The sequence below is a fragment of the Arachis stenosperma genome, chromosome 8 (assembly GCF_014773155.1).
Source record: "Arachis stenosperma cultivar V10309 chromosome 8, arast.V10309.gnm1.PFL2, whole genome shotgun sequence".
Lineage (NCBI taxonomy): Eukaryota > Viridiplantae > Streptophyta > Magnoliopsida > Fabales > Fabaceae > Arachis > Arachis stenosperma.
The window spans coordinates 8,253,794-8,324,928 of NC_080384.1; the positions used below are offsets into that span (position 1 = coordinate 8,253,794).

Sequence of the window (71,135 nt, forward strand, 5' to 3'; positions counted from 1 at the left end):
GGGGCGTTAGTGACAGACGCAAAAGAATCACTGGATTCTATTCCGACATGATCGAGAACCGACAGCTGGATAGCCGTGCCGTGACAGGGTGCGTTGAACATTTCCACTGAGAGGACGGGATTGTAGCCATTGACAACGGTGATGCCCAACATACAGCTTGCCATGGAAAGGAGTAAGAAGGATTGGATGAAGACAGTAGGAAAGCAGAGAGACGGAAGGGACAAAGCATCTCCATACGCTTATCTGAAATTCTCACCAATGAAATACATAAGTATCTCTATCCTCTATTTTATGTTTTATTCATATATCATCCATAACCATTTGAGTCTGCCTGACTAAGATTTACAAGGTGACCATAGCTTGCTTCATACCAACAATCTCCGTGGGATCGACCCTTACTCGCGTAAGGTTTATTACTTGGACGACCGAGTGCACTTGCTGGTTAGTTGTGCGAAGTTGTGTTTATGCCATGGTATTGAGCACCAAGTCTTTGGGGCCATTACTAGGGATTATTTGAGTTGTGAAAAGTAGTGATCACAATTTCGTGCACCAGACAGTTTACCGTACAAATATTTGAAGAGAGATGGAGCGAGATCATATCCAAATACGGACTTGCCAAGAATGAATGGGTCCAGGGCATTTATAATGACAAAATGAAATGGGCTACCGCATATTTGAGGGAGCACTTCTTTGGCCGCATAAGAACTACATCATAGTGTGAGGAAATTCATTCATTATTGAAGAATTATATTGACAGTAAAACCAGTCTCCTTGAATTCATGCATAAATTTAGTGAAGTACTAAGGTATTACCGAAACAACCATCTTACTGCTGACTTTGAAACCTTTTATAAGTTTCCTGTTTTGACTACGTGCTTGGAAAGTTTTGAGAAACAAGCTGCTGAACTTTATACTATAAATATTTTCAAACTTGTGAAAGATGAGATAGAAGTAGCAGGTACCTTAAATGTGACTGAATGCCCAAACAGTGGAGAAACATTGTTGAGTACAACACGAGTGAGTATTTTAATCAGCAATGGCAATTTAAAGTATCTTACAATAAAGATAAGGACATGTTTGCGTGTGAGTGCAGGCTATTTGAGACTCGTGGATTACCGTGCTCCCACATCTTTGGGGTCTTGAAGCATCGCAATGCAAAATGCGTCCCTACATCTCTTATCCTGAAAAGATGGACAAGAGATGCAAAGAGTGATTTTATATTCTCAATTGGCGAGCAAGACTCCGCTGATGATATAGTGCCCACACTTAGATGCGGTGCGATGGCATCAATTTGTTGGAAGCTTTGTGATATTTGTTCAAAAAATTCAGCCGACTATAGGAAAATCTCAGGTGCGTTACTTAAGCTAATTTCAAAGGTGCAAAATAAAAGTGATGCACAAGTGAGGCTTTCCCCCACGTCAACACTAATAGGTGATCCAGCTGTTGTGAAGTTAAAAGATGCTCCAAAAAAGGTTTCAAAAGGCCAAAAGAGGCGAAGATGTTCACATTGTAAGTCAAGCAGGCATTTCATTAGGACATGTCCATTACTCGTCAAGGAGGACTCCCCCGCCAAATACTCAAATGCTGAAGATGAACCAATGGTATTAATATAATGCCTTTCTTAATTAGTTACTTTATGTTTACTTTTCACACTGAAGATCCTAATGATGTCAAACTAGAGGTACTTTTGTCCCCTTCTTCGTCGAAATCCTCATTTTTAATAATGTTTAGTTTAATTTAACTTTGGTTAAAGTTTTCATCAAGATTGAAAACAATATACATGCACTTTCTTTTGTTAAAGTCTTCACTTGATAAACGAGAATGTATACTTCAACCTGTATTGGAGCTAATTTAGCAAAATGTTATTGATTTCTGTATTACAAGTGCTTTTAATTAGTTATTTTTTTAACATTTGTCAAAGGTTATTATTGGTTTTCAAACTTTTTTCAGACACTTGTCATCTTGTATCAGATATTTTATTTGTGGTGGAAATAGATAGTAGCTTGTAACAAGGATATAATGTCTTTTGACAATATATTATTGGTGAAAAGAAATCTAATGGAAGACCTTTGAAAATGTTTTAGCCTTTTAGTTGCTGCAGACAGATTTTGATCAATCTTTTTATGTTTAGTTGCTATATTTTGAGCAGTTCTTTATTTTTTTTTAACAGGTTGAAGAATGTGATGCCAATAAACAGACTCTCTCTCAGAATATAAAATCAGTAAAAAATACACCCGTGTACAATAACAATAATTTTAAAGTAAGTACTTGTCTATATTATACCATCTATCAAATTTATTGTCATTTCAATTCAAATATGCAATATATTATTCTTGTAGTGCTTATATTATTTCTTATTATTCTGTTACAAAAAGTTCAAGGATGCTGGTAGCAAGAAGTCTATATTTAAATTGACAGAAACACCGAAGATTAGAGCAAATGGCAAAAAAAAGTCGACAGAAGGTAACATTTCGCATATCTAATAATTTATATTAGATAATTCAAGAAGGAAAATTAAAGTCTTAATTTTAATTTAAATTATTTTAATCCAATACCATAAGTGCAACTGAGAGATTAAGGGTGAGTGAGGTCAACACTTTGAGAAAAGTCTTACTCGCCTCTAGCTTGTCTGACTAGTTTCTTTATTTATTTTTTTTTTAATTTTGTATCGTAATTATTTAAAAATTATGATTTATGTTTAGACCAAAGAAATCACTCTAACTCAAGAGACATTAAAAGATAAGACCAACACATCAGGAATAGAAGTGGCAGAAGTTCCAGATGCAGCCACAACCAAGAAACCAGGATTGCCACAATATCCTATGCATCATTATCCAATGGTCCATCCTTATTAATCTTATGGTGGAGTCCTCCCTATTCCTTTTCATCATGTTCCAAATGGCATGGTGTACTTCAACCAATATCCTTCTACTGCCGGAATTACATCATATCCTCAGTTTTCCCATGTCTCATCGTATTCTAGTGGACCCAGTGATAGCAATACATGGGTTGGACTTTTGAATGATGTCATCAACAACAAAAAGCCATAGAGTTATAATCTATATATTATATATTTAATTTATGCATGTTAAAATTGTTGATTATATCTCTCTTTTAAGTGCTTGTGCTATCAATTTATAAAAATTAGGGGTAGTTCATAAGGCCGTATCATTACAAATGTTGACGACCTTGTTTTTATTGTGTTATTGACGCTGATTTTGAATAAAATCTTGTTCTGTTAATGTATTTATTTCTTCATTTTACTACCTAGTCGGTCTCTATTTTTTAATAGTATGTTGTGGCTGTTCTTGAATTGATCATGTCAATGAACAGTGGGTGAACATTCTTCAATGAATTTTTTAATATGGAGCACTTGAGAATGTTGTTTGGCAAAGACATTTGATTCACCTGAAAATAGTTTTTTAATTCAACTTCATAAGGCTGCTGTGGTGCTAAATTTGGAAGAGTATATTTGCAGGTTAATAAAAAAACCAGAAATATGGCTTATGATATACTTGTCCAAATTGGCCATGTACTTAGAGATGAGGAGAGAGGCGGGAACAGAGAAAAATTGCGTGTTTATACTTATCCAAATTGGCCATGTACTGAAGATGGTCTAACTTAAGTGTTAAGAGCACTTTTTAATACCTGGTATATATAATTGATGTCATTGTAGAATTCATAGTTTAAGTAAGTAAATTTCTCTGCTTCTCTTCCTATGGCATTGTCTCACCACACCTTACTTATTGGTGTTAAGTGTTCTTTATAAAATTTGAGAGCTTTGTGGAATTCCATTGTTTAAAAATGAGTTTGGACTTTAGAATTAATTTTTCATCAGTAGTTTTTTAGACGTAACCGATCAAAAATGGTGGAATGCGTTGGGTTCTTGTGAAATTTGGAGATATTGATTCATTAACTATGTTTCTTTCAATACTTCTTTATTGGAACCACTAAGCTTAGATGCAACTTCATCGAAACTATTTTTAATCTCTCATTCTCAACTTCGAAATCATGCAGTCTTATGATGAGATATCATGAAGGCAGGCATGCTCAGATATAACATAACTTTAAAATTATAACTAATGAGTATCCAAATCTATGCTAATACTTTTGACTAAAGATTTTACCATCCATAATGACTTGCAAATAATAAAGTTGGATTTTGAATTAAATTACTCCAAATATGTTTATATTTATTAACAAAGGAACCCTACTACTAGTCAAATATGTTTATATTTATATTCATGTAGGGATGATATACACAAGCATTCTTTTTTCTTTTCTTTTCTTTTTTTCCTACAGAAATACATACTTAAATACAACACCATCTCAAATCCTAGGGATAGGAAACTAGAGATTTCAGCTCCAAAACACAGTTTTCATTGATTGCACTATGCACTCTGAAACTGTTTAGTTAGATTAAGGAAGAGCTTATCGATTGCTTTGTAGAAAACTTCAGATGCTAATTAGCATGCCACCCCTAACCCCTTGATCCTAAAGGCGAGATATATCACACTTTGCTCCATCTGACACAAATATGTCATCATCTTCAATGCCAAGATCATGGCAAAATGTTGAAGCAATTGCACTTCTTAATGGCTGTATAGATAAGAGATGGCCTCAATTCCCAAGCATCATAAATTATCATGTGGAAAATAGTTAGCAACAAAGAAAAAACAAATTAGAACTAAAAAATGAAGTAAAAAACATAATAGATTTAAAAAATGAAGTAACTATATTTTTCAATTATGAATTTGTTCAGTTGAGAAAAGGCATATACTATGCAACAGACAAACATATGAGGATGTGGTTGGAGGATCCTAAAGACAAAGATGTCAAAATATCTTTCCTGAAGTTCTACAAGAATAAAAAAGGGCACCTCTTATTTTCCAGTTAGCATTGCAATGAATTATGTTTATAATTGAAACTAGGACAAAAGAGTAAAGTAGGTATGGAAGGATACAAGAATGAAAAATGGGCAAAGCAAAGAAAGCTCTAGAAGATGTCAATGCAACATACATTTTTACCTTGTTCAGCTCCATAACCACTATATCCTTCTACGGTTGATAATGCATGTGATCTCTGATAAATGGAAAACAAGATATGCTAATCAATTTTCATGAGAGAGCTAGGGAGCAAAACATATATTAGTGCTCAAAGTCTACACTTGAAAAATATAGAAGCTTCATTCACATTGAAGTTTCACCTTTGACATTGCAGAAGTTATGGCATCAGGAATGAGTTCCGTAGTATCACCAATTCCAATGGTTATTACTTTGGCATCAGGGTACTTAAGCAAGTGTGCATTCCTTCTTCTAGCAATTTTTTTTCAAAAAAAATAATTAAAAAAAATATGCACAGCAAAGGAAGCAAGAGAAGTGAAAGAGGGAAAAAGTAGTTGCATGTCATATGAAAAAGCAACGTCAAAGGTTGAAAGAAAGAGAAGGATATTCACTTTCACATTTATTACATAATGTATATGAATAATGATTGAGTAAAATGACACAAATCCCGCAACTTATTCCTTTTTGCCTCTTTAGTGATAGATAAACAAATCTCAGTAATGAAGTGCTTTGTTAAGAAGAAGATATAAGTTCACTCAGTCCTAAGAATACATAAGTCAAGCACTTTAATCAAACAAACAGGAAGACATAAGCATGCAAGAGAGTTAGAACTCATTTGATTTCCATTTATAAGCTGTAACATATACTATGATAAAATCTTTACAAAGAAATTCTTCGGGAACATAAATTTTTCAACCAAAAGAAACATCAACCAAATAAGCACTTTTACAAAATTAGCATAAACTCACAAGCTCTACTTTAATAAGATGATCACATGGGTGAAACCCGTGACATTTCAAATTCACTGTAGACAACAAAAACAATAAAAAAGTGCATAAAAGATATCATCTTAGTCTAATTTGCTTCATACCAAAGAATAAAATGTAACAAGTATGCTTTGACATTAACTTGGAGACGGTCTCAAGAAACATGCCAGGATGTACTGAATGCGATTTCCTTCCTGTCGCACTCACCTGATTATAATAAAAGTTATAAATATTATGTTCAGTTTTGAAGTGGAAGTGGGAGTTCGGGTGATTTGGATTATACCCGAGAGAAGGGCTGGTTGATGCAGCTTTTGCTTAAATAATTAAAAGTTCATTTATGCTTAGTTTTGAAGATGCTGCCTGATCAGAGAAAAAATGTAAAGTTACTCAGCTCATATGTATATTTAGATTCACATATATGTATCTTAATATGTTTTGGATTGGTGTTTTCTATTTTTTTGGGAGGAATCTAGTGGATGTTGAGGGGTAGAAAATGATATGTGTGGTGACTTGTGAATGTTTCTATTGCCTATGTATGAATTTATACTCTTTTGGTGATTGAAATTTTGTTCTTTTATACAATCTAGTATTCAGTTTTTTCTATCTTAGTTGTGTGCTGGATATGGGGCTTGTGTGTTTGTTTAATAAATAATAATTGGTCTTGCAAATGTTAATACTTCCTTGCCATATGCTAAATACTTTTGTTGGATTATAATCTACTTGTGTGTCTTTCACTGATCTATTATGTTTCACTCAGTAAATCATTATTGCCTGAAACCATTTTCTTTCCAGTATACACCAGCTATAGACATATGGAGCATTAGCTGCATTTTTGCAGAACTTTTGACTTGAAAACCTCTTTTCCCTGGGAAGAATGTTGTCCATCAATTGGATCTCATGACTGATCTTCTTGGAAAACCATCTCTATATTGATGGACAACTATTTTAATGTATAAGTGGAAGAGAGTGTTGAATCTGATATGTGATGTTCCCTAGTGTGTTATCCATGGTTTTGATCATGGTGTCAAGTAATTTGAGTTAGTTATGATGTTAATGTAATTTATCAAGTGATATCCAAAAGTTTTAACTTGTTACTCATAATCTTTAGCAGTTATTAGCAACACAGTACCCCCTCAATTTCAAAGATCGTCAATAATAAACATCATATGTTTCTTATGTGGTATTTCAAAGTACATCTTGAGAAAGAAATAGCATGAACCACTTAAGCTGACAAGAAAATTGAACTTTGCACAATACATTATCCTCACTTGGAGGCAGATTTTAGCTGACAAATACTACTCATAATGATTTGTTTTGTCCACAATTTTTAGAGGTCCATAAAGTCTACTTCAATATACCAATCCCGGAAATATAACTACAAGACATATTCATGGGGGATTGTAGCTACAAGGACAAAAAGAGGCGCAGCCGGTGGGAATCCAGGTATAGAAAGAAGCCAAGTTTTAGTTATCCTCTTGTACAGGCGATTCTAGCATCCTTACGGTGCGAGGAAGGATGAACTCAGTAAATATGTGAAAATGAGAAGATGGATGGTACCCATCAATATTATCATTCACCACCTCACATGAAACAGGAATCAGAGATCTACCTCTGAAAAGGATCCAATCAATGTGAAGATCCTGCGTCTGGCGATCACAGCAGAGGCAGCGTGCTCTTCATATTAACTTGAGGAATTCAACTGCTCCCTATTTGCCACCTAACAGAACAAGATAACACCAATTAATATACTAATTTTACAGCCACATCAGTCTCATATAACTGAATGGAAGTATAAAAAGATATACAGAATAATAAGGATACAGCCCATGTTGTAATGCAAGGAACTTCAGAACCCCAGGACATGCTTCCAGGTACAGATGGAGACTCAGAAAACCAAAATTTTCCACCTTCCAGAAGCTCTACCTACATTTGAGAAGATAAAAGAATCAGTTCTCCGACCAGTTGAATTGAAAAAAATAAATAAATAAAGTTAATGAACTTGCACCTTTTCCTTATCATAGAAGATGGTACAATGTTCATCTGTAGTGTCTTAGGGCCCTTCCGAGATATCCCAAACTGATCATAACCTTTGTAATTTTCTTAAAAGCAAAGTAATGATATCAAGAGCGAAAATTAGGTCTCATCTGTTCTCAATTATAAAGTTTTCTCATCTTGTTATTTGAGCAGATTTCATATGGCATTATTGATAACAGCTCTTATTGAGAAATTCCTTTGCATATCCATTATCATCTCCGTCAAAGAAACACTCATTCCTCTCTCTCTCTCTCTGTGTATGATCGTGTTTTCCTCTATTTAGTTCTCTTCACTTTTGTTAATGTTCCATAAAATGACATCCACTATGCCATAATTTCCAACTTTGTAGAAAATATAACAGCAAGATTAGAAAAAGCTTCATTTGAAAATTTTCATTTAGTGTGAATTTTCTTAAAAATCATTATGGATCGAATACTTGTGTTGAATCTATAGTAACACCTATCTTATTAATTCCAGTTCTACTGTGATAATAATCCATACTTGATATAATCAAATAAATTTTTAATTAAATTAAATTCATTTTTGGATTCACAAAGCTTAATTAGGTGATAATATGTATAGGTATTTTTCTTATCTAAATAATTATTCTTATAGGTTCTTTGTTGGGGGATCAATAATTAAACGAGAGAGAAAAAGAAAATTAGAGAGCTGACTACAAGATTTCATTTAATATTACTAGGGTGAGATATACTTATTAAATCTTAATGGTTTGTCCATTTTATTGTAAAAGAACTTGCTTGTATTTAGATCTGTGAAGTTATAATTTTTTAATTTATTAAATTTCTTAATTTTGTAAAATAATAATGAATTAATGATGCATTAGCAAGTTTTAACCTTCATTATTAGTTCAATTTTAAAGGCTTAAAAAAATGTGTTGTTACTTTGTTAGTATACCAAAATTGACAAATTTCAAGAAAAATGTAAAAGACATTAAATAAACAAAAAACCCTAAGAGTATTTCCTTTTTTCCTTTATTTATCATTCCTTTATTTTATTTTATTTTATTTTATTTTATTTTATTTTATATATTTTTTTCTATCAAATGCAGTATAGGGCAAGGAATTCAGTCTAAGTCTAATGACACAACAAAGTTGCTTCCCTTAGTCACCCAAAAAAAAAAAGTTGCTTCCCTTATTTTAAAGTAATGCACATGCTGCTGTTTATGGTATATGCATAATGCACAAATTTCACTTAAGGACACTAATGGAGATGTAAGAATCACAAATGGCCGGTAGGAAAAATAAAACCAAACTGTCAAGAGACTAATATAATTCTGAACTAAGTCAAAAACAGAAAAAAGTTTGAATACAGTGAAATACGCCTCCTCATCTGACCCCCTTTTAGATCTCCCCTAAACTTATTCATAAAATCAAACCCATTGAACCAAGAACATCACAATATGCATTTATCTCATCCTCTCCGATTCACTCACCATATAACAAGATTTGGAGATATCAATTATCAGTTCACTTTTGAGAAGCATTTTTCAAAATCCATTCTACTAAAGTAGCAACACCAAATCCTGTTGTTGAGCGTTTTTTCTCGTTCCATACCGGACCGGCCAAGTCGATATGTATCCATTGAACATTTTCATTAACAAACTGCAAAATAGCAGTTGTTGGTAGATATTTTCCAATAAGTTTATGGAGTAATTTTAAGAGAATAACAAGATTCTATATGATTAGACACATCATACATACCTGTTTTAGGAAAAAGGCGGCAGTAATAGCACCACCTTGTCGAATCAAATCCATACATACATAATATAATAGTACTTTAGATCAAAATTACCTGCAATTGAGGGTCCAAGAGCAACCACATATGCCCCAGTTAAAGTTGCCTGGTCAACAAATGGTAATATTATAATAAACAAATAATAAAAACTACTACACATTTTAATTATATTGATCCTAGAGGCCAAAATCTCTAATCATTGATTTCCAGTTTTACACATTTATTTGTACCAGATATTTCTACAATAGGTTTGCCCTATGATAATTCAAGTGACCAATACATTGCATCTAGATATTTCTCCCTCCTGGTTTTAGAAACCTATACATTAGTGTGCCTAAAAAGAAGCTTACAATCGATACTCCCATAAATATAGCGGAAATGCCAAAACCAAGACTCCATCCTGCATTGTCTTGAATCCACACAATTTCTACATAAACTTATCATGATTAGGGTTACCATAGTTGTCATTGTTGTTATCAGAAAAACAAAAAAGCCAAAGTAGAAGCTAACATCATAGACAAGGCAAAAAGATATGAAGTTTGAGAGAGAGAGACAGAGAGAGAAATTTGAAGAAGTGGTCCTTCTTCGATTAGTGCTGCATCATCAAAGGAACCCATATTTCTGGAGGAACCCGTTTCCTCAGAGGAACCCATTTCAACTGTTTGTTGTTTCAGAACAGAACCCTCTATTCTATTTTCGTCACAGAAAATTGGAGAATAAAAGTGATGATGAAATATTGAAATGAGTACAAGAATGTGTCACATTATAAATTCATACTCATCATAGCCATTGTTACTGTTTCACGATTTTCTGCTAAAATCAAAGTCAATAAAACATTAGATGTGTGTTTGTAATAAAAAATTTTGTTTGAAAGGAGTTCTATATGATTGTGCAGTCCAAGTGGCAATGATCCTGAAGGGCCAAGGATACCACCTCCAAGAAATTGATTCATTTACAAGCATAGGTTTAAATTACACATGATACTTTTAAGTTTAATAGAGTAGCAAATAAATAAGTACCTCTTTATCTGATAGAAAAATGCCAGATTCACTTTCAAGTTGTAATGTTGATTAAAAGAACCAATGCACCAACATAAAAGAAGTCAAAAAATACTCATGAGATTGTTACATATTATAAATAAAATTCGTTACAATTGGTAGGTCATGGAGCTGCTGCTTATCAGTTTTGGCAAGAAAATTAAGTGAAACTATCTTGAATCAGAAAGATAGAAAGCAATAAACTATATAAAAAAAAGAATTAAGTTTTGTGATTTGTTATTGATCATAAAAGAAGAAATCAGAATCATAGCTTTCTCTCTACAATGAGTTACACTATACATCAACTGGTCTCTCTCTATTATATACTCTTCACAAAAATCTATGGTCCTATCATACAGTGTTAAAATTCACAATATAGGCATGGATAAAAAGAGAGCAAGAAAGCACATGCAGGAACAGAGAATGAGACTTAAATAATTAAGTCTAAGTCGGTTAACATCAAACGAAAAATTTTCAAGCTCAGGGACCCTAGTTTGTTCAAAGAAATTAGATTAGCATATTAAGTATTTTTTGATCTGCTCTATATAACTAGAAATTATTTTTATTATTTTAAAAGCAAATTAAAGTTCCTCCACTCATTTGACAAAAAATAGCTAGACAGTGACATAAAGTCTTACTTGAGTTCTTATATTCTGTGCAATCTGTACAGGGAGTATAATCACTTTCAAGATAACTTATAAACAACTAGGAACTTGGCTTTTTTTAAATAAACAACTTTAAGAGTTGTATACAAGAAAATTGCCAACCAAATTCAGGAAGCAAACAGTGGATACCAAAAAAGTTATATACAATAAGTAAAAGAGAACAGGACTTGTTCATTATAGAGCTCAAAACCGGTAATACTAAATTGGTACTGAGAAGTGGCACTAGGTTTTCGCGGTGCCGTCGGCTCAGGATCAAGAAGGAATTCTGTGAGAGCAGAGAGATCATATGCCTTCAATTTTTCTTCTTCCGCCTTTGTTGTTTACTATTTTTTTGAAAGGAGAGGAAAACATCACTAAAAAAACAAAAAAGATTATATCTAGATGTCTCCCCTATAAAGGATTGTTTAAATTATTACTAATTCATTTGGATTACAGCAAACTGCATTTCTTATGTGAATGCATCAACCATTTAATTAATCCTAGATCACTATTTACTTACAGGAAAAATATAGATTCTTTTAAAAGCAAAAATAAAATTCTCCTTGAAATACTCACATCAAGAGTAAAATACAAGCTCATTCATATATGAGTACAAGAGTAGACATGTATATTAAGTGACAGAATGCCTGATTTCTAAAATAATAACAAATGCAATACACAATAAAGAACCCTAAAAATATTCAAAGTATCTATGAACATAATAACAGTGCAAAGTACATTTAACTAGCCCTTAAACCTGTTACAAGCACAATGAAGTATTTCCATAATCCATCTTAATAACAATGCCGTTTGAAATAAGATCATTACCTTAGTAATAGACCTTTGAGCACTCAAGCAAGTCACAGCATCTTTCACCTCTACAATAACACCAAGGATTGGATGCAGTTAAAATATATGGACAGTTTTGGTATGTAATAATTCAATATTTGAAAGAAACAGAAAAATTGATTCGAAACTTACTAGAGTAAAATTGAACCTTTTTATCTAACTTGCGATTGGACTTCGATTCCTCCCTACAAAAGCGAGAGAAGAACATAAATAACTGCAAACTCCAACTCAAGTCGCAAAGTAGATTTTAAACTTTGGAAACTAGGAAAACAGGAAAGGAGGGGAAGATATTAACTTTTTCCCTTGCCACGGACAGAAAAGCCAGCGAGGATTGGGACGACGTGCCGAGCTACCTGGATTCCAGACAGAGGAAAGAGGAAGAAGCGAAAGCGCTGAGCCTGGGGACATCGGCGGCAAAGAACCTAGGGCTAGGTTTTGCCGTTTTGGTTTGGGACTTTCACTGCTTTGCTTCAGAGGGGGGCACGAATGATTAGGAAAATTGAAGAAGATGAAAAATGATTGATTTTTTATTTTTTTTGATATGTTTTGCTTTGCTTCAGATGGGGGACACGAATGATTGGGGGAATTGGAGAAGATGAAGAACGATTAATTTTTTTTATATGTTTTTACTTTGTTGTTTAAATTAATTGAAACTATAAAATTATGATTAATTGAATTCTAGAATTTGATTAATTTTAAAGAGTATTTTTGTCTAATCAAATAAATAAAGATGCTTAAGACTTTTTATAAAATTAAATAAAAAATATTTTTTATTTTTATTTAATTAAAGAGATGTATTAGTAAAAGTAGTGATATAATATATATTTAAAAAAAAAATAAATACTGATGTGGAAAATAAATTTCACATGGCTTGTTACTACTTGTCTATATTTTAAACGTATCGGTACGTATGAATTTATTATCGTATCGTAACAAATACCTATTTTTAATTAAATTGTATACGTATTTATAATTTAGATATTATTTTTAAATGAAACCTAGAATAAATAATAAATAAATTTTTTTAAAACTAGAAAATTACTTTCCGATTGAGTGGTGTAACTCGGAAACAAGGAAAACCTTCAACAATCTTTCCGAAATCAGGGTGAGGTACATGTAAGAGGATTCCGATGATCAAGTAAATTTAGTGTCTGAACTTATGTATTTTAGATTAGAAAATATAATAATTTTGTAATTTTGTAATTTTGTGACTTTATTAGCCTTAACAACATACAAATTAACTAACAACGTAATATATTTATTAATTAGTAACGTAAATATTCTTATTTAATCATAATCTCGCCCAGTATTATTCTTGTCCGGAACACGTCCACGTTGAACCAAATTGCTGCAGAACAAAAGGACTATTCTAATTTTTACAAGTGAATGAATTATCTGGGTTAATATCCACGCACTGTTAATATTTTGGAAAAAAGAATGCACTAATAAAGATTGTGTTTGAAATTTGTGGCCTTTTGCTGCACATGTGCTATAAAATAAGCCCCGAGTCTTATCACGGACAAAAGTCGTTGAGGCATGAACTGGTAGTCTGATTGTAGATATGATAATAAATAAATAAATAAATAAGAGAGGAAAGAAAATTTTGCTAAGGGAAAAGACCAAGTGGAAGGAAGAATAAATAACTCAACATTATTTATTAGCACCTACTCAATGTTAAAACAATTTTTTTTACAAAAAATCTTGTGTTAAAACTTAAAAGTATGTTTTATTTGTTCAGTGACATTTAAAAAAAATTAAAATCAAATTTTATAATTCATCATCTAATAATAAAAAAAGATACATCTTTACATAAAAATAGTTGTAAAATCTTTATAATAATATCACTTTACTTATTTTAAAAATTAAATTCACCAATGATCACTGCCGACTGCCCAACTCTCATAATGCGTGGGGTGGTACGAAAGTCATATATCATTTGTTGTTTATGACTTTATTTAGAGGAAATTAAAAATCGGAAAATAAAAAGGTTAACTATGACATGGAGATTTGACGCTCCATAATACGAGAGTTTATTCCACATGAATAATGTTGAACTGGTTGCCACTATCTCACATGCAGTTCCTTGAAATAAGATGAAAGAAACAAGTTTATTAAAATTCAGGGTTTAATTTCTTATTATTGCTTGTTCTTAATTTACGGGATAACCATGACTCAGAAGGTGACTTGGGCAATGGCGGAAGCAACACAGCTCTGCGGCACAGACCAAAAGGCCATCCCTCACAGTGACAAAACTCCTGAATCACCGAACACCTCCAGAATTTTGACACGTCAACAACGTCCTTCAAGCTTGAACAACGAGAAAGGCTTGTCTTCGCTGAATAGAATGCTTCTCCACCACTCATCACAGAACTCCCACCACAGCACGAGAAACAGCTCTTAACAGAAAAGAATTCTTCACTTTGTTTGTACTGTTCTTGATTATCATCCCCCTCCACCACCATCACCACCCTTTCTTGTGATGGTGCTGCCATTTCCTGAGTCATATACTTCAGTTCATTTGTTACAGGAGTGTACACCCAAGAAAAGCTGTGTCTCAACACGTTCGGCTTCTGCTTCTGTTTTTCCATGACTCCGCTTATAATTGCTGACATAACCACCTGAAGAAGCAGAATATATGTTAATAAAGAGTTAAAAGAACAAGAACAACCATAATGGATGATTATATATGAGTTTAAAGATAAAGATTTAACGTACTTCGAGTTCCTCTTCGATGTCGCTCATTGGATACTCTTCTTCAAGGCTTGCATTTGAAAGCCTTCCACCAAAAATCTGGCAAAGAGAAAACAATTCCTTCAGAGTTTCTACCATACATTTGCATCTCTTGGATTGGTGTTGGTGATTTGGTTGTTGCTCTTCATTGTAGAAGACACCCATGTTTGAAATTCATTCATCAATTCAGAGAGGAGAGAGAGTGATTTATATTTGTGGTGCTATACTGCTATATCGGTTTTGTGGATTCACATTAGTGCTTGTGATAGAATTTGACATGATTTATTATTGATAGTGGCTTTGCAGCGTACAGAAAGCACTTAAAAGAAAAAGGCTTTCCGTTCTTTAAGGTAAAGACAAAGTTAAAAATGTGCTCAAGACATTTTAACTAATGACTCAATTTAGGATTCAAATGTTTGTTTGACTTCTATAAGTACTATGGTTTGAGGAAATTTTGTGTGTACTTGGGATTAAACATGAGGTTACTAATAAGACCGTGACATGGGACACCTTTGTTTTTCGGCGTATTATGTTACCTGTTGTGAGCATAATAAATGCCTAAATGGCTTCAACGGGTAACCTTCAACTACTTTGTTTAATTGTATGTGATGTAAGTGGTGGTGCCTAGTCAGAGTAAACACTTTAAGTTAAAGTCATGGGGTTAATACGACGTGCCACCGAATAAACGCTGCTATCGAAGAGATTTGCTTAGATTGGTTACCCTTCAATTAAAGTTATACATATTGAATAAACAAGAATAGAAATGGACAAGACACTGAAGACAGGTAGCATTAGGAAATGTTAGCTTAAATAATCTCTTATCCTGATGCTGATTAAACATAGCAGTCAGGATTTTAGGTGAAAGAACGAACCTTCTGTCAACAATTTAATTCATTGCAATTGAATGCACAAACAAAGGCTCTAGATGTTTCTCTAGACTTGAGGTACCAGATTAACATGTGATAACTACAAATTCTGAAAAATTCTACGTTTGTATTGTGCAAGTTTAAGCCACCTATTTGACTTTAACTACTTACTTCCTAACAGAGTTTCCACACAAAAAGTTAAACTCCAATGGATCAACAAAGCACATCTTGAAGGATGCATAGATGTAAATAGAAAAGGAAGTTAGGATAGAGATCCTCATCAACATGCTCAACATGAACAAGCATTATGCTGCTATTAATAGGATTCCAAATCCCATGGAGAACAATCAATTATGTTACTTATCAGAGATAGCTTACAACAAACAACTCCCTTTTCTGTAAAAGTCACATTTCCTCAGTGTTAATGCTATCAAATAACTTACAACAAATGATCTCCTTGTCGGTTAAAGTCACATTCCCTAACTGTAAACTTAAACCGACCATGGTGAAAAAATCTTTGGCACTGAGATGTCTTCCTTTTGACCAAAACCAAGTCCTAAATGACCATGGAAAAATGGTTTGCAACCCAGTTCATTTCGTTATAAAAAAAGCACATGTTCGGGAAAAGTAGAAGAATCCAGCGGTGCAGCACAGGCTTTGCCTGAACTAGCTTTGTGGTCTTATAGTATACAAGGCAGCATCTGGTTGAAGATCAACTATGGTGTTGGTCATGTGCTTCATACACTAACAATTCCAGAGACCCATGGAACAACCACTGGTGCTGATGGGTGTGAGTTCCGATACCATTCAGGATATTTATCCTTAAAATTCAATCGAGGTTTCTCAGCCTGAATTCAGAACATTGAATAAAGTAAATTAGCCGGCCGAAGGAAAAACACGCGCAAGTGTGAAAATTTTAGATCAGACAATATATGCTATTATGTAACCTTTTATCCCCCCAGACCTTGGAGAATACAATTATCTAAAGTTATGCAAATATATAGAGGGGGAGTCAAACTATTGAACCATGAGATATGACTTACATATTTAAGCCAACATTCCTGATGTTTGTGTTGATATCTATCTGGTGAATGACACCCAAACTCAGATGGGCAATAAACCCAAATATTGCATTTCTTTTGACCTTCTTTGGCATGTTTCGCATGATCCAAGCAAGCTTGACAGCAATCAGCTGCACTAGCCTTGTGGTGGGTGAGACCCCATCTTACTGCATCACCATCATAATCTGTGTGAAGTTCAGCATGGCACTCAGGTGGAAGGGACCTGCCAGGAAGAACCTCCTCCTCTGCAGAGAATAATATATGCTTTTGAATACAAAGAATAAATAACTTCAAAGAGGAAAAAGCTTACGGGAATACTTCTTCCAAACTCTATCACACAATGTATGCAGGGTTAAGTGATTCTGGGAAACCAGTATAGTATAGAGAGGAATGTTTTATATACATTCATTGCATACCACGGGGTACCGAGGGAAGATTAAAAGTCTACAATCAGAATAATAAAATAGACTGGAGATATGGATAATACCAAACCCCTCTGCACCCTCAGGTTTGTCTTCATGTTCTGTATTAACAACTTGAACAGGTATCCAAAGGCCAATCTCTTCACAAATTGCAGCCCAATCAGACTCCAATGCTCTTGCTAGCATACCTAGGAGATGGAAATAAACACTTAAGCACAAGGTATAAAAGATTTGCAAAAAATTCATTGCTTGTTTGAACGAACATGCTGCATTATTTCAAAGTATCACACAATCAACTTTTATAAACATAGCAGAAAATGTTCATACCAGCCTCTTCATGGGGAATGGCTGAGTTGGAAGTCCTACTCACAAGAGCCAACTTAGCCTCTCTCAGTTTTTCCATTCGCCAATTTTCAACTGCTTCTGTATTTTTTAAAACGTAATATCACCAAATCGAGCAAGAATGGACAGAATTAAGTGAGGTAAGCCAGTAAAATGTTTTCCAAATTCTTTGAACATATACAAGATAAGACCACCAAAGTTTAGAATCTAAAATAACATGATAGCAATCCACAAAACAAGGGGGATTACACCACCTATGCTTGAGATAAAACTGCATCAAACTTCACTAGAATGGTTTTTCTTCTTGATTGGTTTAAGATTCAGTCAATGTCTGTACTTTTTACCAAACATAAGACCGGCTTACTTATTATTCCTTATTTTTAAAACCCATCTCTTAACCAGGCGAGACACATCTATAGGAACACCACGGTGGTGCAATGTTGTGGAAGTAATTAAGTGATTCTATGACACACACAGCATGGTAAACTACAAAGATTTTCTAAGGTTGTTGAAAGTTCATTTCTATTGCCCTTAAGCAACCTGAAAGTTGCCAAAAAAGAAAAATGGAAGTGGAAGACAGTGCAAAGGTACAGCTATCTATCTTACAATTTATAAATGATGCGATAGATCAAGTTGCAGAGAAACTGCAAGAAAAATAGTGCAAATTGCAAAACATATTCTTTGGTGAACTTGATGTACTTTGTAATTAATAGTTAAATTCAAACAATATAATACACAAGTTGCACAACAATGTTCTATTTATTTTAATGAAAAATAGATTCACAGAAGCACAAGTTACAAGCAAAAAACCTCGTTCCTTAGCAATATCTGTGCGAGTAGAGTTCAAGTTGGTTAGTCTCTGCAGCATCTCATCAATTATACTCTGTTTCAAAGGCGGAGGCAATTCAACCGCCGCAGTTTCGGTTGAAAACTCCCCTTCTAAATCCTTCACCTATTAGCACAAACAGCATTTTAATAATATTCACTCCAGTTAACTTCTGAGGAAGTGCTTACCCTACCCAGAAATATAAATAATAAGTGCTTAGTTACTTCTTACCAATTTAATTAACTCCTCCGGTTTAAACTCCTTTCGTATTCGGATAGATTCCTCCATTTTCCGAATCTGATCTGGGTTATACAATACACCTGACACAATAAAAAATAAAGAAAATAAAAATCAATACAGAAAACGCAGAGAGAGAAGCAACAAAGTGTTATAAAAAAGAGAGGACGATAAAGTGAAAAAGTTGAATCGGAGATTAATGTTAATAGTTACTTACTATTGCGTGAAACGTTACCGGAGTAGATGTATAAAGAAGCGTAGAGAGTGCGAAGAGCGTAGAGTAGAAGTGCGATGTTGAAGAAGCATAGCAAGAGTGTGATTTTCTTGTAGGAACTGTTGCTTCTCGCCATCTTCCTCTTTTCTGTTTTATCCTCATTCCACCATTGCACGCTTCTTCTTTTAACTCTGCGGCGCCTTCAATATTTTTCAAAACTAGATATTTTGGCTCCGATTATAGATCGATGAAACTGAAACGAGCTCAAATATAATTTGACTTGGTGAAGAAAGTAACAATGTTGAAGTAGAGAATGATGATTGGATCGATTATCGCTTAGGCCTTAGCTGAGCTTACAGAAACGGACATCGAAGTGATCGAACCCGGTTTGTTTGTTTCTATCTTGTGTGTCTTCTTTGGACTGAGCTGGTTTTTTTTCTCCGCCACTGGGGATGGCGGCCGTGCTAAATTGCGCTTACCAGTCAGGCTAACGTGCGCCCCCTATTTTGAAACTGATTTTGTAGTGAGAAATTAGCCACGGTACCTTTTGTTCGCTCGGGTGTCAAGTTGTCAACACTGGCCTGGGCAGTGGGCACTCATTACTCACACATGACACATTGACACACCATTTTTAAGGTGTTTAATGTAAGGTGTTAGAGAGTACAAAAGTTGTTGATCCAAAATAAATTCAAAACAGGAAAATAAAAGGAAAATATGATCGCAAAAGTTCGCTTTTTAATTTTTGTGTTGTATGAATATTTTTTAATAAAGTGAAAATTTGATATATTTTTTGGTATTTATTTCGTGCGATAATAAATTTATACGTACTGATACGAAAAAAATATAGACAAATAATAATAAGTCATGTGAAATTTATTTTTCACGTCAACATCAGATTTTTTTTTTAAAATAAATATCATATAACTAATTTTACTAAAATATCTTTATAATTTAATAAAAATAAAAAATATTTTTTATTTAATTTTATAAAAAATTTAAACATCCTTACTTTAGTTGATTAGACAAAAATATCCTTTTAAATTAATCAAATTTTAAAATTCAACTTATTCTAATTTTTTATTTTCAAATAATTTAAACAACAAAACAAAAACATATCTGAGAAACAAAAAAAATCAAAAGGATTGTTCTTTCATCTGGGTTTCAGAAACCCTCTCTTCGATTACCGTCTCTGAAGATTTTCTAGTGTTCTTCATCTTCTCAAAGTTTTCTCTCTCTCTGGCGTCGCACTCAAGCTCTCTTCCTCTCTCCTCTTCGGTCTCGTAATCGAGGTCGTCGTCGCAATCGAGAGAGTCGCCATCTTGTGTGTATCAAAGAGCGTTGCCGTCTTCCTCTTCGTCCTCCTCGTTCTTCATTACCGTCGTCAGCCTCTCCTTTCCAGTAATTCATTCCTTGTGATTTCTGTGATTTTAATTATTATAGCATTGGTGTGATTTTTATAATTAGTGTAATTTGGTTTGATTTATGTATTTTATATTAGTTGTTGTTAATTTTGACAAAATAAAAAACTTAAGAAAATTGTATGTGGCAATCGGCAAAATTGGACATGAGCTTCATGTGAGATATTTTGGTGGCCAGCCTTTAGTTTTATTTTGGGGGAATGATATAGTTTAGATTTTTTATCCTAATTGAATTCTTATTTTATCTGGATATATTTTTTGAAACTTTGAATGCAATTTTTTTAATAGAAAATTTAATTTAGACAACAATAGTTTCATTTTTCAAATGATGCATAGTGTCTTAATACACATCTAATTTCACAAATTCTAAGTGATGCACTGCAAGATGTCACTTATCTTAATTATTTTCGATCATGCATTCATCAATCCGAAAGAACATTCTTGAACCTTAAGCATCAAAACATATCTCTTTTTTGGTAATACCAACAGTGCATATAAGAGTCAACCATATTATAAGAAAAATGTCAATTGAAGATGCATAATAATAATAATAATAATAATAATAATAATAATAATAATAATAAACTACTTATTACTTAGTACTCACAATAGGCAGCTTTCATCCAGAAATAGTAATTGGAGCAAGTGAGTTTCTTCTCTTTTTTTAGCAATAGACAAATTCATTTTTGCCTTCTCCTAAGAACATAGCAACAATGGATTACTCGACGCACTACCTTGTTGAGTAAGAGTATTAGAATTGGAACCAAAGACCTTAAAACACTTTAAAGGGAGAACCGACATTATTTTCTAAATGTTGAACAATAGATTGAACTAGTTAAGTCAATTGACCAATTGAATTGGCTAATGAATTCAAAATCACTTTTTCTAACTGTTCGCTGTAATGATAAAAAAATTAACAAGAATGTAAAAATAAAAATAATAATGAGATATTAATCAAATAACAAATTGAAATTCACAATAAACACCCAAATCTAAAACATAAAAAATTATTCATCAAATTACAAATCTAAATTCACCATAACCAGTGTCTAGATATGAGAAAGGTGTCATTGTCGCCCCTTTGAAACAGACCCAGGGACGTGTGTGGCTGCGTGTGCAGTAGGGCACATTGCTAAGGACATAAAACGTGGCAGCGCAATGATCTACGACAAGGCAGCAAGGCAAAAAAGAGAGCGAATCTGCGAGAATAAAGAGAAGCAATGTAGAGAACAAAGTTATGTGCAGCTGTACGTGAAGCCGATCAGACGAAAGAGACACGCAGAAGGCATAAAAATGAAAAATGTTGGATACACACAAATACAGCTCTGCTCATAACAAGATATCATCTCCACTCTTGCCTATTGTGGTATGTTTTCTAAAATATAGTTAAAGTGAGTAAATGAAAAATCATTTAGCAAAAGCTTAAAAGATGGTAATTCAGGATAAGTTGCTATCTAGAAGGACCAAGAGCTGGAAAGTAGTTGCTAACAGAGAAGTCTTATATCATTTAATGTGATTTTCACACCCTTTGCTTTTCATTTTGTTTAATGCAGGTATGCTGGGCTCTTGGAAATCTGCTAACACACCTCCAAATGATTCAAGTGTCTCAACTGCACTTAGACTAGGGAACACTAAATTATGAATAAAGCGTAATTCTACATTTATTAATGCATGATCCAGATGTATAACACTTTGTTTTATTGGAAAATGTTAGAATATGAGTTCCTTGAAAATACAAAAAGATATTAGTCCAAGTCTATTCTAGTTAGTTGGCTAGGTAGATACTACATGATGTCTCAGTTTTATGTGTAATACAGGTTTTTGATGTAACAACTTATGTATAATAATAGGGCATTTCTTTATTATCCATCCATGTACCTGCTATTAATAAAGTTATTAGAGTCGCATTTTAATTATTCTTATTTATCCAATTGTAAATCATGATAAAGTAGAAACAATAAAGAAATACTACATCACTGTTCGTCATTCTTAGCTATCCAATTAAGAATAAAGCAAGGATTAAGTTAATCACTCTGTTAACGTTAGACGTGGTGATAATGGAATGCAAGTTTGATATAGAGTATGAACTTTCAATTTTGACGATGACATGCAGATGTGTTCTAAAGTCTAGAGTATTAAATGAAAAACTTAACATAAATTGCAACACACTATTAACTGTTTCAACTTGTTACTAACACAGATATATATCTTTTATCTAACATCAAGTTTAGTATAAACTTAAGAAGATGATGAATCGAGAATGTGGAGAAAAAAAAGCATATTTTTTTATCTTCCTTATTGGGAATCTAATTTATTGCTCCACAAGCTAGATGTTATACACATCAAAAAGAATGTTTGCAACAATGTATTATATACTTTGTTCAATGAGACTAGAATATCAAATAATAATATCAAAACTCGTAAGGATCTTAAAAAAATGGATACAAAGAAAGATCTATGGCCAAATGAAAATGGAAGATATCATGTTCACAATGTCAAATTTTATGAAAGATATATTTTTGTGTACTATAAAGAATGTTAGAGTACCAAATGGTCTCTCGAGTAATATTTCACGGTGTATTGACTTGAAGCAAAGAAAGCTCTCTGAATTGAAGCATTATGTTTGTATTTCTTTTTTTTTTTATATATGTAGGAGAAAATTGAAGCACATAGCACTCAACAAGTAGTGGAATTAACTGTTATTTCTCCTCTTGATGCTCTTGGAGTAGTTCTTGGAAAAGAACACCCTGGTCGTGTTTGAGGTTTAGGCATGAGAGTTGTTCCAATTGTTGCTTTCAAAAACATCACAAGGATTAGTCAGATGAATTTAAGTTCTTCAAATGATGCTGACACATTATCCACTTGTAGTCCAAGTATGCAAGAAGAGTTGGATACTATTAAAGCAAAATTATAAGAGCTAGTCTCTTATATTGTTTCTAAGGAAAGAGGTAAAATTCCAGTGCAATTAACTGGAATGTTCCTTACTCAACAAGTTTTACAAGTACAAATACAATTTATATTTTTAATATTTTAAATTTATTTTTTTTCTTTTTTAAGTTGAAATTAAATATCTTTTGTTAGAAAAAAAGTTAGGTTGAATTAGCATTAAAGTATCCATTAATTTTGGAATATGCATATTAGCGATAACAACTATTTGACACATTGTAAACTCGCAACCTATACTCCAACAGTAAAAAAAGATTAGGATAAGATGTGTGGTTACTAATATATTAGATATTATTTTTTTCTAGAAAAAAAATTTTAAATTTGCTGATTTTCAATTACTTTGATGGTTGCATTATGCATATCCTTCACATATTGAATGAAAAAATAATTTCTTGTTGTTGATATGTCGAAATAGAAAGAGGCCATTTCAATACTTTTCATCTTGTTTAGCTTCATTAAATTGAAAGCATCATTGATGATTTGTTATTTATTTATGTATTTGTATAAACAAATAAAATTTATACTTTTTATTGTGCTCATAATTATATTTTTGTCGTAAGGATTGGATCAAGAGAGTGAAATTCCATCATCAAAAGAGGTAGGAAGTAGATCTTCTGGAGCAAGCAATAAAGACGCATGATTTTGCATGAGATATTTTATGTATTAAGGATCATATGTTAAGACATATTATTGAAAAATGTTATTTTTGATACTTTGTTTTTGGATTATGACTTTTGATTTTTGGTGATTATGTTTGAATTAAAAATCATGTTATGATGTTTGATTTATGACTATGTCTTTTGGTTATTACGAGATTTTAAAGTTTGAATTCCAAAAATGCTACTTCAAATAGGTGGTTTCAATCTCATTTAAAAAGCATAAAGTTGTCATCATAATTAGGTAAAAATAACAGTTAGAAACTGCAATTTTAAACGAAAACGTTGCCATTATATCCTGGTAAAAATGGTGGTTAAAACTGCCGTTTTAACCTATCTAAAAACTGTTGTTTTAAACCAGATAATTGTGGCGGTTTTTTGAAAACTGTGTAATAACCAGAATGGCGCTCAGAATAACTATGTTTATTGGAGGCATCATTTTTTGTAATAATGGCGGTTCAAACCGCCGTAATTTTCAAAAAGAAAAAACTGTCATTTTAACCCTTTTTGTAGTGATAACTGACTTTAATAATAGAAATGACCATTTAGATGATTTAGTGTTAGTTTGGATTGATCTTTTTTGAGTGAAAAAAATAAATTTGTTTAAAAGCAAAATATTTATGTTTAATTTTAAACCTATTTGAATATATCTTTTAAAATAAATATTTTTATTAAAAAATGAATTATTACTTTTTTTAAAGTTAACAATATCTTGCTTTAAAAAAAATAGAAGTAAAAGATGTTTTTAATATTTTATTTTTTTAAATAATCGATCAAAATATGAAATAGTTTTTATCTATTAATTTAAAAAAATAAATACTTTTTTCAAAAGCCAATTTAAATTGACCTTTAGGTATAAGTTCGAATTTTTATAAATAGACTACAAATATTTTGAAGAGTTAAATCTTAGTTTGGTCCCTGAGATTGTGAATTGTACTGATTTAGTCCCTAATAACTTCTCAATTGCTACAATTCGGTCTCTCAGATTCAAAAAAGTGCACTAATGTAGTCCCTCGTATATTTTTCGTCGTCGGAGCTTAACGCTGTTAGTGATGTGGCTCAAGTCTTGCCACGCTAGACATATTAAAACGTGTCGTTTAAGGGTTTGAATAATTAGTATAGTTCAAAAGGGAGGGGTGTAACGTCTTAGTATTGTTCAAACTTTCAAATGACGTTGTTGAGTTTCGATGACCAAAAATACACTAAAAACTACATTAGTGCACTTTTTTAATTTTAGAGACCAAAATATAACAATTAAAAAGTCAAAGACTAAATCAATACAACTCGTCAATTCCAAATATTAAAATAGGGCTTAACTCATTTTATATTTAGCTGAAATTGATTAAACTATTTTGATTCTAAAACCCTAATTACTTGGTTTTTTCTGTTGTATTAGCCAACAAAAATGAAAGTGCGGTCTAAATACTACAAGAATTGAACCATCTCATGTATCCCCAAGTTAACATGAACAAAATTATAAAATAACCACAAAATAGTGAAAATACCAATGCAAGTAGGTCATACTCTACCAAATAATAATGAACGCAATGATGTTTTAGACACAAGGTATAGAATATGCTTAGTGTATAACTTTGCCTTAATATATGGAACTCTGAACAGAAAATCTTTATGTAATTGTGTCCCTTTTTCTTTGAGGTTAGATGGTTAGGATTAGTATCCATTCATTTGGATGTGTTCATACTTCATAGGATACACAAATTTGAGATGAAAGTCGATAGTTGGCTTGGTTATAGTAGAGCGATCATGTAACAATTATTTATTAGGTTTTATTAACAGGCTACTATTTATACAAAAATATTTTTATATAATTATGATAATTGAATTATTAGATAATTCGATAGGTTTATTTAAAATATTTAACATAATATATTTTAATATATTTTTTCATAAAAATATTTTCATGTGACTAACTATTTTACTAACATATTCCTAAATTACAAATTATTTTTTTATATGTATCTAGAATTTAAATTCTTAATGTATTTGTTAAATAGTTATTAAAATAAAAAACTTAAAAACATTTACTAATCATATTTCTAAAACACATATATTAACTGAATTTATTTATTTATTTATTTATTATTATTATAATAATATCTCGCAGTTAGCCTCTTAATTAACTTGATTGTTGTCATCATGGCCATTTTTATATTACGATTTCTTGATGAGATTGATGTTGCTATCTAGTATCTAGTATCTAGTATCTACTAATAAGAAATGAAAAAGTTGAATCATTATTTTAATAAACAGATATTAAATCCTGAAATCCAGATATTAATGTTGCTTTACGCCAATTATTATCAATTATTAATAATTAATTAATAAAGGCTAAAACCTTCCGTGGAAAAGGTTCCAATCGAATGGACCTAGTTTGGTTGAGGATAAGGACAATCCTGAAGACGCCACTCGATGCTATCGTTAACATCTTGATGCACATCATCTGCTTTACTCAGATCACGAAAACAAATATGATGACAAAATTAAGAAAATTATATATGTATATATAATAAAAAAGGTTATTTTTCTTTTATATTAATTATTATAAAATAATTAGAAAATAAATATCATAAAAATTATTATAAATTATATAGAATATAAGTTCTCTGTATCTCATAGGAGTAAAAAAAATGGAATATTTCAAAAATAATTAAAAAAAAAAAGGTTTAAAACAGAACACCAGTATTTGCTAGGGAGGTTTTCTGACTTTATGTATCGATCCCAATTTTCATCCCCACGAGTTGTGATCATGATGATTCAGGACACACCCATCAAGAGGGGATTAAAAAACCGACCAAAAAACAAGGAAAAGAAAAGGGGATTAAAAAAGAAGAAAAAAAGAAAGTGATAGTCAAAAACAAAATAATATGATAGGGTTATTGGCTTTTTCGGTGAAAGAATTTGTCATATATCACTGTAAAATTTATTAAAAAGAATGATAATATAATTTTATTCATAATTTTTTTACATTATATGTTTGTATGAATTAATAAAAAAAGTAATATTATTAAAATATGAGTGATTATATTCATTTTTAATTTTTTATTATTATAGAAAATATTTTTTATTATATTTCTCGACTTATTACATATTGTAGATTTCGATAATAGATGCTGAAAGATGTTAAAAAAACGTATCATGAATTTATGATTAACTAGTTGTTATGAGACGAAATTTTAATGTAAGCTATTCTACTCGTTGAAATATTTATGGCCAGTTTAAAAATTAGGAAAGAATTTTAAATATATCGAAAATACGAGTGTTTCCGCTGTTTTAACGTTGATTTAAATTATAAAAAATATATGTAATATATTAATTGAAATCAACCGTTAAAATAATTGAAATACCGATATTTTTGATATATTTAAAATTTTTACTGTATGCTAAACATCCAAAAATGCATTGTTGCATCTGTCAATATCAAACTCATTTTAATAATTTCTCATTTATAATTAAAAATAATTAAATAATAATTTAATTAAATATATTATATTATTTAATAATTTTTAATTATTAATTTTATATAAAAATAATTACATATAAATACTCACCTTATATAATTTATGACTAATTAATAAAATTATTCAAATTCTAAACACCTTCCTCTAAAAAGAAATCCAAACTTCTCGTTTTTAACAACTTCTAACGGTTGAATTATATAATACACCCTACTATCTATAATATGAATTTATATTTACAGTAAACCAAAATTAATTTAAACTCAATTATATATATTCAATTAAAAAGTTAATTTTTTGTTGAAATATTCACCAATTTTTTAAATATTATTTTAAATCTCAAATTTTAAAATTTTTGTTTTAAATTTTAATATTTTAAAAAATTAAATTACTAATATTAAGTAATTAAAAATTAATATTTTATTCGTAAAAAAAAAATTGGATGGAGCATATAAATAACCAATAAAAAATGGACAGGAAGGGTAACAGCGTTCGGGGAAGCAATCTGTGAAGGCGGAGCGCGAGTTGAGCTCGCTGAGACGCACCAAAACATATCTCTCTCTCTCTCTCTCTCTCTGAATTTTGTAAAAACTCACCCGTGACACAGAGAATCGCAGAAAGCGACCGGTACTTATACTAAGACAAACTCTCATATTGAGTCTAGTTTCTCTCCCTTGTATTTAAGTGTGAAGTTTTGTGATTTGTATTTCTGTGGCAAAAGTAGAAGAAGGAGGAGACGCGAAATGTGGGGATTTGGTGGCAGATGTTACTGGGGAAAGAAGGTAGCTGGCGACAAAGCAGATGGGATTGTTGTGGTGTTCGCATGGATGTCCAGCGATGACAAGCACTTAGACAAATATGTTGACCTCTATTCCTCTCTCCGATGGAATTCCCTCATCTGCCATTCTCAATTCCTCAATATGTCAGTTCTCCCTCTATTCTCATCTTCAATTCAATTCAAATCTATCTGTACTCTGTTTACCTATTTTCAGTTCAATTTTGAGTAGTGATTACTGATTAGTGATAGTTATGAGGTACTACAACCTTTAAGGCGCTATTGTCTATTTGGGCTTAACTATTACAGATCCAACAACAAGATACATATTTATATCACAAGAGGAATGGGTCGTTACTCATTCCTGACTAAGCATTGATCCAGGATAAGAAAATTTCCTTGTATAATTTTCAGTTTCATTCGAAGCCTGTGGTCACTGATGTGTACATTCTAGACCAAGATAATCCATCTTTTGTTTGCTGAAGGAACCATCCCCTGTTGTTTTATGAAGTGTAATCAGTAGTGGTTCCCCTGTCTTAGGATTCTCAGATAGACACACAATCTATTGTTTCTTGGTTAGCTCGAACTGTTAGAGTGTGAAGCCATAGTTTTTTATCCATATTTCTCAAGGTTGCCTTTAGCATCTAACCTTGCCTTGAATGGATCAATATGGTTGTCATGGCCGAAAAATGTGCCATTAGGTTAAATTTTTATCTCGATGATGTCTTTAGAATAGAATTTCCATCCATTTTTTTTTATATAAATTGCTATTTTCTAGCAGTATAACCATTACTGTTGTTTTGTAAAATCCAAAAAGTCAAAGTTGAAAGTTTTCATTTTAGGTTTTACCTTTGGTTGGGTAATGATGTTTGGATTGATGATGTTACAACCAAGTGATTAATTTCAAATGTCAAACCTCTTATTCAAGGGGTTTATTCGGAGAATACTTTGGTTCTTTGCATATCTCAATGTATTCTGGATGATGATTGAGACCCTGCTATTATTGCAGGTTCTTTCCTGAGAAAGCCACAGCTCTTGCTGTTGATATTCTTAATGAACTTGTTGAGGTAAGTTTAGCTCTACTCTATTTTTTAGGTCTTTCAACCATACATTAAGTCAATCAAAATTTTGCCCTATAAGTTCAAGCATACATATACTGTTTTTTAAGTTTTTATGCATCAATATGCAGGTGCTGAAAATTAGGCCTTGCCCCCTTGTGTTTGCATCATTTTCGGGTGGTTCAAAAGCTTGCATGCTCAAGATTCTTCAGGTACTCTCTGTTTTATGCGATGACTTTTCATTTTATTTATTTGTTTATATTTCTTTTCATGCTATAAAACCTCTAGTCTAACATTTGACGACTCTATATTACTTCGATCCAGATAATCAATGGGACTTCTGAAGCACATAATACGGTATGTTTTCTTCCGGCAGCACTTTAGTGGAAGATTTAGTTTGTGTTTTATAATTAGTTTACTCATCAGGTCCCACAATTTCTCAAATTCTTAGTGTGTTGTGGGAAATGAGATAATGTTCAGTCCCTAGCTTGCTACTCTATATTCCATAATTTAAGTGATCCTATTTTGCTTCTATAATATGCTCATGTGTATATTTGGCGCTGATATTTTGTTATTGCAACTTTTCTGTTCCACTGATAGTTTTATTCATGTGCTTCACTGCTCTAAACTATTTTCTTGGTACAGGATGACTATCGGCTTGTTAAGGATTGTATATCTGGTTACATTTATGATTCCAGTCCAGTTGATTTTACCAGTGATGTGGGTGTTCGATTTCTTCTACAACCAACTGTTTTGAAAGTTTCCCATCCACCAAGATTTGCTTTGTGGGTTGCAAATAGCATAGCATCTGGTCTTGATTCTCTTTTCCTTAGCAGATTTGAAGCGCAGCGTGCAGAGTATTGGCGTACTCTATATTCAACCACTGTAAGTAAATGACAATACATGATTTATTGATATCTAATCATCAGCACCACCTCCCCCTTCTCCCATCTTTTCTCCTTTTTAAGTTATCTGCTTATGTAATATTATTGTGCAGAGTATGAAGGTCCCATATCTCATTTTGTGTTCAGAAAATGATGATCTTGCTCCAGTTCAAGTTATTTCAAATTTTGCCGATAAACTTAAATACTTTGGAGGAGATGTCAAATTGTTAAAATGGAGTAATTCTCCTCATGTAGGTCAGTATCTTGATCAATTATACTTAACAGCAGATGGATGAGATAATAGATAATTCTTCTTGACAAACCGTTTCCTAATTCAATTATGAAGATCCTATTATGACCATGTAATCCTAAGATGTACTAGCATATATCTAATCTTTATTTATGATAATTTTGCTTGTCCATATGACTGTATGAGTATTCAGTGTGGAATATCTGTCTGATTAACTATAATTACTTGCCTTCTCCATGCTACATTTGTCTTGTTCAATCTATTTCAGATGAATGTTTATTTACTATATTAGCATTTTGCGTAAAATTAAAGATTACTAGCATAGGCATGCAACTTGCATATCCTTTTCTTTCCCTGGCCTGTATTATGTCGTCTAAGAAAATGGTATTAGTTTATGGAAAATGTAAAGTCTTGGCAATGAAGGAGAGTCTCGGAGCAACGGTTGAGTTGTCTCCGTGTGACCTCAAGGTCACGGGTTCAAGAAGTGGAAACATCCACTGATGTAATTATTAGGTTAGGCTGTGTACATTTCACTATTGTTTTTAATAGTCTTGGCAATGAACGGTTGTCTGCCTCCTTTCCCATAAGCTCTGCATTTAGATCCCAACTCAAGTTTGTATGCTAGTCTTATCAAATATTGCATGATTCCAAGCACTTGAGTCTGCAACGATGCAAATCATGAATAGGAATGATTTTTATTTGCTTTACATCCTGCCTAAAACCGAAATGAACATTATACCAGAGGTAAATGTATTGAACTTCATTATATTTTTCTCACAGGTCATTATCGGCATCATCCAGTGGATTACAAGGCTGCTATTTCTGAGATCCTTGGCAAGGCAGTTGCAATTTACCGTCGCAAAAATCAACGAATTGAAGATGAGGTCCTAGGCATAGAGGGAACTAGAGATGAGATCACAGATCCATTCTCTGAATTGAGGAAAGCAGCAGTGACCTCAACTAGTTTTCAGGGTTTTGCTGTTTCTCCAAGTGATAATCTGTCACCCGTTTCAATGGAGTACTACGATGGTAAAGATGTGGGCTCCATACCTGATGAACGGAAGGAAGGTTTTATTCATCTGCCAAGCCATGCAAGCATCAATGCGCATGGTGTTCTTAGCCAAATACTGTTTGATGTTTGTGTTCCAAGGAACGTTGACGATTGGGATATCAGGTCAAATTCCAAGAATGCAGTGTTACATGGTAGAAGAAGGCATGCTCCATTTAATCCTATAAAATGTATTCGGCGCTCAAGATTGTAAGACTTGAGGGACAAAAGTTTCAGGTGAACTCTTGCAATCTTTGGAGGCATAAGGACTAATAAGCTCCTTCTTATGCTTCTTTAAGCACCAAGGAGTAGGCAATGTAAGCCTTGTTTAATATGGTAAATTGTACAGCTACCTCATCGGAGAAAAAACTATTATGGTTTTGACTGAGATCACTGTAACAAGAATAAAGAGGATGTTGTAAATGTAATGTAATAGTATCCTTGTATTACGTGGAGAGATTCTGTTCGTACTGAAGAAACTTGTGCAAATAACTGCTCTGGAATTAGATACGCAGTGATCGCCAGATAAGTATATAGGCATAGAGTATTAGAGTTCACTATCTACCTCATTCCTTCATTCAAACTCAGAACAAGATAAGGATGTTTTACTCTTCGTAGATAGACTTCTGTTAGGTACACATTACACAATATATCTTAATACACATTATAAACGGCGCATGAGAAAATATTTTAATAATAATTTCCATTTTTAAAATAGCAAATGAACTGCCGAATTTTTTATGCAAGAATTTTCTCTATTGTGATTTCTATCTTTCTTTTCCCTCTCAGTAGGTTTGATTTCATTCTTTTGAATTAAAATTTGAAGAAAATATCCACTTTTGACTATTTGTTCAGAAAACAAAGCGTATCTTTTTGTTGTAAAATAACTAAATAAATAAATAAAAAGAGGTAACAAATATAAAATATGAAATATAATTAAATAATTCTATTAGTAATATTTACCACAATTATTATCTCAATATAAAAGAGATAATTCATACATATATTGAATATATATTTTACTAATATATGTAGTAACATATGAATGAAAGAAAGAAGAAAAGTTTTATATGTAAGCAATATAAATAAAGAGAGAGAATTGTTATTAGTAATATAAGAGAGAGGAGATTTTTATTGCTCTATAAATCCAAGCGAGACTTCACCTATTTATACAGGTAATAAGCCTTAGTTTTCAACCGTCATTAACTTTTAATTTGATCTTGGAAGGTGATTTCTTTGCATAGAAAAGATTAGCCGCCCAATTGATAAATGGACATTCATTACATTCTTATCACGACACTTTTCAATTTTAGAACTTTTATGAGTGGGGCTTGTTAATGTATCCGTGGTTCACAGAGTTGCTTAGACTAATTAATAAGATGGTTGGAGGTCAGTTTAAAAATTTTGAATTATGTCTTTTGGATAAATAGTTAGGGATTAAAAGTTATATTTATTTTAAAATTTGAAGCATGTTAAAATTTGTTTGGGATGCTAAGAATTATAATTCATTCAAGAGTTGAATTCTTTTTTTGATGCAATCAGCTCCTCAGATTCTGATGCAAATTCACATATATTTTGTGACTGAAATACCAAATTATCAAATCTCTTGCTTCTTGGCTCTAACAAAGACTCGTCGTGACTGCTCTTGATATGTGTGTGTCTCCTCTTTATGTTTTTGCTCTATCATTTCAATATATATCTCAGTGACACTTTATTTACTCGCTCAAAACTTAACACGTTTAGAGAGTGACGATACAATATCCCTCTTGCTCAAATAATAAGCACTAGCATTTAATTTCAATTGCTAGCTGCTACCTTATCGTATGTAACCGCAAACTTGTTGAATGTTGAGCTAGAAACTTATTCTACAACTTCATATACCATATAGCCTAGAGCAGAGTGCGTTGATCTTGTGATGCAATTCACCTTTTTTTCTGAATTGTGCTTGGACTTTCCTAAACTTCTCGTGAGTATACACCTGTTAAAATGAGCTTCTATTGAGAATTTTGTTGCACACGGTATGACGGTATGAAAAACTGCAGCATTCGATTCTCTCTCTCTCTGCTCTCTACTTCCTAGACAATTATCGTACTGTTTGACAAATTGGATAAGTGAGCTATTCTGCGTAATGAACTTGTAAAAAAAAATCATGCATGCTCTTGCTCCTTTGTGTGCTTCTCATCCCGACCTAAAAATGGTAATCGAGATAAACTATAATCCATAAATGACGATCTTCGAAAAGCTATGCAAAAATGCCTAAATCACAACTAAAATACACCGAAGAACATGCAATTTACACCTCTACTTCACAGGCGAAACACATAATGAAATTAATAGCATCACTTAGATCCTAATAAAAATAACATTACATGAAAACCACTTGTTGTCCCCAATACCATACTTCATCAGAAAATCATTCCAATTCCTATCAAATGATTCTTTTGTAAGAAAGTTCCAAACAACATGACTCATCTTGTGTTCGATTTCTTCATGTCGCTTGTAGCCATTTGATTTACTTGGAATCTTATTCATGATGTGCCAAATACACAACCTGTAAATTGTTGTAGGCATACAAGTCTCAATAGTTCTTTGCATCGATGCGCATTGATCGGTAAGAATGCCTATCGGAGCCTTTCCTCCCATGCGACGAAGCCAACATTCAAATAATCATTTGAATGATTGAATATCTTCGTTTTTTTTTTATCAAAGCACATCCCAAAAGTGTTGACTAACCGTGATTATTCACCTCGACAAAAGAACCAAAAATCAAATTATACCTGAATACCATGACACAGAAACAACATCGTTAATCCACCAAAATAATATCTCTTTACACAAAAAATGGTACCAAATACGCATAAACCAAAACAACATATTATTTGTTTGTATTAAACATCTCCAAAATACTCACAGGCAGCCTTACTTCTTGCATTGGCCCAAAAACAATCTTATTTTACTGATCAACCTCAAGTTCAAGCTTGAAAAAGAAATTTTGATTATTCTCTTTCATTCTTAATAAGTATTTCCTAAATTCTTTTGCATTCTCTAGTTCCGAAACATTCTGCACTTCTCTCGTGATGTAATTTTTCACATCTTTTTCAATAAAATTTAATCCACGATGACCTTCTGCTGCTGCAACAAATGATTGGTATGTTTTGTTTGGCCTGATTCCAACTTCCTTGTTAATCTCTATTGTACTTTGTATGGACATGCTTAGTTCCCTGTGCTGTTTAAGTATCTCTGCTTGATTTGTACAGTAGGAATGTGAATGATGCAACACAACCTTCGAAATGATCTAAACACCAATGTTCTTCAATATGTGTATATAAATTTTTGCAGGACGATTTAATCCAGCTGAGGAATTTGTCTTCTCAATTAGAGATATTTTTTATTTTCATTTCCCCTCTTTGCTACATGTAATCAATTGGTTTTTTAATTTCATTTTCCTTCTTATTTATACTCCGAACTCTTATAAAAAAAACCTGTAACTTTTGAATAATCTTTGTAAAATTTTACAACATCTTTAAACGTGTTAAAAGTCATTCCAACCTTTAGAACAAGGTGCTCATCAACATCGCACAGAAACTGCAAATATACCGAAAATAATGCACAATACACCATATTATCTAGATTCAGAACTCATCATCAAACATAATAAAATCATATTCAGAACTCATCATCAAACAGAAACTAAAACAATTCAACTATAGAATCATAAACTACAAACAAACTACATTATCTAGATTCAAACCACACCTTACTACTTGATTCGATTCAAAACAATAATACAATTCATCCTCGTTCAATTAAAAAGTCTGAACCTGTAAATACACCGAAAAGTCCTCACAATACACCAAAATAGTTCTGATATACACCGAAATGAAAAATACAATAGATTCATCAGAACTCCTAAAATTCATTCAATTCAAACCATCTACAATGAACAATAATTTTCACAAGCAATTTCATAATATTATTCACCTACAGAATCATAAACTACTTACGAAAATATTAACTAGAATTGAACCACACATCAGCCACTTCATTGGATTCAAAATAATAATCCACTTCGCTCTAGTTCAATTGACAGTCTAAACTTGAATAATTCATTATCTTCAAAACTGATTTGAGAGCTTAATTTCAAAAATGAACGTAGAGAACGAAGGAAATTGAGAAAAACGAAGAAAAAGAACACAGAGAAACGAAAGAAGAAAAATGCAGAGAACTCAAGAATGGAAGATCGAAGACGCTGATGAAATTTGAAAAAGAAAACAAAATCTTTTCGAAAAAGGCAGTTATATATTCGCGTGTTGATTGAAAAATTGATTAGATTAATGGCGCGTGAGATGAATTAGGTTAAGAAAATGATTTATATGTGAAGAATATTTGTAAAAAATATTCTTATTTATAATTAATAAAATAACTTTGCTGATGATAAAATTATAATAAAAAATTAATTTATATAAAAGTTATTCTAAATTAACGAATTGAATTTTATTTTATTAATATATTATAGTCATTTTAAATTATAAACTTAAATTTTAAATAAAAATAAATTCTTTTTTAAAAAAAAATAATTTTTTTCGTATTAAATGATTTCTAAACAAACTCTTAATAAAATCCATAATGTTGTAAAATAAAAAAATAAGGAAGAAAAAATAAATATAAAATAAAGAAGTATAAATAAAAGAATCTAGTGTTAAAATTCACCAATATTATTATCCCACTATAATAGAAGTAATTCACATATATTTACTAATATTATATATGTTATAGCTTATACTCACAGAAAGATAAAGAAAAAGAGAGAGTTTATATTATATATAAAAAAGAAAAAAGTATTTCGTTGTTGCTGGGTGTGTTGTTTCAAATGTTTGCTTCCTCTATTTATACACACAAAAAATATTCTTTTCTGTTGTAAAATAAATAAACAAAGAAGATATAATATAAAATAAAGAAATATAAATAGAAGAGTGGAGTATTGATATTCGCTAATATTATAATCTTAATAAAGATGACTAATATATATGAAAGATACAAATTTATTTGTTGCATATGTAAAAGAGAGAGAGATTAGTATTTCATATATTGACAATATAAAGAGAGAGAGAATTGTTGTTATTATTGATTATGTGTTCTGTCTCAACTACACTACCCTATTTATATACATATAAGGGGTCACATTTTTTAAACTTAATTAATTGTAATCTCTCTTGATATCCTGAGCAACATTGAGAAATGGATATTTACATCATACTTATCATAACACTCCCTCCTGGATGAACATTTAGGATTATACCTCGTTAAAACTTTACTAAAAGAAAACCTAATGGAAAAAACTTTAGTGAAAGAAAAAGAGTACAATATCCTTTATAATAGGGACCGCCTCATTAAAAATATTGTCAAGAAAAATCCAATGGAAAAAACCTGACTAAAGAAAAAAGAGTACAGTCTCCCCTTCTTGTCGACATCATTTAATATCTCGAAATTGGCGCATCCCAATCTGATGTACCAATTTTTCAAAGGAGGATTTTGGAAGTGACTTTGTATATAAGTCTGCCAAATTATTGCTTGAACGGATCTGTTGGACATCAATTGTTCATTGATTTTGAAGATCACGAGTGAAGAAGAATTTGGGAGAAATATGTTTCGTTCACCTTTGACGTATCTACCCTTAAGTTGAGCAATGCATGTTGTATTATCCTCAAATAGGACAGTTGGAGCTATCTTATGATTAATTAGTCCACATGATGAAAGAATATATTGGATCAAACTCCTGAACTAAAAACACTCGCGACTTGTTTCATGTATCGCTAGTATTTCAGCATGATTAGATAATGTTGCTGCAATTGTCTGTTTCGTGGACCTCCATGATATAGCTGTACCACCATATGTAAACAGGTATCTTGTTTGAGATCTCCCTTTGTGTGGATCAGACAAGTATCTCACATCTGCATAGCCAACTAATTGTGACTTGGATCCATGTGGATAAAACAATCCCATATCAACCATTCCATGAATATATCAAAAAATTCGTTTGATTCCATTTCAATGTCTTCTGGTTGCAGAGAAACTATACCTTGCTAATAAATTCACAACAAATAATATATTAGGTTGTGTATTTTTAGCAAGATACATTAGAGCTCTAATGGCACTAAGATATGGTACTTCATGACTAAGGATATCTTCATTTTCTTCTTTATGATGGAATTGATCCTTTTCCACATTCAAAGACCTTACGATCATTGGGATACTTAATGAATGTGACTTATCTATATAAAATCTCTTCAAGATCTTTTCTATGTATGTTGTTTGATGAATAAAGATTTCATTTTTTGTATGTTCGATCTACAGGTCGAGACAAAATTTAGTCTTTCCAAGATCTTTCATCTCAAACTCTTCTTTTAGAGTTTTTATAATTGTTGGAATCTCTTCAGGAGTTCTAATGATATTTAAATCATCAATGTACACATCAATTATAATAAATCCAGATGCAGATTTCTTTATGAAAATACATGGGCAGATATCACCATTCTTAAATCCGTTTTTGGCAAGATACTTAGTATACCACATTCGTCCAGATTGCTTTAGACCATAAAAAGATCTTTGCAATTTGATTGAGTATAACCCTTGTGAATTTTTATTAGATGATTTAGATATCTTTAATACTTCAGGAACTTTCATATAAATATCATGATCTAATGATCCGTATAAGTAGGCAGTTACCACATCCATTAAATGCATATGTAGTTTATGATATGCGGATAAACTGACCAAATAATGCAATGTTATTGCATCCACTACAGCGAATATGTTTCTTCATAATCTACACTGGGCCTTTGTGAAAAATCTTGTGCCACAAGTCGAGCTTTGTAGCATACAACTTCATTTTTCTCATTTTATTTTCTCATTAATACCCATTTGTATCCAATAGGTTTTACATCTTCTGGTGTACGGACTACAGGTCCAAAGACTTCACGTTTTGCAAATGAGTCTAATTCAGCATTCATAGCTTCTTCCCATTTTAGCCAATCATTCCTTTGTCGACATTCTTCGACTATTCAGGCTCAAGATCCTTACTTTCATGCATGATATTTAATGCCACATTATATGCAAATATTTTATTGAGAATTATTTTATTTCGGTCTCATTTTTCTCCTGTAAAGACATAATTTATCGAGATCTCGTCATTTTCACAATTTTCAGGTACCTGAACCTCTTCTAGCATCAAAATTATATCAAAATTTTGGACAACTGCAGGTATCTTTACATGTCTTTTTCAACAAGAATAATATTTACCTCTTTTCTTTTTCGAGGATTATTATCTTTGGAACCGACAGGTCTACCACGCTTTTGGCGTAAATTTATTTCAGTGGCCACTTGTCCAACTAGGACATCTATGTGAATTGGGGCATTTTCAGCTGGTATATAGGATTTGGTTATTCTTTTTGTACAGAAAATGCATCGGGTAATTCGTTTGCTATTCTTTGCAAATGTATAATCTTTTGAACTTCTAGTTGACATTACCCTGATTGAGGATCTAAATGCATCAAGGATGATACATTCCGATTAAGTTCCTTCTCAAGAAGCTTACTCTCTCTCTCCTAATGTTGGAAATTTTGATTCATCAAAATGACAATCCATAAATTGGACTTTAAATACATCTTCAGTTTGTATCTCAAGATACCTCACTATAGAAGGAGAATCATATCCAACATATATTTCTAATTTTCTTTGGGGTCCCATTTTGGTGCTAAAAGGTGGTGCAATTGGAACATATATCGCGTACCTGAATATTCTTAAATGGGAAACACTTGGCTGCTAGCCAAAAGCTAATTGCGTAGGAGAGAACTTATGATAACTTGTTGGCCTCATACGAATAGGTGCTGCGGCATGTAAAATAGCATGCTGCCAAACCGAGGTTGGGAGATTTGTTCTCATAAGTAGGGGTCTAGCAATTAATTGGAAGCGTTTAATAAGTGATTCTACTAACCCATTTTTTGTGTGAACATGAGCTACTGGATTTTCAATACTTATTCTATTAGCTATATAATAAACATCAAAGGTTTGGAAAGTAAATTCACCAGCATTATCAAGACGAGTTGCTTTAATTGAATTTTCTGAAAACTGTACTTTTAATCGAATAATTTGAGCAAGTAATCTCGCAAACTCCAGGTTGCGAGAAGACGATAAGCACATATGTGACCATCTAGAAGATGCGTCTATTAGGACCATAAAATATCTAAAAGATCCACATGATATATGAATAGGTCCACATATATCGCCTTGAATCTTTTCTAGGAATTCAGGAGACTCAAATCCAATATTTACTGCTGATGGCCTTAAAATTAGTTTTCATTGAGAACATGCAGCACAACAAAATTCACTAGATTTAAGAATCTTTTGGTTCTCTAGTGAATGTCTATTGGAGTTTTCAATAATTCTCCGCATCATGGTTGTTCCGGATGACCCAATTGATTATGCCAAGTTATGAATTCATTTGGGCTAGTAAATTTCTGATTTGCAATGGCATGTGATTCAATTGCACTAATTTTGGTATAAATATAACACAGATGAAAGTAAGGGTAACTTTTATAATACAATCTTTTTATTTGAATCATGAGTTGTGATATATAAGTACTCATGATTTTCTTCATTCATTGTTTCAATATGATATCCATTTCGGCGAATATCTTTGAAGCTCAATAAGTGCTTTAGAGATTTACTAGACAATAGTGTATTATTTATTATAAATTTTGTTCCTCCAGAAAACAAAATTATAGCTCTTCCGGAGTATTCTATCATATTGCCTGAGCCAATAATAGTATTAACATATTCTTCTTTTGGCACAAGATGAGTAAAATATATATTACTTTTGAGAATAGTGTGTGAACTTGCACTATCCACAAGGCAAACATCTTCACTATATGTCTTTGCTATTTTCTTCAAAGACAAATAATAATAGTAAAATGAGTAGAAGTATAGGCGCAGTAAAATTATTTTCTTGATTGTTTTTCTAAGAAATACTGTATATAGTATCATATACTAAAAATTTTATTATTATTTTAGGACTTGACACATTTAATAATCTTGAAAATCATAAACATAAATATTTTATAAAATATTATTTATATACATTCAAATGCATAGAAAATAAAACTTAAGAAGAAGTTTATTATTTATTTACATGAATACTTAACAATTTCACATATTAAACTATTCCATTATTGATCAAATGACAAATATTTTCTTCAAGATCCTCAAAGAAGTTAGATACTTCATAATGAGTGGTGTAATTTTTAGCATCGTTTGAAATAAAATTCATCTCCTTTTCTTTGTCATATTTTTTCAAAGATGTTTGATAAAGATCGATTAAGTGTCTTGGGGTACGATAGGTATGAGACCAATGGCCCTTTCCACCACAACGGAAATATTTATCCCCTGTTGATTTATTTTACCCATTATTTCTTTCTTTATCCCACTTATAGTGATATCCTTTCTTATGAACATAATTTTTCTTCCTTCTATAATTTTTCTTGTTACCAAAATTTTGTCATTTACCTCTTCTAGGGTAATGATTTGCCGCATTTGTTCCAGAAAATGGGGCGGCGCCAGCTGAGCGCACTTCATGATTTTTTAAGAGGAACTCATTGTTGCATTCAGCAACAAGAACGTAAGAAATTAGCTCAGAATATTTTTTAAATGCTTTTTCTCGATACTGCTGCTGTAGGAGCATATTCAAGGCATGGAAGGTCGAGAAAGTTTTCTCTAACATATCATTATCATTTATCTTTTTTTCACATAATTTGATTTGTGAGGTGATTCAAAATATTGTTGAATTATATTCATTTATGGATTTAAAATCCTGTAGACGCAAGTGCGTCCATTCATATCGGGCTTGAAGAAGCATAATTATCAAAACCGAACCGGTAAAATTATTGGGTCACTGGGTTAGTGGTTCAACCGATGGGTCAGTGGTCGAACTGTTTAACCCGGTAATAATTAAATAAATATATAAAATTATAATACAATATTTATTAAAAAATAAAAATTAGTGTTTAATATTTTATATTATTTAAATTTAAATAAATTATTTATAAATTTCATTAGAATGATAACAATAGTTTATTACAATTTAGAATTCTATTTTCTACTGAAATTAGACTCTTAGTTTTTTTTTTCTCGAAAAAAGAACAACAACAATATCTCTATTCTGCATTCAAATACGAAAACTACAAAAGACCAATACTACTGCTGAGGTCTTGTTTTATGAGAATGAAAAAGGGTCGGGCTCAAAGCCCCTTATCGGATTTGAACCGATGACTTACGCCTTACCATGGCGTTACTCTACCACTGAGATAAAAGGGCTCCGCTTGATTCAATTCCTTATTCAGCAATAAGCCAATATGAGTCTAGTACAGATATTTGTTACTGAATATACTTCTTGCATATTCCTGATAAACCAGCGTTTATATATAGATGTAGGAAGATCTATTTGGGAAGTAAGAAGCCCCTTTGACATATCTTCATCTGCAAAGAATTGTCGATGTGAAAACACAGAGACAGAGACAAAAGACTGATCTTTCAATAGGAAAAAGAGTGGATCCGCAGGGTCCCAAATGAATTGGCTTATTTGAAAAAAGCCTTGTTCTTTGGAAGATCTATCTCGTGTTTGGTACTGCATGGTTCCACTCTGCAAGAACTCCGAATCATTCTCTTGAAGCTCATCCTCTTCCTCATAAATGATCCGCTTACCCCGAAATGACCTGGCCCAATAGGGAAATCCCAATTCATTGGGCCTTTCGATACAATTAAATAGAAAGCCCCAAGGGCGACATATTCTAGGAGCCCAAACTATGTGATTGAATAAATCTTCCTCCATCTGTTGCGGGTCGAGAACTCCTTCCCCTTCTTCAAACTCCGATTCATATTTTTCATAGAGAAATCTCTGATCAACGATAAAACAAGATCCTTTTTGAATCATATTTAAGGGATTCCTTGGTTCGGACCGAAGAAGCAATGTCACTCGATCATTATCAAACTGACTGCAACCTTTTTCTGTCCGTGAGGATCTATATATATATATATATATATATATATATATATATATATATATATAATGAGAAAATTCCACTCCCCTCCCCTGCGAGATGCTAAAATGACACTCCCCTCACCTCTATTTTATAAATATACATTCCCCTCCCTTCTAACTTTTAAAAAATCTCTTTTTTAATCCATTTTAAACTTTTTATGTTAACTAATATTAATTTTATCTATTATTTAATAAAAATAAATTAATTTTAAAAAAATACCCATTAACAAAAATTTTATTTTTTATCATTAAATTTTGCTTACCAAAATATTCTTTAATAAATTATTCTTTTATTGATTAAATTGTATTTTTTAAAAAAATTAATAACTATATTATTTTTTCTAAAATACTCTTTAATAATTTTTTAATTATTAAATTATAATTTTGCCAAAATTTTCTTTAATAATTTTGTTATATTTTATTATTATTTTTTTGATATCTATATATTATTTTAACATTAAATACAAAATTTTAGTAAGATTACTTTTTAATATCAATATATATTAATTATTATACATATTAACAGTGGTAAGATTTTTTTATTTAATGTTAAAATAATATATATTGATATCAAAAAATTAATAATAAATATAAAAATAATTGTTAACAAAAATTTTGGTAAAATCACAATTTAATAATTAAAAAATTATTGAAGGGTAGGTATCTTAGAAAAAATAATTTAATTATTAATTTTTTTAAAAGTATTTTGGTAAAAATACAATTTAATTAATAAAAAAATTTATTAAAGGGTATTTTGGTAAGCAAAATTTAATGATAAAAAATAAAATTTTTGCTAATAGATATTTTTTCAAAAAATAATTTATTTTTTCTTAAAAAATGGATAAAGTTAATATTAGTTAATACAAAACATTTAAAATGGATTAAAAAAAAAAGGTTTTTTAAAAGTTAGAAGGGAGGAGAATGTACATTTATAAAATAGAAGAGATGAGAGTGTCATTTTAGCATCTCGCAGGAGAGGGGAGTGAAATTTTTCCATATATAATTTATATAAATTATTAGCCTTTAATTTAATGGGTTTAATCTAAAAAAAAGTTACATATAAATAAAATTAATTTTACACATATGAACTAGTGTATGATTGTAGGTTTAAGCATTGTCATGTAAACTTTGTTATTATATATCTTATTATTAGCTTATAATTTACAAAGAAGAATGTCTGGCTTAGTGGCAAGGGTGCAGAGTCTTTTACAAGAGGTTCCTAGGTTCTGCGTTTTTGTGAATTAATTCACAAGGTGCTTCTACTGTGATTCAGCATGTCTGCTGGTGCACCGTGGAGACGCGCGGGTTATGTGCCCGAACCGCACCGATTCGCATATTGAACTGCCCGATTTTCAATGGGTTTGACCGCCATTGACTGGGCTATTTGCAGGAACCTAAGCCAATATAATAAAAATTTTTTATTTGAGTCTTTCTAAAATTTGATTAGAGTCTCGTGGTGATAACGTATTTTAAAATAAATAAATAAATAATATATAATATAAAATAAAAAAGTATAAATAGAATAGTAAAATATTGATATTTACTAATATTATAATCTTAATAAAAATGACTAATATATATGAAAGATACGAATCTATTTATTGTATATATAAAAAAGAGAAAAAGTAGTATTTTATATATTGATAATATAAAAAAAATTGTTATTATTGATTGTGTATATTATCTGTATTCTATCTTAATTATACTACTTTATTTATATATATATAAGTTAACTATTTTAAACTTAATTAATTATAATTTCTCTTGATATCTTAAGTAACATTAAAAAATAGACATCTATCTTGGTGGATGTTACAATACTCCCCTAATGTTTGGAGTTTTGAAACTCCTTTACAATATTAATATTGTAATGTGTGTTGGCACAGTATTTTAACAGGTATTTTATTAATAAAGCTTTTATTATATATTGATAACATCGTTAAATAATTAATACCAACAAATTATATTTTTTAAAAAGGTTAATATTTAAAAAATTAACACTAACTTAAAATTATACTTTTAAATAAAAATTATAAAATAATCATAAAATATTAATCTTCCATCTTTATTTATTAAGCAACGTTTTTTTAATTAATGTTTTATTAGTGTTAATTTTTTTACTGAAATAAAATAAAAAATTATTATTTCCCATAACAATTTTTTTATTTTTATCTTTTAAGATTTATTTTATTTTAGAATTTTGTAAACTCATTACAATACGATCTAAATTGTACTGGTATATTTTTATTTTTATTTAATTTAGTTTTATTCACATAATTTAAAATTTAAAATTATAAAATTTTTAAATTAAAGTTTAAATAAATATAATTAATTAATAACTTAATTTAATTTAATAAAAATAAACGTATTCGTATTATTATATTTATATGATTAATTATATTTATTCAATTTAAAAAAATAATTATTTAAAATCGTTAATTATAAATTAAAAAATTAATATACTCATATTATTTTTAATACGATTATGTTTATAATACTCTTTTATAGTTTGGTTAATTAACAATGTATAAAATTTTTAATTATTTAATGAACCAATATTCCATATATTTTTATTTTTAAATTAGTTCTCTATAGCTGAAATTTCTATTATTTTCTTTATATTTGTTTTACCTCTTCTGCTTTAAATTAAAAAATTCTTTATATTTATTTTACCTGATAGCTCTCTTTTCCAAATCTCACTTCTAACCAAATTCATCACGGTCGTTCACCACCGTCGCCGGTGTCTCGTTCAACGTTATATCTCCTTCATCATTTCTATTGTCGCGTCACCGTCTCGGAGCCACTTCGTCTCACTGGCTTAGTTAAATTTAATTTTAGATTTTTATAGTTAAAACTAAATTTAAAAATAATTTTAAAAAAGTAATCACAAATTAAAAAGTTAAATAGTGTTACATTATCATTAGATTTGTAACTAGAGTTGTTCCTTCTGATGTTTAATTCATGAAGTTAGGGTGTAAATATGTTTTTGTGACTAAATCCGGATCGATCATATCATTTTGCATTGATTTGAATATCAAATTATAATTAAATTTCTAAAAAAATAAGAAAAGGAAAAAAATTTTGCAACGAAGAAAAATAAGAATAAAAAAAATGTAAATGATGGTTAAAGTTTGATTAAGGTTAAGTAAAAGTTATATAAATTGTATATTTTTATTTTTTTAATATATAAGATAATTAGCTCAAATCGAGTCCCAAACTCTAAAAAAAATATTATGTGAAATTTAAAATTTTTTATTTTTTCAATAAAATTAGTGATGATTTCTAGATTTTTTTTAAAAAAATATTTTTGTCTCAAACTTGTATCTTCTCCTCTTTAAAAAATATTAGAGAGTTAAATCTATTTAATTAAATTATGTATATAAATTATTTAAATTATATTTATTTTTTTTAAATTTCAATAATAATTTTAAGAATAGTTTTTATTTTTGTGAATAATATTCTCTTTATAATACTGAAATAAATAATTTTTTATTATATATTTATGTTTATTTTTATGAATTGGTGTTTAAATAAGAAGATACAGAACATAAAAAAAATCACAATATAAATATGTTTTAGTATGTATAGTAAAATAAAAATAAATTTTGAGTATAATAGAATGAATTAAATATAAATCAGTAAAATTAAGATACAAAATGCTTAATATAATTAATTTTTTAAAATTAAAAAGAAGAACAATAATTAAATTCATTCTCTTTATACGAAGTATTTATTTTACGTTATATAGTATACATATAAATTTAAATTTTTAAAATTAAAGTTAAATTCATAAATATTTATAAATAATTAATGGCATAGAATTTTTTTCCCTTTTAATATGCTTCCACAAAATAAATGATATTTTGGTCTTTTTATTTTAATACATTTAAATAATATTAATACTAAAAGAATATTTTTGTCTTTTTAATTAAATAAAATTAAAATTAAAATTAAATAATTTTAATATTAAAGGGTATTTTTTAGTCTTTTAAAATTAATACTAAAAATATGTTTTGATTTTTTAATTTTTTAAATTTTTTATTTTTTTTTACTTATAATGTTATAATAATTTTTTTAAATGTTATAATAATCTAATATGGGTAATATTAATCAAAAAGTGTAATAAGCCCAAACTTGCTTTTTAAGTCTAACGGATCCAATGTAAAATTTTAATCCTAACCCAAACAAATTTTAAATAAAAATATAAAACAATCATAAATGCTAACTTTTTTTTTTAATTTTTTAACAGGAGTTTTAGTACTCTAAAGTTTTAAGGAGTATCCAATGCATCCCATCTATCTTATACTTATCACAACACTTTCAACTATTATTAAGTTTATTCTCTCTTAATATCTTTAACCTTGAATGTTGTAAAATATGAAGTGAGAATCTATCATCCTTATCACAACACGTAATAAGATTAATTAACTTAGGATTGAATTGAAGTCAACAAAAACCAATGAATGTTGACTTGGTGGTGGAGCCACAGAGAAACTTGGAAATTGAAATCGAAACGGAAACAGAATGAAGAAGATACTGGTGACTGGCGCATCTGGTTACCTCGGCGGGAGGCTCTGTTCTGCCCTCCTTCGACAAGGTTACTCCGTTAGGGTCCTCGTTAGGCCTACCAGCGACCTCTCCGCAATTCCCACACCTTCCGAAACTTTCTACGGCGACATTACCGACTACGCGTCCCTCCTCCCCGCATTCGCCGGTTGCTCCGTTGTCTTCCACGTCGCCGCTCTCGTCGAGCCCTGGCTTCCCGATCCCTCCAAATTGTTCTCCGTAAGCTTTAAGATTCCTCTCTCGTGTAATTCAGTCAATCCTTAACTGATTTCCCCCTTTCTTTTCTTTTGATCATTGCGTTAGGTTAACGTTGGAGGATTGAAGAATGTTTTAAGGGCGTTGAAGGATACCAAGACAGTGGAGAAACTCATATATACGTCGTCGTTTTTCGCTCTTGGACCCACTGATGGAGCCATTGCTGATGAGAATCAGGTATAATAAGGAGTTTCATTGTGTTAGGGAATCGTTCTTGTTCAAGATTAGGCGTTTGATTTCATTTCAGGATGTGTCTAGTACTACTAATTGGAACTTGAAATTGCAGGTGCATCATGAGAAATTTTTCTGCACGGAATATGAGAAATCAAAGCTTGCAGCGGACAAGATTGCGAAGGAAGCTGCATTAGAGGGTGCACCAATGGTCCTCCTTTATCCAGGGGTAATCTACGGTCCTGGCAAGGTCACGGCAGGGAATGTTCTTGCTCGAATGGTATTGTTACTGTTTCTTCACTCCAGTTATCTTTCTTGTGTTGATCTATCGTAGGATATAAAGATGCATGTTATGGTAAAATTGAGTAAAAATGATGAAAGAGACGAAAATCCTCTTTGATAGATGGTTGGCTGGGATATAAATTGTTTAAATTATGATACAGTTATACATGTTCATTTAGCTTAGAATTATAAATTTGCATTTGATCAGATAATAGAACGCTTTAATTGGAGACTACCTGGTTACATAGGCAAGGGAAACGATGGATTTTCCTTCAGCCATGTTGATGATGTTGTTGAAGGGCACATTGCGGCAATGGAAAAAGGAAAACCTGGGAGTAGATACCTACTAACGGGTGAGAATGCATCATTCAAACATGTTTTCGATCTGGCTGCTGCCATAACTGATACTAGGAAGCCAATACTTAGCATCCCTTTGTGGATGATTGAAGCATATGGCTGGCTCATGGTTTTGTTCTCTAGAATCACTGGAAAGCTTCCCCTCATCAGTCCACCCGTAAGTTCTCTAGATTTAGCACTTGTTGAATGTGCTATAACTTATAAGATTGTTATCGTTATGTAATGTAAGCTTTAATCTTTCTGATTTGTTTTTACGTTCTTAATATTATCTCTGGGTTTTAATCTTTGGACCAGACTGTGCATGTTTTAAGACACAAGTGGGAGTATTCGTGCGCGAAAGCTGAGGAGGAGCTAGACTATAGGCCTAGAAGCCTGAAAGAAGGACTTGCTGAGGTGCTACTCTGGTTGAAGAATGAGTGCTTTATAACATATTAGTCACCACATTTCATGGCTCTCTACAGATTCAGTTGATAAATTTTAATGGCTAAATGAATAACAATGGGTACTTTTTATAGAGGAAAAAGACATTAACCAAAAAAAAAGGGAATAAAAAATCCGGTGTGAAATAATTTTATTTTACATTTTGGGAATTTTTATGGTGCCGATAGAAAAAATAAACATGGATGTTGTCCTTGTGTGTCAACTTGGACAACGCTTCTGCTGGTGAGCTCTGCTGCCTGCGTCAGGCTCTATGCTATGGCTGTCTAGGAGTCCTGTTTTCGTTCTTTGCAGGAAGATTAATTAGATATAATTATGTTGTTAATTATTAAACAGTTATGCTACACATACAAACTTTTTTGGCTTATAAGTCTTTCAAGTTGGGTCAAATCTAACAAAAACTATTCTCACCCAACTCAAGCGTGTTAAACATGAGCGTTGCTCAACCATTTTCAAAGCGCGCTACTCACTATTATTGACGATTCTTCTTCTTTTTACTCGATCAAAATCACAACCGTTGAGATTCAAGGCACATTTGGAAACTCTGAAGAAACTTTTAAATTTTTCGCCAACAGTCAACGAAATTAACAAGCAAACATCAAAATCTCCATAAAAAAACACCAAAAAGAAAGAAAAAACATTATTCAAGGTACTGTTTCACTAATGTTCTAGGTTTTTTAGATTTCTCTTTCTGATTTTGAAGGCTAAGCAATATATCGTCGTATTTCTCTTTTATTAAGTAGATTCATTATATGTTCTTGGTTTAAAGTAGATATTACAGTTCTGGTGAAACTGTTTAAGTCGGTTATACTGCTTTACATACTATTAGTGAATGCTTAACGTATTTTTTCATCTGTTTTTGTGCATGTTTGGAAGTGAGTTTTATACATATAAAATTTGTACTGTATTTTAAGTGAACTCATATTTGGGTGTATATGGCTGATTTTTGGGTGTATATCAATCGAATTCGAATGTGACTGGTGCTTCTAGTGATATTTTGAACTTAAATATCATTTTGAACTCATATAATGTCATGTAATCCAAAAAAAAAAAATACAGGTATGTGTCTGGTATATATCAAGAGTATTCAAGTGTAACTGGTGCTGTTGTGTTTGTGCTTGTGCTTGTAGTGTTATTGTATGCATGTTTGGTTGACTTGAATATCATTTTGAACTCATATAATGTCGTGTAATCAGAAAAATAATAAATGTGTATGTGACTGAATTTGAGTGTATGTAGCTGGTATTTGGGTGCATCTGGCAGTTATTTCGGTGTATGTTGCTGGTATTTGAGTGTATGTGGCTGGTATTCGGGTTTATGTGACTGTTATTTGGCTGATATTTTTATTTATTAACAATATTTTTTATTCCTTACAGTAAAAATGACAGGTAAGAGCCAGGTGAAAAAAAAAAAATACAATGAAAGCACATATATATCTTAGACCAAGTCAATTTTTTCTAGTATAAATATAACTTATTTAAATGACTCTCATTTTACTTTGTTTACAGCAAACAAAGGATTTGAGATGCTCAACGCGTATATTGAATGAAAAGTTTGAAAAAATGAGTGAGTCAAAGAAGGCCATCGTTTAGGAATTAGGATTTGGTGGTCTAATGCATATCCCGCCGATGAATGTGCCACACAAATTGTTGAAGGAGTTGGCTAATTCCTTTAATTTGGACAAAAACAAATTGGACACAAGGTATGGTTTGTTGAAAATTAAACCCAAAAAAATAGGAGCTGCCCTTGGCTTCAATGCATTAGGTAACTGATTACAGAAAATTTCTATACTTGCATTCTCTGTAATCTATTCTTTTTAATATATTATTCTGATCTCATGTAATCAAGAAATAAATTTAGGTGTATATGGCTGGTATTTGAGTGTATTTCAAGTGATTTAAAGTGTAATTGACTTTCTTTTTTATAGGAGACCTCTTTCTCAAAAAAGTGAGTTTTAAAGAACTTTATGAGGAGAACAAAGAGATTTTTAGAAGGTTCCAGGAAAAAACATTAAAGAATCTGACCGATCAGATGATGGATATCGGTGTTGATAACGATCAAGATCACCTAATGTTCAAAAGGATTTTCATCCTCTATAATCAAATGGCGTTCTTGTTGCTAACTACCATAAACAAAGTATCTCCTGTCCATCTAACTCCAATTTTTCAACTTGACAACATAACGGAGTGCAACTAGAGTAGCCGTGTCTTCAATTTCATCATCAAATGCATAATCAATTACCGTTTGAAAAAGAAAAAAAATCAATTGATGGCTGCCTCTATGCCTTGATGATAGTATATTTTCATCTAACAAAACACACAGACAAAAAAGGAGAAGCAAATCCCTGGACTACCTTGGGTTAGCCATTGGAATAGAAAACTACTGGTTGCGATGATCAGAGCAGAAATTGATGGTCGTACGATAATTGAATAGAATACTTTCTCTAATTTAGGTATATTTTATTTATGTAGATGGTGTAAACTAACGTTTAACTGTTTCAGGGCATCGTCAATAGGGCAGAATTGAAAAAGAAATCGAAGAAAATGAAAGAGAAAGAAAAGAAAGAAAAAAGAAAAAGACAAAAAAGAAGAAGGTAAGTTCATTCAAGAGTGATTCATCGGAGAGTGAATTTGCTTTTTTCTCTGAATCTGAGTCTGAACAAGACTCAGAGGAACCAACAAAAATAAGGAAACAACACACCAGGACAACTATAAAGTAAGTAATATTTTTGGGTGTATTTGTCATTTTTAGGGTGTTTTTTGTTAATGATTGTTTGCTCTCCAAAATATTATAAAAAAAAAGAAACAAATTGAGGAGGATTCTTCTTCAAAAAGTGAAAGTGAATCTGATGATGAGTAAGATTCTAAAATTGTCATTACACTGCTTTCTTTTTTGTTTATTATCAAAATTTGATGTATTAACATAGTGTTTCTCATTTAATTTCAAAAGTGAAGAATCGTCACCAATAATAAAACAAAAATCAAAGAAAAAATCCAAACTCCACCTAAAAAGTATGCACTGCTTTTAGGAGTATTTTATCATCAGTTTTGTTGTGTTTGTCTGATTCATAACTTTTTTATTTCCATGACGTAATCCAAAAAAGGAAATCATATTGTTGAGGATTCGACTTCTGAAGAACAAATTGAATCATATGATGTGTAAGATACGTTGTAAAGCTATCTTACCCTTTATCATCAAAATTTTATTTGCTAACATATTCTTTTGCATGTACTATCAGAACTGATGTAAGAACTGAAGAAATAGAAGAATTCTTCAGAGAATCAAAAAAGAAAAAAACCAATGAAAATGCTGCACAGTGGTATATTGAATTTGGGTGTATATTGCCGATTTTAAGATGTTTTTTGTTATTGATAATTATTTTTGCTTTCCCAAGATGAAGGAAGCTGGGCTCCCATCGATGGAAGGTCACTATGATTCATCCAAAATGTAAGATTCTTTATTTGATAGAATTTTGAGATCCTAATTTAATTAAATAGTATTTTTATTGAATGATGTTTATTCTATGCTTAGAATGTCGGAGGAGAGCTTAGGAAGCGAAGATGATCCTGTGTTTTAAACACAAACAGATCAAAGCAGTATAACAAACACACAGATAGCATGTAATTTCTGTTTCTAATACCATTTGCTAAGATTAATTAGATATAATTATGTTGTTAATTATTAAACAGTTATGCTACACATACAAGTATTTTTGGTTTACAAGTTTTACAAGTTGGGTCAAGCCCAACAAAAACTACTCTCACCCAACTCAAGCGTGTTAAACACGTGCGTTACTCAACCGATTCCAAAGCGCGCTACTCACCATTATGAATGAATATTCTTCTTCTTCAATAAAAATCACAATCATTGAGATTCAAGACACATTCGAAAACTCTGAATAAACTTTCAAACTCCTCACAAACGGTCGACGAAATCAACAAGCAAACATCAAAATCTCCATAAAAAACACCTAAAAGAAAGAAGAAACATTATTCAAGGTACTGTTTCACTAATGTTCTAGGTTTCTCATACTTCTCTTTCTGATTTCGAAGGCGAAGAATTATATCGTCGTATTTCTTTTTTATTAAGTAGATTCATTATATGTTCTTGGTTTAAAGGGTGAAACTGTTCAAGTCGGTTATATTGTTTTACGTACTTTTAGTAAATAGTTTAACGTATTTTTTCATTTGTTTTTGTGTATGTTTGCATATTTGGAAGTGAGTTTTTATACATATAAACTTTTTACTGTATTTCAAGTGAATTCATATTTGGGTATATATGACCCATTTTTGGGTGTATATTAATCGAATTCGAATGTGACTGGTGCTTCTAGTGACATTTTGAACTTAAATATCATTTTGAACTCATATAATATCATGTAATAAAAAAAAGATAGGTATAAGTGTCTGGTATATTGATGAGTGGATAATTTATACGCTTTTTGTCATTGTTTTTAGGTAGTTTTTAGTATGATTTAGTTAGTTTTTAGTATATAATTATTAGTTTTTATGCAAAAACTACATTTCTGGACTTTACTATGAGTTTGTGTATTTTTCTGTAATTTCAGGTATTTTTTGGCTGAAATTGAGAGACCTGAGCAAAAATCTGATTCAGAGGCTAAAAAAAGACTGCAGATGCTGTTGGATTATGACCTCCCTGCACTCGAAATAGAGTTTCTGGAGTTACAGAAGCCCAATTGGCATGCTCTCAATTGCGTTGGAAAGTAAACATCTTGGGCTTTCCAGCAATGTATAATAGTCCATACTTTGCCCGAGATTTGATGGCCCAAACTGGTGTCAAAACGCCGGTCAGAGACCCTTTTCTGGCGTTAAACGCCATAACTGGCATAAAAGCTAGAGTTAAACGCCCAAATTGGCACTAGAGCTGGCGTTGAACTCCAAGAAAAGTCTATGCACGTGAAAGCTTCAATGCTCAGCCCAAGCACATACCAAGTGGGCCCCAGAAGTAGATTTCTGCATCATTTACTTATCTCTGTAAACCCTATGTTACTAGTAATTATAAATAGGATCTTTTACTATTGTATTTTCATATCAAGAGATCTTTAGATCATTTTGGAGACTATCTTTGTATCACTGTTGATCTCTTGATCACATTTAGGGGGCTGGCGATTCGGCCATGTCTGGACCTTCATCACTTATGTATTTTCAACGTTGGAGTTTCTACACCTCATAGATTAAAGGGTGGAGCTCTGCTGTTCCTCATAAATTAATGCAATTACTACTGTTTTCTATTCAATTCAAGCCTATTCTTGTCCTAAGATATTCATTCGCACTTCAACATGATGAATGTGATGATCAAGTGACACTCATCACCATTCTCACTTATGAACGCGTGCCTGACAACCACTTCCGTTCTACCTGAAAACAAGCTTGAATGTATATCTCTTGGCCTCCTGGTCCACGACGCATGGTTGTCTCTCCTGACAACAGAGCCTTCCATTCCGTGAGATCAGAGTCTTCGTGGTATAAGCTAGAATTAATTGGCAGCATTCTTGAGATTCAGAAAGTCTAAACTTTGTCTGTGGTATTCCGAGTAGGATCTGGGATGGGATGACTGTGACGAGTTTCAAACTCATAAGTGCTAGGTGTAGTGACAGTGCGCAAAAGGATCATTGGATCTTATTCCAACACAAGTGAGAACCGACAGATGATTAGCCCTACGTAACCCATAGCCAGACTATTTTCACTGAAAGGACAGACGGTAGCCATTGACAACGGTGATCCCCCAACATACAGCTTGCCATGGAAAGGAGTACGCATGACTGGATGAAAGCAGTAGGAAAGCAGGGATTCAAAAGGAACAAAGCATCTCCATATACTTATATGAAATTCCTACCAATGAATTACATAAGCATCTATATCCTATTTTATGTTTTGTCTGTCTTTTAATTATCAACATCCCATAACCATTTGAATCTACCTAACTGAGATTTATAAGATGACCATAGCTTGATTCAAGCCGACAATCTCCGTGGGATCGACCCTTACTCACGTAAGGTATTACTTGGACGACCCAGTGCACTTGCTGGTCAACTGCGCGGAGTTGTGAGAAAAGTATGAACTCATGATTTCATGTACCATATATATATATCTTAGAACAAGTCAATTTTTCCTAGTATAAATATAACTTATTGAAATTACTCTCATTTTGCTTTGTTTACAGCAAACAAAAGATTTGAGATGCTCCACGCGACTATTGAATGAAAAGTTTGAAAAAATGAGTGAGGCAAAGAAGGCCATTGTTCAGAAACTAAGATTTGGTGGTATGATGCACATCCTGCCGATGAATGTGCCACACAAACGGTTGAAGGAGTTGGCTAATTTCTTTAATTTGGACAAAAACAAATTGGACACAAGACACGGTTCGTTAAAAATTAAACCCAAAAAATAGGAGCTGTCTTTGACCTCAATGTATCAGATAATTGATTACATAAAACCTCTATACTTGCATTCTCTATAATCTATTTTTTCTAATATATTATTCTGATCTCATGTAATCAAGAAATAAATTTAGGTGTATATGGATGGTATTTGGGTGTATTTCAAGTGATTTGGAGTGTAATTAGTTTTCTTTTTTTTATAGGAGACTTATTTCTCGAAAAAGTGAGTTTTAAAGATCTTTCTAAGGAGAACAAAGAGATTTTTAGAAGGTTTCAGGAAAAAATATTAAAGAATCTGACCGATCAGATGATAGATATCGGTGTTGATAACTATCAAGATCGCCTAATGTTCAAGAGAATTTTCATCCTCTATATTCAAATGGCGTTGTTCTTGCCAACTACCATAAACAAAGTATCTCCTGTCCACTTGGTTCAAATTTTTCAACTGGACAACATAACGGAGTGCAACTAGGGAAGTCATGTCTTCAATTTCATCATCAAAGGCATAACCAATCACCGTTTGAAAAAGAAAAAATCGATTGATAGCTGCCTCTATGCCTTGATGATAGTATATTTTCATCTAACAAAACTCACAAACAAGAAAGGATAAGCAATTCCTGGATTGTCCTGGGTTAGCCATTAGAATAGGGAGCTAATGGTTACGAGGATCATAACAGAAATTGATGGTCATATGGTAATCTAATTTGGGTGTATTTTATTTATGTAGATGATGTAAACTAAATTTTCAACTGTTTCAGGGAATCGTCAAGAGCAGAAGTGAAAAAGAAATTGAAGAAAATGAAAGGAAAAAGAAAATAAAGAAAAAGACAAAAAAGAAGAAGGTAAGTTCATTCAAGAGTGATTCATCAAATTGTGAATTTGTTTTTTCCTCTGAGTCTGAGTTTGAACAAGACTCAGAGGAACTAACAAAAACAAGGAAACAACCCACCATGACAGCTAAAAAGTAAGTAATATTTTTTGGCGTATTTTGTCATTTTTAGGGTATATTTTGCTAATGATTGTTTGCTCTCTAGAATGGTATCCAAAAGAATGAAACAGATTGTTGAGGATTTCTCTTCAGAAAGTGAAAGTGAATCCGATGATGAGTAAGATTTTGAAATTGTCATTGCATTACTTTCTTTTTTGTTTATTATCAAAATTTGATGTATTAACATAGTGTTTCTCATTTAATTTTAGTAGTGAAGAATCGTCACCAATAATAAAACAAAAATCAAAGAAAAAAATTCAGACTCCATCCAAAAAGTAAGCATTGCTTTTGATCAGGAGTATTTTATTATCAGTTTTGTTGTGTTTGTCTGATTCGTGTTTTTTTATTTCCAGGACGCAATCCAAAAAAAGAAAGCACATTGTTGAGGATTCGTCTTCTTAAGAAAAAATTAAATCCTATGATGTAAAAGATACGTTGTAATTTGTAAAGCTATCTTACCCTTTATCATCAAAATTTTATTTGTTAACATGTTCTTTTGCATGTACTATCAGAACTGATGTAAGAACTGAAGAAATAGAAGAATTCTTCAGAGAATCCAAAAAGAAAAAACCAATGAAAAGGTTGTACAACGGTATGTTGAATTTGGGTGCATATTGCCGATTTTAAGGAGTTTTTTGTTGCTAATAATTGTTTTTGCTTTCCCAGGATGAAGGAAGCTGGGTTCCCATCGATGGAAGGTCACTATAATTTATCCGAAACATAAGATCCTTTATTTGATAGAATTTGGAGATCATGATTTAATTAAATAGTATTTTTATTGAATGATGTTTATTCTATGCTTAAAATGCCAGAGGTGAAATTAGATAGCGAAAATGATCATGTGTTTCAAACACAAACGGATCAAAGCAGCGTAAACAAACCCACGGATAGCATGTAATTTCTGTTTCTAATACCATTTGCTAAATTTTGCTAAATTATTTTGTTATCATTTGCTTCTAATTCTGTATTTTTTTTAGAAAAAAAGCCCTTTAATGTTTTATTCAAGAAACAAAAGGTAGGAAAAAAAAAGAAAAATCTGCAACTATTTAAGTTCTCAAAAAACAGAGCCTGTGTCTCTTTTCAATGCTTCAAGTGTATTTTGACATTGTTTTGGTGGATTTCAGGTTGGGTTTGGAAGAAGAATCAGTCAGTGACCCAGCTCAACAGAAGATGATCATTGTTCGGATGGAGACACATTCACAATCTGAACCGCTTAATATGTGAGTTTTACAACTAAATTTTAACCTTCTAATCATCTATTTTAACGGAGTTTTTTTACTTTTACTTTGTTTTTTTTAGAGTTTCGATTCAAGTATCCATGCCTCCGTCGCGACAACAGTAGCAAGCCCTATGCAAATTGAACCATCCCCTCCCCCAAAGTCTCCGAGCAAGAAAATTAACGAAGAAATAATTAAGGGATAAGGAATAATATTCGGGTGTATTTGGTTATTATTTGGGTGTATTTTTTTCTTATTTTGGTGTATCACATCTGAATTGAGGTGAAATTAGTTTTTTTTTAATTTAAATCATTTTCTCTACCCCTGCAGCATTCCACAATCCCAGCAACCTGCTGAAAGCACACCCACAGTACCACCAGCTCCTTCTAAAATGTAAGTTCTACACAGTATAACTCTCTTTCGATATCATTTGTCTCTTTTTATTCTTATAGTATATTATATGTCAACACGCAGTAATACACCCCTTGAAGCCACTACTGCATTGATGATGATCGCCAACACAGCATCCTATGTACCAAAACAATTTTCGATGCCATCATTCAGCCTTGGTTTCACTGATTCAAGTAAGGAAGAAACACTGACTCTGGAGGGGGGGACCAGGATCTGAGAAGGAAAAAAGTCTTGAGACACCAATACTAATTGAAGAATTAGAGGAGCTGGTGGAGCAAATTGCAAACACTGGGGTTGCAACAGCATTAAATTTCGTAAAGGATAAAAGTTCCCTGCTCGAAAGGCAGCCTGCCGACCAAATTTTTTAAAAAGTTTGAAACTTCTACAAGGAAGAAGGAATTGTCAGCCAACATGAAAGAAAAGTGCTATCTTTGGACCACAGATGTAAAGACCTATGAGGATGGAGATACTAATGAGTATGAGCCAGTGTGCATCCTCAATGCCCAACAACTATTGCAATTGTCAAAAATTCACTTCACGTCTCTAAAAGCTAGTACATATATCGAAGCTGAGGTAATATTAGAATAAGATTAATGATCTTATTATGAGCTGTGACTGCAATGTTGATTGATGTAATTAATTTGGGTTTTTTGTTTTTCTAGATTGTCACTGCTATGTGTCTGATTCTGAACAAACAAAATATTAGAAGATTTGAAGACAAATTTACTGTCTCCCCCAACTATTGTAGTATGGTGTATTGAACTCAATAGTAGGGAGAGATAGTAAATTTGTTCTTCAAATCTTCTAATATTTTGTTTGTTCAGAATCAGACATATAGTAGTGACAATCTAGAAAAATAAAAAATCCAAATTAATCACATCAATCAACATTGCAGTCACAGCTCATAATAAAATCATTGATCTTATTCTAATATTACCTTAGCTTCAATATATGTACTAACTTTTATAGACGCAAAGTGGATTTTTGACAATTACAATGGTTGTTGGGCATTGAGGATGCACATTGGCTCATACTCATTAGTACCTCCATCCTCAGGTCTTTACATGTGTGGCCCAAAGGTAGCACTTTTCTTTCATGTTGGCCGACAATTCCTTCCTCCTTGCAGGAGTTTCAAACTTTTCAAAAATTTGGTCGGCAGGCTACTTTTCAAGCGGGGGACTTTTATCCTCTGCGAAATTTAATGCTGCCGCAACCCCAGTGTTTGCAATTTGATCCACCAGCTCCTCTAATTCTTCAATTAGTATTGGTGTCTCAAGACTTTTTCCCTTCTCAGATTCTGGTCGCCCCTCTTGAGTTAGCGTTTCTTCCTGACTTGAATTAGTGAAGCCAAGGCTGAATGATGGTGTCAAAAATTGTTTTGGTACATAGGATGCTGTGTTGGCAATCATCATCAATGCAGCAATGGCTTCAGGGGGTGGATTACTGCGTGTTGACATATAAGATACTATAAGAATAAGAATAGACGAATGGTATCGAAAGAGAGTTATACTGTGTATAACTTACATTTCAGAAGGAGCTGGTGGCATTGTGGGTGTGCTTTCAGCAGGTTGCTGGAGTTGTGGAGTGCTGCAGGATTAGAGAAAAGGATTTAAATTATAAAAAAAAAAATCAATTTCACCTCAATTCAGATGAGATACACCAAAATAAGAAAAAAATACACCCAAATAATAACCAAATACACCCGAATATTATTTCTTACCCCTTAATTGTTTTTTCGCTAATTTTCTTGCTCAGAGACTTTGGGGGGATGGTTCAATTTGCATAGGGCTTGCTGCTGTTGTCTGTGACGGAGGCATGCATACTTGAATCGGAACTCTAAAAAACCAAATAAAAAGTTAAAAAACTTCGTTAAAATATATGATTAGAAGGTTGAAATTTAGTTATAAAACTCACATATCAAGCGGTTCAGATTGAGAATGTGTCTCCATCCAAACAATGATCATCTTCTGTTGAGCTGGGTCAATGATTGATTCTTCTTCCAAACCCAACCTGAAATCCACCAAAATATTGTCAAAATATACCTGAAGCGTTGAAAAGAAACACATGCTCTGTTTTTTGAAAACTTACATAGTTGCAGATTTATTTTTTTTTTGCTGCCTTTTTTTTTTCTTGAATAGAACATTAAAGGATTTTTTTTCTAAAAAATATATAGACAAAATTAGAAGCAGATGGTAACAAAATAATTTAGCAAATGGTATTAGAAAAAAAAATTACATGCTATCCGTGGGTTTGTTTACACTACTTTGATCCGTTTTGTGTTTGAAACATAGGATCATTTTCGCTTCTTTAGTTCACCTCTGGTATTCTAAGCATAGAATAAATATCATTCAGTAAAAATACTATTTAATTAAATCAGGATCTCAAAATTCTATCAAATAAAGGATCTTACGTTCGGATAAATCATAGTGACCTTCCGTCGATGGGATCCCAGCTTCCTTCATCCTGGGAAAGTAAAAACAATTATCAGAAACAAAAATATCTTAAAATCAGTAATTTACACCCAAATTCAACATACTCCTGTACAACCTTTTCATTGATTTTTTTCTTTTTTGATTTTTCTGAAGAATTCTTCTATTTCTTCAGTTCTTACATCAGTTCTGATAGTACATGCAAAAAAACATGTTAATAAATAAAATTTTGATAATAAAGGGTAAGATAGCTTTACAACGTATCTTATACATCATAGGATTTAATTTTTTCTTAAGAAGACGAATCCTCAACAATGTACTTTCTTTTTTTGGATTGCATCCTGGAAATAAAAAAAGCATGAATCAGACAAACACAACAAAATTGATAATAAAATACTCCTGAAAGCAATGCTTACTTTTTGGATAGAGTTTGAATTTTTTTTATTTTTGTTTTATTATTGGTGACGATTCTTCACTTCTAAAATTAAATGAGAAACACTCTGTTAATACATCAAATTTTGATAATAAACAAAAAAGAAAGTAATGCAATGACAATTTCAAAATCTTACTCATCATCGAATTCACTTTCACTTTCTAAAGAGAAATTCTCAACAATCTGTTTCATTTTTTTGGATACCATTCTGGAGAGCAAACAATAATTAGCAAAATATATCCTAAAAATAACAAAAATACACCCAAAAATATTACTTACTTTGATCAATTACCATATGACCATCAATTTCTACTTTGATCCTCGCAACCATTAGCTCCCTATTCCAATGGCTAACCCAGGGCAGTCCAGGGATTGCTTCTCCTTTCTTGTCTGTGTGTTTTGTTAGATAAAAATATACTATCATCAAGGCATAGAGGCAGGCATCAAATGATTTTTTCTTTTTCAAATGGTAATTGGCTATGCCATGGCTGTCTCAGTTGCACTCTGTTATGTTGTCTAGTTGAAAATTTGGAGCTAAGTAGACAGGAGATACTTTGTTTATGGTAGTTGGCAAGAAGAATGCCATTTGAATATAGAAGATGAAAATTCTCTTGAACATTAGGCGATCTTGATCATTGTCAACACCGATATCTATCATCTGATCGGTTAGATTCTTTAATATTTTTTTCCTGGAATCTTCTAAAAATCTCTTTGTTCTCCTCTGAAAGTTCTTTAAAACTCACTTTTTTGGAAAAATATGTCTCCTATAAAAAAGAATACTAATTACACTCCAAAACACTTAAAATACACCCAAATACCAGCCATGTACACCTAAATTTATTCTTGATTACATGAGATCAGAATAATATATTAGAAAGAATAGATTATAGAGAATGCAAGTATAGAGGTTTTTTGTAAGCAGTTACATGATGCATTGAGGCTAAGGGAAGCTCCTATTTTTTTGGGTTTAACTTTTAACAAACCATGTCTTGTGTCTAATTTATTTTTGTCCAAATTAAAGGAATTAGCCAATTCCTTCAACCGTTTGTGTGGCACATTCATCGGCGGGATGTGCATCAGACCACCAAATCCTAGTTCCTGAATAATGACCTTCTTTACCTCGCTCATTTTTTCAAACTTTTCATTCAATAGTCGCATGGAGCATCTCAAATCCTTTGTGTGTGTGTGTGTGTGTTTGTATTTTTTTAACCTTGGCTCTTGGTTGTCATTTTTACTGTAAGGAATAAAAAATATTGTTAATAGATAAAAATACCAGTCACATACACTCAAATACCAGCAACATATACCAAAATAACTGCTAGATACACCCAAATACCAGCTATATACACCAAAATTCAGTCACATACACATTTATTATTTTTTCGATTACACGACATTATATGAGTTCAAAAGAATATTCAAGTAAACCAAACATGCATACAATGACACTACAAGCTCAAGCACAAGTACAACAGTACCAGTTACATTTGAATACTCTTGATATATATGTCAGACACATACACTTGTATTTTTTTTTTTTGGATTACATGACATTATATGAGTTCAAAATGATATTTAAGTTCAAAATGTCACTAGAAGCACCAGCCACATTCGAATTTGATTGATATACACCAAAAAATTGACCATATACACCCAAATATGAATTCACTTAAAATACAGTACAAAGTTTATATGTATACAAACTCACTTCTAAACATGCAAACATGCACAAAAACAGATAAAAAATGCGTTAAACCATTCACTAAAAGTACGTAAAACAGTATAATCGACTTGAACATTTTCACCAGAACCATAATATCTACTTTAAACTAAGAACATATAATGAATCTATTTAATAAAAGAGAAATACGCGATATAATGCTTTGCCTTCGAAATCAGAAAGAGAAATCTGAAAAACCTAGAACATTAGTGAAACAGTACCTTAAATAATGTTTCTTCTTTCTTTTTGGTGTTTTTTTATGGAGATTTTGATATTTGCTTGTTGATTTCGTCGACCGTTGGCGAGGAGTTTGAAAGTTTCTTCAGAGATTTTGAATGTGCCTTGAATCTCGGCGGTTGTGGTTTTGATCGAGGAAAAAGAAGAAGAGTCGTTCATAATGGTAAGTAGCGCGTTTTGGGAACGGTTGAGTAATGCGCGTGTTTGACCCGCTTGAGTTGGGTGAGAGTAGTTTTTATTGGATTTGACCCAACTTATAAGATTGTAAGTCAAAAAAGACTTGTATGTGTAGCGTATCTGTAATATTTATCTAAAAAGATATATAGATGGGTCTTGTGTGTGTCGGTTCAGTTTTGATCTTTGTTTATATACTTCTTGGTGGCTTGAGACTCTGGGTATTTTTTTTAGTTATGATTTCTTCTACTGGGATATTGCCAGAGTATCATCATGAGATTCCAATTTTTATTTTGGTTCCTGCTATATCATAAGTGCCGCTAATTCCCCCTCTTTTTTATATCAGGTTCAGAGGTTCTCTTGTGGTTGAAGTCCATCTTGGGGGTCGGTTTTGGTGCATTGTTAGGAACATTTAAGTAGGCTGACGTGTGATGTCTTAATTTCTGTTTGTATTTAGTAAAATTATCCTCTCGGGGTCTACATGTGAACCCTCCTCCTTCTGCATATGATGGAGTTCCCTGAACATGAGCACGAGGCTTAATTATACAATACATAATGGTTAATCATTTGATCTCTATATTCTTTGAAGAAAAAGAAGGTTCGGATCAAGTATGAGCAGGAGCATGATAAATTGCGTTCTATGTTGACTTTTTAAAGAAACACACTAGGCCAAGGTCCTTGCAGAATGATGAGCATAAACCCCGGTGGCACATGGGGGCCATGGGCCAACACGTCAGGATCATGTGTTTTCCAATCCAAATCTTAGTAAACTACAACTTTGGCAGATGTAATCATTAGTGAATTAATGTGTCTTTGACGAGATCACCCCCCTTGTGGTGGGCTTACGCGTATTTGAATTCATTATGAGATGGCAATGCTAAGCTTGTTTAGGACATGAGGGGTGTTTACAGCTTGCAAAAAGTAGAGCAAGCCTTTGGTAGTTACCAGTTAGACAATTTAGCATTTACTTTTAGTCACTAAGCCGAAACTCTCATCATCATGAGCCATCAAAAGTTACTCATCATTATTTATATAGTTGATAATTGATGTGGATCATTCTCCGCTTCCTAATCATGCATTACCGAATCTTTTCACACGGACTTTGTTAGCAAAGGATTCGATAATCCAACAACGTTGGACTATTAAATCATCCTAATAAAAAATATATTTTTAAATTTTTTAATAATTATTAAATAATTTTTATTTAATTTTAATTATAAATTAATTTTTATATATTATTTTATTATAAAACTTGTGACAGAAAATTGCTCAACAAAAAAAGAATACTTTTAAGATTCAACAATGATATGAAATGAGAGTACAAAATATCTTTAATAATAAAGATGATGATCGTGATATTGATGAAGATGAGTGTTTGTTCATTATAATAACTATGAATTTATGATGATGTTTCATTAGTTAGTAGTCATATTCTTTTTCATCATAATTATAGGGTTCTTAGCCCAAGTAATTAGATTTAAAATAGCATTTTGGTATTGATTTTCATTTTAGATTCTACTTTATAATATTTATGTAAATTGGAGTGAATGTTGATAAAATGGAAGAAAATAAAGAGAGAAGTTTTTTTCTTTTAGAAATAGAAGAGAGGTTTGTAAAAATAAAGGAGTTATGTTTAAAAAAGATTTAATTATTCTATTGGTCTCTATAATTTTGTAAAATTTTTAATTAAGTTTTTATATTTTTTTAATTGGATCCCTACATTAATTTTTTTTTTTAAATTAAGTCCCTCTTGGTAGTAATTGGCTTAATTATATAGGGACTCAACTAAAAAAAATTGATGCAGGGACTCAAATAAAAGGAAAAAACGTGTAGGAATTCAATTAAAAAAAATTGGTGCAAAGACTCAATTAAAAGGAAAAAAAATATATGGACCTAATTAAAAATTTCGCGAAACTATAGGTGTAATATATAGTGCAGTAATCAATTTAGTCGATTGTATTACACTTTTAATCAATTGAATAAGAAAAAATTTATATTTCCGTGGAAAATTTGATTGTTATATTTCCAATTCATTGAATACAAAAAAATCCATATTCTAAGCGCAATTCAATGATTATTTTACCCCAGTCGATTGAATAAAAAAAATCATATTCTAATACGCAATTCAATCAATTTTGTTATACTTCCAATCGATTTTTTTGACACTACTCATTTTTTACCAATCGATTGGTATCAAATAAATCAATTGAATTAACAACAAACACGATTTTCCTAATTTTTACGGATGTAACGGATTAAGAAAAAAATTCGCTGATTCACATTGTCAAAATATTTTATGGAGGTTACGATTGATGGAAGATCTATTTCATTATTTTTTTCTAATCGTTAATAAACATAAATGATAAATAATAAAATAATAATTTATAAAATAAAAGATAGATTTTATAATTAAATAATATTAAATGATTAATTTATAATTAAAATTAAATAAAGACTATTTAATAATTATTAAAAAATTTTAAAAATATATTTTGTTATTGAGATGATTTAATAGTCTAAACGTTATGAGATTGTCAAATTCTTTACTGATTTTGTTTTATAATGAGAGTTACAATCATCTCTGTAATTCCTATTAATTTGAGAAACTCTTAGGTTAGCAATATTTAGTATTTTTTGTTATTATTTTAATTAGTATAAATATTAAACTACTTTTAATAAATAAATTTTATTATACAAACTTTAAAAAATATATATGTAAATTGTATTAATTTATGTATATAAATTTTAATAAATAAAAATATAAATTATATATTTTTTGTATATAAAATTTTTATAAATATAAATATAAATTATTATTGATTAAATATTGACAAAATATAATAACACTGATCATGATATAATATTGCTCTTATTAGTTTTCGATATATATGTTGTCACACATCAGCAACCTTTTTTTTTATTCGGTGTAATTAAGATTTTTTTTAATGAACAAAAAACATAAACATTTTAGGTTGTAAAATAATTTTTAATTATTTTAAAAAATGCTAGAAATACAATATTTTTATTAAAATATAAAGCAAATGCAAAAAAATTAATTACTTAATATTTTTCTTAAAGCAAACGTGGCTCACTTATAAAATTATTTCTTTTGTCGTATAATTAAATTATGTGTTTATAAAACTTTGAAATAATAATATGTTTAAGCCTAGCAATGTCATTGATATCTGATTAAATATTTATTAAATAATTGTACATTGTCAACACATTAGTAACCATTGAATTTAAAGAATTAAAATATTATTAAAATTATAATTAAATATTATTGGATTCAAAGCTAATTATTTATGTGATTTGTTTTGTTTAGTGTGCAGAAAATAATTTACTCACACCAGGCCTAAAAAATATGAACACAAGCTCAAAAATGGTTCAGCTTAAACAAAGTATTCATAATATTTCTCTTAATCCAAAGTTTGAATGGCTGAACTATAAAAAAGAAGAAAAAGGAAGCAAATAGTCCATATCCAAATACAAGCCCAAACAGTAATCCACATCCAAATCCATTCATTCACTTAGATGGTAACTAAGTGATTTAAGTTCCATTTCATTTAAACAAATCACTTCACACCACTAAAACCAAATTCTCCCTTCTTTCTCTTTCAACCCCACGTGATTTCTCAGAAGAAAAAAAAAAGAAAAGAAAACGCTCAATGTTAGGGCAAAATCAAGAGACCAAAAGTGGGTTACCAATTCAATCAAAGAAGAAGGAAGTCAAAGAGGTTAGGGGTAAAAGCAAACATCACTTCTGAAACATCATCAAAGACGTATTTCCGGATTTGTGCTTCATTGAAGCTCGACAAAGAAATCATCTCTTTGCATGTATAGAAGTAGAAAGTTAAAAATATTAAAGATAATGAAGTTCTGCTATGAATCAATGCTCAAGAATTTGACTTGGAGTCAAAGCAAGAATGAAGAGTTCAGATTCTACAAGCAAAATGAAAAAGGTTGAAAGAGAAGATTGAAGGTATAGTTACATGTTTGATTCAATCACTGCTTCTACCCTCTCTCTCTCTCTCTCTCTCCTCTATCACGCCGCTGCAGCTTTTGATTTTCGGGAGAAGAAGACCAACAAAGTGCTGAAGCAAGTTTCAAGCCCTTGAAGCTTCACTTCTCTATTAAAGGGGTGAACGGCCAATTATTGGAGTAAGGAGTGAAAGCACAATATTTGAATTCTCATAGCTCACTGAGCTGTTTATTCTTCTCCTACATAGTTTTCATTGAGTATCTCATTTTCTCAGTTTAGTCTTTATTTATTTTTAATGGTAAAAGGCAAAACAGTGAGGTTTGTAAGAAAAAACTATTGAGTGGAAAAAGACAGAGAGTTAGACTTGGAGAAAAAGTCTAAGTTTATTTCAGAAATTCTTTGTAAGTTTTTCTGTTTTGTGGTCATAATCTTGAGGAGATTTTCTTGCAAGTTAGGTTAGCACTTTACTATTGAAAAGTTAGGGTGAGTTCCTAATCAAGTCTGGTTTGTGTTAGAAACTGGATTTGTCCCAAATAAGATTGGTTAGAATTCTAGGGAGAATTGGTAAATATAATTCTGTTGAAACATAGTGAAATTCTGTCATTGTTGTGATGGAGACTGGATGTAGGCTACATTGTATTGAGTAGTTGAACTAGGATACATCTGTATGTCATTTTCTTTTCTCTTCTCTGTTTCTAGTTCTACATTATAGGAGACAAAACAAAAGTTTATGCTGATTCTACTATTCAGCAACACTTCACTTTAACACATCTTGTACGTAACTCTATTTTAGCTCCTACTGTGTCAAGAGACAAAACTAAAGTGTCTCCTATTTTCTACTCAAAGTATCTCAACAGAACTCAAGGTTGAAAGTAAAATTAAAAGAAGACAAAGATTCAACCCCCTTCTCTTAGCCACTGATAACCATCAATTGCTATCAGAGTTTGGTCTCACAGAGATCAAGCTTCACAACTTGGAAGAAAGATCCAGATGACAAGCAACATGGGGTCCAACACAGTGGCATATACACTGACAGAAGGGCAATCCAACAACAGACCTCCATTCTTTAATGGAAAAAATTACAACTACTGGAAAGAAAGAATGAAGATCTTTGTTTAGTCCGTGAATTACAACCTCTGAAAGGTAATCGTGAATGGTCCTCAAATTCCTACCAAAACTGACACTGATGGTGTTGTTACTCCAAAAAATGAAGCATAGTAGAATGAAGATAACAAGAAAAAGGTGAAACTTAATGTCAAGGCTGTCAATATATTAAACTGTGCAATCAACTTCGAGAAATACCGGAAGGTTTTAAGATGCAAAATAACAAAAAAAATCTAGGATAAGCTCCAAGTTACACATGAGAGCACAACACAAGTAAAAGAAACAAGGATTGACATGCTGAGCAAAGAGTATGAAATGTTTTCTATGAAGGAAGGAGAATCAATTGATGATATGTTTGAGAGGTTTTCTATCATTATTAATAGTTTGGATGCTATGGGAATTACTCATTCCAAACAAGTGTTGGTGAGGAAAGTCTTGAGAAGTCTGACTAAAGAATAGGAAACTAAGGCTACTATTATCTCTGAAAGTATTAACATGAGTCAAATGACCTATGATGAGCTGAGAGAAAAGTTACAAACTTATAAAATTACTCAAATAAAAAATGATACAAAAAAAGGGAGTGGCTCTTAAATCTTATACTGAATTATTGGATGATGAATCCAGTGACTGTTTGTCAGATGACGAGTTTATGTTTTTTGCTAGAAAACTTAGAAGGATGATGAGACTAAAGGAAGAAGCAAAGGAGGTAGCTTAAAAGAACCGAAGAAGGACTTAAGCAAGGTCATTTGCCACAACTGCGGAGAAGTTGGACACCACAAATATGACTGTGCAAAGCTGAAAAAAGAAGATAAGTATCGGAAGGATAAGAAAAAGGGACTTATGGCTTATAGGAAAGATCTAAAAAATGATACTAAAGAAGATGAAGATTCAGACAACAATTCTCAAGCTCACTTAATGGCCAACCACAGTCACCAAAATGAGTTTTGCCTAGCATCCAAAAAGAAGAATGACATGTGGTATTTGGATAGTGGATGCTCTAAGCACATGACCGAAAAGTCCACATTCTTAATCAAGCTTGATAAATACGATGGAGGCTTTGTAACCTTCGGTGACAATGGAAAAGGGAAAGATAGTGGCCATAGGTAAGGTGGATAAGAGTTTCTCTACTTTTATTAATTATGTATTTTTAGTTGATGGGTTGAAACACAATCTTCTAAGCATTAGCCAACTGTGTGATTTAGGTTATTTGGTTATTTTCAAAAAATTATAATGCTTGGTTGTATGTAAAAAATTTGGTGAAATATTGTTTGAAACTAAAAGATACAATAATGTGTATAGACTTATTTTAGAGGAACTAAAAAAAGCAAAATGTAGCTTGTTTTACTTCCATTAAATCTGAAAATTGGTTATGGCATAAGAAATTAGAACATGCTAGCATGTTTTAAATTTCTAAACTTATGAAAAAGAATTTGGTTAGAGGTCTTCCAAAAATAAAATTTGACAAAGACATCACTTGTGATGCTTGTCAATTGGGTAAACAAACTAAAAAAAATTTTTAAACTCAAGGATGACATCTCAACCAAAAGATCATTGAAAATGCTACATATTGATCTTTTTTATCCCACTAAGACTCAAAACCTAGGTGGTAAATATTATGGTTTAGTGGTGGTTGATGACTATATTAAGTTTGGATGGGTTCTTTTCTTAGCTCATAAAAATGATGTTTTTCTTACTTTTTCAACTCTATGCAAAAAGATTCAAAATGAAAAAGATTTAAAAATAGTTTTCATCATAAGTGATCATGAAAAGGAGTTTGAAAACTAAGATTTTGAATAATTTTGTGATGAATTTGGTATTTCACATAATTTTTATGTCCTAGAACACCTCAACAAAATAGGGTTGTTGAGATGAGAAATAGAAGCCTTCAAAAAATGGCTAGAGTTATGCTTAGTGAAAATAAAATTTCAAAATTTCTTTGGGCTGAAATAGTAAACACAGCTTGTTACATTTTGAACCGAACTATCATTCGAAAAGTTTTAAAGAAAACACCATATGAGCTTTGGAAAGGAATACCACTCAATCTTAAGTAATTTTATGTTTTTAGATGCAAATGCTTTGTCTTAAATACTAAAGATAATTTTAGAAAATTTTATCCAAAATTTTATGAAGGTGTCTTTATTGGTTATTCAACCACTAGTATAATATATATAGTTTACCTCAAGGAACATAGAATAATAGAAGAGTCCATACATATCATCTTTTGTGATTCTAACACCATTTTAAGTGTTATTGAGGATAATGATGTAGGAATTGAAACTAAACTAACCTTTGAAAAGATCTATGATCAAGACAAATCAGAACATACCTTAAAAAAATACTATCCCCATTTCTACAGAATAAAATGTAGGAGGCAATTCTATTTTGTCTCCTACTGAAGCAGAAATTTCTAGTAATCTCAACTATGCAGAACCAAATCATGCCCAATCTGAGCTCACTTCACCAAAGCCCAGAGAATGGAAGTTCTTAAAGAACTATCCACATAATTTTATCAATGAAGATCCATCTCATGGAGTTACAACAAGATCCTCAACTAGAAAAGAGCCGAACTCAATAATCTTGCTCTCATATCACAAGAGGAACCCCAAAATGTCAAGAAAGTTCTTAATTATCCTTCTTGGATAAAGACAATGGAAAAAAAATTGGTTCAAATTGAGAAGAATGAGATTTGGTTACTAGTGCCTTATCCAAATGGTAAGAAGGTAATATGTACTAAATAAATCTTTAGAAATAAATTGGGTGAGAATGGTAGTGTTGTTAGAAACAAAGCTAGATTTGTAACTCAAGGGTATGACCAAGAGGATGGCATTGACTTTGATAAGTCATTTGCTCAGGTTGCAAGAATGGAAGCAATAAGATTATTGCTTGCTATACAGCCCACAAAGGGTTTAATCTTTTCCAAATGGATGTTAAATGTGCCTTTTTGAATGAGTTTATTGATAGAGAAGTATACGTATCTCAACCCCCGAATTTTAAAAATAAAGATTTCTCAAACCATGTTTTTAAACTCTCTAAAGCACTTTATGGTTTGAGACAAATTCCAAGAGCTTGGTATGAAATACTTAGCTCTTTCTTGTTGAAAAATGATTTTCAAAGGGAAACTACGGATACAACTCTTTTCATTAAAGATTCTAATGATCATTTCAAACTTGTTCAAATTTATGTAGATAATATTGTGTTTGGATCGGCAAATGAAGCCTTGTGTGATGAGTTTGAAAAATTAATGACTAGTGAGTTTGATATGAGTATGATAGGAGAACTCACATTTTTCCTAAGACTTCAAATCAAACAAACTACTAATAAAATTTTTGTGCACTAAAGTAAATATGCCAAGAAGTTAGTAAAGAAATTTGATTTAGAAAATTCTAAACCAATAAGTACACCTATACATTCAAATTCCAAACTTGAAAAGGATGAAAAAGAAAAAGATGTGGATGAAACAAGGTATAGAGGTGTGATAGGATCTTCATGTATCTAACTTTCTCTAGGCCGGATATTATTTAT

At 31.5% G+C, this 71,135-nt stretch overlaps 7 protein-coding genes across 29 annotated transcripts; 3 read left to right on the top strand and 4 right to left on the bottom strand.

Annotated features, from left to right (window-relative positions):
• The first annotated feature begins 976 nt into the window (after nt 1-976).
• Nucleotides 977-2,854, top strand: LOC130945316 (uncharacterized). Its single transcript, XM_057874047.1, has 3 exons — nt 977-1,600; nt 2,170-2,259; nt 2,702-2,854. The coding sequence occupies exons 1-3, from the start codon at nt 977-979 to the stop codon at nt 2,852-2,854; spliced, it is 867 nt and encodes a 288-aa protein (XP_057730030.1).
• A 4,158-nt stretch (nt 2,855-7,012) lies between these two features.
• On the bottom strand, nt 7,013-12,724 carry LOC130944672 (uncharacterized). Of its 22 annotated transcripts, XR_009072129.1 has the most exons (7): nt 12,444-12,724; nt 12,281-12,333; nt 10,129-12,177; nt 9,969-10,045; nt 9,676-9,724; nt 7,835-9,485; nt 7,014-7,752 (listed from the first exon to the last, which is right to left on the bottom strand). XR_009072129.1 is itself a non-coding variant. In XM_057873113.1 (6 exons), exons 1-5 carry the CDS (start codon nt 12,554-12,556, stop codon nt 9,715-9,717), a joined length of 303 nt encoding a protein of 100 aa, XP_057729096.1. In that variant the 5' UTR covers nt 12,557-12,724; the 3' UTR covers nt 9,128-9,485; nt 9,676-9,714. The 22 variants fall into 22 exon arrangements, 6 of the variants coding, with proteins under 6 accessions (XP_057729096.1, XP_057729098.1, XP_057729097.1 ...); XR_009072130.1 differs by lacking the exons at nt 9,676-9,724; nt 9,969-10,045 and adding an exon at nt 9,585-9,675 and having other exon boundaries at nt 7,013-7,752; nt 12,128-12,177; XR_009072128.1 differs by lacking the exon at nt 9,676-9,724 and having other exon boundaries at nt 7,835-9,675.
• Nucleotides 12,725-13,998: 1,274 nt separating this feature from the next.
• LOC130946409 (uncharacterized) lies at nt 13,999-15,266 on the bottom strand. Its single transcript, XM_057875148.1, has 2 exons — nt 14,864-15,266; nt 13,999-14,766 (listed from the first exon to the last, which is right to left on the bottom strand). The coding sequence occupies exons 1-2, from the start codon at nt 15,041-15,043 to the stop codon at nt 14,260-14,262; spliced, it is 687 nt and encodes a 228-aa protein (XP_057731131.1). The 5' UTR covers nt 15,044-15,266; the 3' UTR covers nt 13,999-14,259.
• A 773-nt stretch (nt 15,267-16,039) lies between these two features.
• On the bottom strand, nt 16,040-19,493 carry LOC130943519 (uncharacterized). Its single transcript, XM_057871428.1, has 7 exons — nt 18,850-19,493; nt 18,627-18,715; nt 18,380-18,521; nt 17,555-17,650; nt 17,293-17,415; nt 16,788-17,050; nt 16,040-16,592 (listed from the first exon to the last, which is right to left on the bottom strand). The coding sequence occupies exons 1-7, from the start codon at nt 18,980-18,982 to the stop codon at nt 16,482-16,484; spliced, it is 957 nt and encodes a 318-aa protein (XP_057727411.1). The 5' UTR covers nt 18,983-19,493; the 3' UTR covers nt 16,040-16,481.
• An 8,335-nt stretch (nt 19,494-27,828) lies between these two features.
• LOC130946767 (uncharacterized) lies at nt 27,829-32,036 on the top strand. Of its 2 annotated transcripts, none has more exons than XM_057875609.1 (8): nt 27,829-27,969; nt 28,067-28,264; nt 29,127-29,184; nt 29,307-29,387; nt 29,500-29,532; nt 29,821-30,060; nt 30,173-30,314; nt 31,090-32,035. In XM_057875609.1, exons 2-8 carry the CDS (start codon nt 28,086-28,088, stop codon nt 31,569-31,571), a joined length of 1,215 nt encoding a protein of 404 aa, XP_057731592.1. In that variant the 5' UTR covers nt 27,829-27,969; nt 28,067-28,085; the 3' UTR covers nt 31,572-32,035. The 2 variants fall into 2 exon arrangements, with proteins under 2 accessions (XP_057731592.1, XP_057731593.1); XM_057875610.1 differs by having other exon boundaries at nt 27,832-27,969; nt 28,064-28,264; nt 31,090-32,036.
• Nucleotides 32,037-41,747: 9,711 nt separating this feature from the next.
• LOC130945317 (protein Ycf2-like) lies at nt 41,748-43,821 on the bottom strand. Its single transcript, XM_057874049.1, has 2 exons — nt 43,775-43,821; nt 41,748-42,429 (listed from the first exon to the last, which is right to left on the bottom strand). The coding sequence occupies exons 1-2, from the start codon at nt 43,819-43,821 to the stop codon at nt 41,748-41,750; spliced, it is 729 nt and encodes a 242-aa protein (XP_057730032.1).
• Nucleotides 43,822-46,883: 3,062 nt separating this feature from the next.
• LOC130943988 (uncharacterized) lies at nt 46,884-49,160 on the top strand. Its single transcript, XM_057872102.1, has 5 exons — nt 46,884-47,234; nt 47,319-47,447; nt 47,557-47,721; nt 47,932-48,237; nt 48,375-49,160. The coding sequence occupies exons 1-5, from the start codon at nt 46,974-46,976 to the stop codon at nt 48,513-48,515; spliced, it is 1,002 nt and encodes a 333-aa protein (XP_057728085.1). The 5' UTR covers nt 46,884-46,973; the 3' UTR covers nt 48,516-49,160.
• Nucleotides 49,161-71,135: the final 21,975 nt, after the last annotated feature.

What these genes read in the sequence shown, in the direction of transcription:
- LOC130945316 (XM_057874047.1), top strand. Translation starts at nt 977, where the DNA reads ATGCCCAAACAGTGGAGAAACATTGTTGAGTACAACACGAGTGAGTAT. An exon ending in ATGCTGAAGATGAACCAATG is followed by an intron (nt 1,601 to 2,169) that starts GTATTAATATAA and finishes TTTTTTTAACAG; the next exon opens with GTTGAAGAATGTGATGCCAA. An exon ending in ACAATAACAATAATTTTAAA is followed by an intron (nt 2,260 to 2,701) that starts GTAAGTACTTGT and finishes ATTTATGTTTAG; the next exon opens with ACCAAAGAAATCACTCTAAC.
- LOC130944672 (XM_057873111.1), bottom strand. Translation starts at nt 12,556, where the DNA reads ATGTCCCCAGGCTCAGCGCTTTCGCTTCTTCCTCTTTCCTCTGTCTGG. An exon ending in TGTCCGTGGCAAGGGAAAAA is followed by an intron (nt 12,334 to 12,443) that starts GTTAATATCTTC and finishes TCGCTTTTGTAG; the next exon opens with GGAGGAATCGAAGTCCAATC. An exon ending in CTCAAAGGTCTATTACTAAG is followed by an intron (nt 9,725 to 12,127) that starts GTAATGATCTTA and finishes TTTGTTGACCAG; the next exon opens with GCAACTTTAACTGGGGCATA.
- LOC130946409 (XM_057875148.1), bottom strand. Translation starts at nt 15,043, where the DNA reads ATGGGTGTCTTCTACAATGAAGAGCAACAACCAAATCACCAACACCAA. An exon ending in ACATCGAAGAGGAACTCGAA is followed by an intron (nt 14,767 to 14,863) that starts GTACGTTAAATC and finishes CTGCTTCTTCAG; the next exon opens with GTGGTTATGTCAGCAATTAT.
- LOC130943519 (XM_057871428.1), bottom strand. Translation starts at nt 18,982, where the DNA reads ATGGCGAGAAGCAACAGTTCCTACAAGAAAATCACACTCTTGCTATGC. An exon ending in CGGTAACGTTTCACGCAATA is followed by an intron (nt 18,716 to 18,849) that starts GTAAGTAACTAT and finishes TTATTGTGTCAG; the next exon opens with GTGTATTGTATAACCCAGAT. An exon ending in TGAGGGTGCAGAGGGGTTTG is followed by an intron (nt 17,051 to 17,292) that starts GTATTATCCATA and finishes TATTCTCTGCAG; the next exon opens with AGGAGGAGGTTCTTCCTGGC.
- LOC130946767 (XM_057875609.1), top strand. Translation starts at nt 28,086, where the DNA reads ATGTGGGGATTTGGTGGCAGATGTTACTGGGGAAAGAAGGTAGCTGGC. An exon ending in GCATGCTCAAGATTCTTCAG is followed by an intron (nt 29,388 to 29,499) that starts GTACTCTCTGTT and finishes ACTTCGATCCAG; the next exon opens with ATAATCAATGGGACTTCTGA. An exon ending in GTACTCTATATTCAACCACT is followed by an intron (nt 30,061 to 30,172) that starts GTAAGTAAATGA and finishes ATTATTGTGCAG; the next exon opens with AGTATGAAGGTCCCATATCT.
- LOC130945317 (XM_057874049.1), bottom strand. Translation starts at nt 43,821, where the DNA reads ATGGCGGTCAAACCCATTGAAAATCGGGCAGTTCAATATGCGAATCG. An exon ending in GCAGTTCAATATGCGAATCG is followed by an intron (nt 42,430 to 43,774) that starts GTGCGGTTCGGG and finishes ATATATATATAG; the next exon opens with ATCCTCACGGACAGAAAAAG.
- LOC130943988 (XM_057872102.1), top strand. Translation starts at nt 46,974, where the DNA reads ATGAAGAAGATACTGGTGACTGGCGCATCTGGTTACCTCGGCGGGAGG. An exon ending in ATCCCTCCAAATTGTTCTCC is followed by an intron (nt 47,235 to 47,318) that starts GTAAGCTTTAAG and finishes TCATTGCGTTAG; the next exon opens with GTTAACGTTGGAGGATTGAA. An exon ending in TTCCCCTCATCAGTCCACCC is followed by an intron (nt 48,238 to 48,374) that starts GTAAGTTCTCTA and finishes TCTTTGGACCAG; the next exon opens with ACTGTGCATGTTTTAAGACA.